The sequence below is a fragment of the Phoca vitulina genome, unplaced genomic scaffold (genome assembly GCF_004348235.1).
Source record: "Phoca vitulina isolate PV1807 unplaced genomic scaffold, GSC_HSeal_1.0 scaffold10, whole genome shotgun sequence".
NCBI lineage: Eukaryota > Metazoa > Chordata > Mammalia > Carnivora > Phocidae > Phoca > Phoca vitulina.
Window position 1 is genome coordinate 36,265,565 of NW_022589713.1, and position 72,089 is coordinate 36,337,653.

General features: G+C 40.7%; 1 protein-coding gene across 1 annotated transcript; it reads right to left on the reverse strand.

The window, feature by feature from the left end:
* Positions 1 to 23,061: 23,061 nt before the first annotated feature.
* On the reverse strand, positions 23,062 to 23,520 carry LOC116635249 (soma ferritin-like). The gene has a single exon (XM_032409176.1). The coding sequence runs from the start codon at positions 23,518 to 23,520 to the stop codon at positions 23,062 to 23,064; it is 459 nt and encodes a 152-aa protein (XP_032265067.1).
* Positions 23,521 to 72,089: the final 48,569 nt, after the last annotated feature.

Consider the following 72,089-nt stretch of genomic DNA (forward strand, 5'->3'; position numbering starts at 1 on the left):
GGATGAAAAGGAAACCGCATCCTCAGGGATTACCCTGACTTCCTTGAAAGTAAGGCATTGGAGGGGCTTTTTGGGAAGGGATTGAAGAAACAGAGGACGTTCTCGTGGAGCATTAACTATAGCAAATAAGATAGACGGATTCTGGAGAGACAGAAGAGATGTATCAAGTGCAAAAGCAAGTGTAGAAAACAACACTATTTTATGTAAGTATAAATAGATGTCAAACCCCATATCAAAATGTGGAAAGATGCAAACGCCAAAGTCTTACAACAGATTTCACTGTCAACAGTATGTATTTCTGGATTGATTTTACTTTTACCGGCTATCATGTATTATCTTTGTGATCAGAGTAAACAGGACAGAACAAGAACCCCAACAACAAAACTTGCCTGAGGAATTCAGTGTAAATATGATTGTGCCTCTAACAAGGGCAGGGAATGTCATGGAGTTATCACAGCATTTTAAGGAGCAGGTGCCAAGAGAGTTATATTTCTAGGGGCATGCTTGTCTTTTGACTTCAAGGTTTGTGAGTAAAGTTATTCTGGGAGGGAGGTTAGAGCTTAGAGTAGTGATCTTTTAAATAAATTATATTTTCCTTTTAAGAAGGGTGATGACATTACTCAGCTTTCTGGAATGTCGATTTATCAGTTAAAATGTAGTGTTTTGTAATTAGAGAGTTCTGGAGTCAAATCTTGACTCCATTCCTTACTAGCTTTGTGACTGTGGGGAAGTCACTTAACTTTTCTGAACCAGTTTCTTCATCTGTAAGATGGACTAAATAACACACATCTATAGGTTTATCTTAAGAATTAAATAAAGGTATAAGGTTCCCAGTACAATGCCTGGCCTGGAGCTAGTCCTCAATAAATTGAACCTGTTATTAGCTATTCCTACATGAATTAACCCTGAAAATATCTTCAGTATGTCAATTCTTTGTAAATTGTATTACATTTGCAAAAATTTGACAAAAATAGGAGCATAAAGCTATCATATGCAAAAAAAAAAAAAAAAAAAAAAAAAAGCCATGCAGTTTGTCAAGAAAACCACTGGTCCATCTCGTTGACCATTATTACTTGAAATTAAAGAGATTTGAACCTTACCAAAACATTGTAAAATTTGGCAAATGTTATTGCAAATATTCATGTTGGTATTTACTAAATTAAACTTTACCTCTTTATAACTTTTCTTGAACACGTACTAGGTGTCATAGGATTTCTTTCTAAAGAATTTCAAAGTGAAACAAGAAATATTTTCAAAAGTCTCATTTCTACTCAAGAGATTTTTCTCAAAACTAGAAGCCATAGGGGCATCTAGGTGGCTCGGTCAGTTAAGCATCCTACTCTTGATTTCAGTTCAGGTCATGACCTTAGGGTCCTGAGATGGAGCCCCATATCGGGCTCTGTGCTCAGCAGGGAGTTCGCTAGAGACTCTCTTTATCCCTCTCCCTCTGCCTCTCCCCCCACTCGTGCTCTCTCTCTCTCTCTCTAATAAATAAATAAAATCTTAAAAAGAACCTAGAAGCCATAATTCGTTGAGAAATTATGAATATTTCAAAACTTCCAGGGATAAAAGAATAAAATTATGCCCCAAACCTTCAAATATTTCAAAGGCCAAAAGTTGCTGTTCAGATGAGGAAACAAATTCTGAAGAAAATATATCATGGCAATTTAGGCAGTCCATTTTTTCTTTTCTTTTTTTTTTAAGATTTTATTTATTTATTTGACAGAGAGAGACACAGAGAGAGAGGGAACACAAGAAGGGGGAGTGGGAGAGGGAGGCTTCCCGCTGAGCGGGGAGCTTGACGCGGGGCTCGATCCCAGGACCCTGGGATCATGACCTGAGGCGAAGGCAGACGCTTAATGACTGAGCCACCTAGGCGCCCCTGCAGTCCGTTTTTTCTACCTCACCATAAGAATAGGACAAAATTATTTATTACTGAGCATTAGATACTATATCACTACATTTAAATTTATGCTTTCAGAAGAATGTCCATAGCAAAATTAAATAAACTTTGAATTACTGCTACAATGGAAGAAGCTATTACACAAAGGAAATATTTTACAGAAAACACAAATATAAACCCCAAACTGCAATTTTACCTGGATGACATAAAACTAAATTTTTGTGTGTGTGATCATCCCTAGTATTTACTGATTCTTAGTCAATATGACTTTGGGGGAGAAAAACAACAACTTATATTTGTCTCTTGGTATTGGTTTGACTTGGCCAATCACTACATCAAGCATAAAATGTTAATTTCTTAGTATATACTGCTTAATTATTTCTTACACAATGCTGTAGGGAAGGGCAGACATAGATTTTATACTCTTACCTATTGAACAGAAATTGACCAAAAATATTTATGGAAATTAAACATGTTGTCATATTAAGTAAAAACATAAAGGGGGAGATAAATATGCGACAAGAACAAGATAAACATTAATGGTCTATTATAGAAGTTACCTGGATTCTAGGGTTATCTTACATAGCAAAAAGGTTTTCTCTTAATTTTCAATTAAAATGAGTTGATATTGCCTGAATGGCTCAGCAAGAGAAAGTCCAATGATTAATTAGTAATATCTGTCACGGATACAGATGACAAAGTGGAAACACATGTGTGGAGACAGATTCGCCCAGAGATTCTCAAAGCGTGGTCTCTGGAGAAGCAACAGCACCTGGGGACTTGCTAGAACTACAAATGAAAGTCCTACCCAGGCATACTGAACCAGCAACTGTGGGGGTGGGGCCCAGCAATCTCCTTATAAACCCTCCAGGGGATCTCACTTTATAATCTAAAGTTGAAAACCCCTGTGTTGGAGTCATGCCAATCATCAAACTACCTAAATTTATAGAACCATCCCAAACAACGATCTCTTGTATTCCTTAGCAGCAATGTTTGCCATTTTCAAAATTTCATTTTATTGCTTTTCTGTTTTCCCCTGCCCTGTCTTAATCCTTAAATTCTAGTTTAAGGCAATTTTAGAAGAGAATATATCATGCTGGAATTTGACAATGGTGCCCTGGAAAAGTGTGCTATTTTAGGCTGGTAGATATTTTATAAATTCCAAACAAAGGATAGTGTTGCCAAAAAAAAAAAAAAATGTTATTGGAAACTATAGAAACTACCAGGAGTCAGGGAGTCGTAAAAACAAAGGAAGTCCCTGAGATTAGAAGTGAATCAGTAGGAAAGGGTTTCAAAGCAACCCAGAAAATAGTTCTGGGCTTTCTGGGTTACAGCGTTTGCTTCTCTATCACTGCATAACGTAACCCCCCAAATTTAAGTGCCTTAAGCAAAAACAATTTTGTATGCTCATGATTCTGTGGGCAGAAATTGGGACAGAGCACAGCAGGAATGGCTTATCCTTGTTCCACGTGATGTATACTGGGGCTGGAATATCCAATATTGTTCCCTTATTTATGTAACTGGACCCCCAGCCAGAACAGCTTGGCAACTGGGACCCTCCAAATACCACTGTCTCCAGCAGGGGTGAGGGTTCCCATATGGGACAAGGCAAAACTGCCACTTTCAGAATAGGCCCCAAACTGGTACAGCAGCAATCCCCCTATACTCTATTCCAGCTCAAGGGGTTAGAGAAATTAACCCCATGGTGTGAGGAGGGAAGCGAAAGAGAAAGAATGTGCTGCCATCTTTAATCCAGTACACCAAAGGTTAAATTCTGTCTTCTGAAAGATCTTAGTATTTTGAAAAAGAAAGTAGAGCTTAATTTACAGACATTGTTTTATTGCCATATTTCATGCAATGGACACAATGAGCACTTCAAGGATAATAACTGGGTCTTCCTCATCTTCAAATTCCCATTACCTAGTATTACGTCTGGCCCACTGTAAGAATTTAATAAATGGATGCTGAAAGAATGAATAAATTTTGTAGATGAGGTATAACAGTGTAGGCTAGGTTATGTTGTTGTAACAAATTACCCTAAATCTTACATCCTGTCTGTCTTGGGTGAGTTAAAGCTCTTCTCTGTGTTGTCACCATTCTGGAACCCAGACTGAAGAGGCAGACACTCTTTAAGACATGGTGGGTTTTGTGGGAAAGGGAAAAAAGAATATGGCAGACACTCAAATGGCTCTTAACACTTCAGCTGGAAACTTCTGCTCACATTTCATTGGCTAAGGCAATTCAGTGACCATGCTTGATAGCAATAAAGTGAGAATGTGTAATCCTCCCACAGGGAGAAACAATGAATATTTTGAGTAATAACATAACCCATCATGAAAAAGATGTCTGAACTGATAATAGTACATTATTATTGGTTTTATCATTTTTTTTGAACAATCACAAGATTGCAGAAATATTGCCTTTTACAAGGATTATTAGCATATGGCTTTCATGTGATATTGTTCTTTAAAAAGAATTACTAAGTTGTGGTTCCTTCCTCAAAAAAGGAAGTTGGCACATAATCCCAGCAGAACAAGTCTATTGAACTAGGTCTCTGGTAGAGAGCATCAAGTTGCTAAATTCTTCCTAAAGGTCATCGTTTTGTTGAAGTGAATGGAAAATAGAACCTATATGTTACGTTCAATTCAATAATATGGCTGGCATTGATAGCTGCTTCCTGAACGCTAAATTGTTTTGAAGGGACAGGGCTGGGACCAGAGTGGGTCAGTTAGTGTAAACAAGTTGGTTTTATTTTTAAGTTGCCTTTGTGCCACTTTGGCTTCTATGAATTCCAGCTTAGCTGTGAATAAAGCCCACAGAAGGCCCGGAGGAAGATTCTGCATGTCAGTCAGTGGCTTCAGAAGGAATGGGGACTGGGGCGCCCGGGTGGCTCAGTCGTTAAGTGTCTGCCTTCGGCCCAGGTCATGATCCCGGGGTCCTGGGATCGAGCCCCGCATGGGGCTCCCTGCTCAGCGGGAAGCCTGCTTCTCCCTCTCCCCTGCTTGTGTTCCCTCTCTCGCTGTGTGTCTGTCAAATAAAATATTAAAAAAAAAAAAAAAAAAAAGAAGGAATGGGGACTTGTCAAGCGCATCCCATGCAATGACCTGAACTTTGCTGAGGCATACTGTGCTCTGTTTTTAAATACACATAGTAAACCACTATTTGGGGATTTATCTACATAAAATTTTTCTCTCCCACAGATTTGGAAAAGAATCTGACTGGCCTCAAAAAATATTTGCAAAGGATTACATAGAAATGCCTCAGGTAACCTGGAAACGTGGGATAGCATTAGTAAACTCTGTTCCTTGCGAGAGCAATTTACATTCTTTTTCATTTTCTGCCTTTGGCCCGAAAGGCCACAAAGCCCAGAAAGGAAATAGTGTCTCTAATTGCAGATGCCTGTGTCTGTTCGGTCCCTTCGCTTCCCTGCCTGTGTGGCTTTCAAAGGGGGTGGGGGGTGGGGGGGTGGGGGGAGGAAGGAAAGCAATTCTGCCAGCCAGAGAAACGATTACTGCTCTGAAGTTGGTTGGCAGGTTAGTTTGCAGATTAACATTTTGTGGTTGCATATTTATGGTCTAGAATCCCAAGTACTCACTTTATAATAAAATGTGTGAGAGAGAGATGATAAAGTGGCACAACCCGGCATATCATCCCCATGGCAACTGTATCACAAAGAAAAGTTACGGCTGGTGCAAAGGCAAGACATTTTTCTCCTTGATGCAAAATATTGCCTTCGAAATCTGTAAACTGGGAAGGGGCTCGGAAGAGCTATTTCTTCCTCCAGCTCTTTGCTCTTTCTCTCTCTCTCCGTAGCCTTCTTTTCTCTCATCTTCTTACCCACTCACCAACCTCTCTCTCCTCTCTTGTACGCGATCCTAAACAGCCAAGAGAAAAGGGCATCTTTTTTTCTAAGTTTTCTCATCTTCCTGGATGTAATAGGCGTGAACACCCAATTTTTAATGAAGTGATGGTGAGAGAGCAAGGAGGCTGCCTCAGAACCATGTGGATATCCTAAATGTTTTGGGTTTTTATTTCCTCTGTAGTGTCCTGACTAAACACATAGAATGTGCTCTGCACATTTGTCATTTGTCCAAGCAAATTGTTCTGAGTCCTAAAGCAGGAAGCTCCCACCCACATTGATGAACATGTATGATGTGCTCAGTCGCAGGTATCCAGAGTGTGGGTGAAGGAACATAATGTTATGAATAAAGTGTTATTCCCCCCGCTCCCTAGTACAAAAGACAAATTTGTTGTCCCCTGGACAACATTGCAAACTATTTCTATGTGGAGAGATTGCCAGTTTCCCTAAACCGAAGGCCAGAAGTTTCCCCTAAACTTGACCTAACTCTTTCATTAAGTACTGAATGGCTATTTCTCTTCTATATGCTTGGTTATTTTCCTCCTATCAATATACTGGGCACACAAAGTGCCCCCTAATTTCAGGTGATGTTTTAAATCTGTGACCTTTGTCTATATTGGAGGAGGATGAAGGGAAAAGTTCCTTTACTATTGTAACTGTATAAATGCAATTGTATATGAGACTATCTGTATATATAGGCACTTAAGTTAGTATTTGTTAATGATGACCACCAAAAACCTGCTCTTTTCTCTTTGCTAAACACATACCAACAGGCAATAGCAAATGAATTAGCAACATTGTCAACCACTAAATTTTAGGCCAGAAATGACAGATCAGTTGTATGTCTGTTTCCACATCTCTGAATTCATCATGGACATGGCTAACCAGTTTATTGTCCTCTCTCACTGAGCACGAACATGGCCTCAGAGTTCTTGATTCAGCTCCCCAAGCAGCCACTGCCAATTGATTAGAGCTGATCTGTAGCATTGAAGCATTGACCTGTAAAACCTCTTTCTTATTCCTAAATAAGGCAATGTATTAACTAAAAAGGCAATATAGCACTAGGTCAAATCCCTATCAAAAATGGAACACAGTTGACACAAGTTCAGCTACATAAAGAAAGTCCAAGCTTTTGTTACTAGATACAAATTCAGCAATGAATAGAGATGACTCCCACAAGACATGGAAACAATCTAAATACACATCAGTGGATGATTGCATAAATAAGATGTAGTGCATATATACAATGGAGTATTATTTGGCTGTAAAAAAGGAAATCCTACCATTTGCAACAACAAGGATAAACCATGAGGGCATTATGCTAAGTAAGATAAGTCAGACAGAGAAAGACAAATACTGAATGATTTCACTCATACATAAAATCTAAAAAAGTTAAACTCATAGAAACAAAGAATAGATTTATAGTTGCCAGGCTCTGGGTGGGATTGGGGGCATGGGGGGATGAGGAGATGTTGCTTTAAGGATACAAACTTCCAGTTATAAGAGGAATAAGTTCTGGGTATCTAAGATACAGTATGGTGAAAATAGTTAACAATACTGTATTGTGTAGTTGAAAGTTGGTAAGAGAGTAGGTCTTAACTGTTCTCACCATAATAACAACAACAACAAAAGGTGAAGAATGTGTTAACTAACCTTATTGGGTAATTATTCCATAACATATACATGTATCAAATAATCATAATGCACACCTTAAACTCACACAGTGTGATATGTCAATTATATCTCAGTAAAGAGGAGAAAAGGTGAGGGTACTGGTTGGGAAGAAATGGGATCCTGACAATTAGAACGGGAACATGTAGGAAGATCTTTATGAAGTTTGGGATCTTCAACCCCTAAATTCTGCTGAGTCTTTTTTGGCAGCAGAAGTAGCCCTTCCATTTTATCCAAGGAGCTCAACCCTCCTTTGTCTGTAGAATCTATGATGGCCTCCCCTTCTAAGGTACTACTGCTCCTCCTCAAGACCTATTCTCATGACCCTCTTTGCTTTCAGACTTAGAATTAGACTCATGTCCCAGCAAGAACCAAAGGATGAGGTACGAAGAGTTACTTGTGAGGAGGTCAATACACACCTAAGAACGACAGGGTTTTTAACATTTATACAGACAGAAACCTGTAGAATATTTGTAGGAATGGGTACTTAAGGCATGCAATTATGGTGGAAGAGATATAAAATTGGATCAGGCTAAATTTATTGATATGGGCCCCTTAAGCAAAGATTCTGGATTTATTATTTTGGCTCAAAAGGCTAGGAATGGCTCCAACATTTTGGGGGAGTGATTCTTTCAAATGTGGAGCCAATGGTGGTCTGCACTGAATAAAGTTAAAATGCCAGAACTGCTTTGGTATACTGCAGATGAAAGTATCCAGAGACGGGATGACTGGAATGTGAGGGTAGATATGTCATGCAGGAGACTGGATCACCTGTTTTTGGAGGGCAAGGGGACACACTTATCTCACATTAATATGAGAAATAAGTTTGTGAGGATTCCTTGAAAAGTTCTATGGTGGCTTTTCTCTGTAGGAACCACTACTATTTAACTGGGATTCCTAAATGCAATGGGAACAACGGGACCCTGGGATGTCAGGAGTAAAGTAAAGGCACTAATCACTTAGGACAAGGTGGGTGTGGTTTTCATAATGGACAGTGGAGCCAAAGTAGTAATCAGAATATTCTGACTCACAGAGCCCCAAGGTGTTCCCAGCTGATCATGATGCTGCTAGAAAAGAAATAGATGGGACAGCTAGGAAGGGTAGTGTTGAAAGAAAATCCTTCTACGTACAGAATTTTGAGCAGTGTTCATCTTGCTTGAAAAGAGAAATAGGCAGAGGTATGAGTGCATATCAGTTCATGGGCTGTGGTCAATGGTTTGGCTAGTTTGCCAGAAACTTAGAAGGAACACAATTAGAAAATTTTTGATAAGGAAGTCTGAGGAAGAGATATATGAATAGACCCCTCTAGACAAACAAAGGGCATGAAGATATTTATTTGTGTACCATTTGAATGCTCCCAAAAGGGTCACCTCAGAGAGGAGGATATTAATAATCAAGTGGGAAAGATGACCCATTCTATGGATACCAGTCTGCCCTTTCCCCCCACAACCTCTGTCATTGTCCAATAGGCTCATGAGCAAAGTAGCCATGGTGGCAGAAATGAAGGTTAAGTATAGGTTCGGCAACGTGGACCTCACTGACAACATCAATATGGCTATGGCTAATATTGACTTCTCAGTCTGCCACAAACAAAACCCAACACTGAAGAGCTGATAGGACACCATTTCCTGGAGTGATTAGCCAGCTATCCTGTGGATTGCTGATTACGTTGGACAGCTTCCATCATCTAAAGGGCAGCACCTTTTTTCTGATTAAATAGGCTTTCAGGGTATGATTTATAATCCCTCTGCTGAAACTATTATCAGTAGATTTATAGAATGCCTTATCCACTGTCATGGTATTCTATGCAGCAGCAATTCTGTCAAGGAACTCACTTCACAGCAAATGAAGTACAGCAGTCAGTCCATGTTCATGGAAGTCATTGGTTTTACCATGTTTCCTATCACACTGAAGCAGCTGGCTTTGACACAACAGAGGTGTGATCTTTTGAAGACTTAGTTATGGTACTAGTTAGGTTGGCAATACTGTGCAGGGCTAGGGAAAAGTTCTCTAGGAGACTGTATGTGCCCTAAATTAGAGTTCAACAAGTGGAGCTTTCTTCCATAGTCAAGAATCACAGGTTCAGGAATCCAGAGAGTGGCTTTACTCACTGGGAAACCCCTCGAAATTTTTTTTTTTTAATCTCTGCAACCATAGGCTCTGCTTACCTAGAGGTCTTAGTTCCAAGGGGAAGAATTCTTCAACCTGGATGCACAGCAATGATGCCATTGAACTGGAAGTTAAGACTGCAACCTGGCCACTTTGGGCTCCTCCCGCCTATGAATCAATAGGGAAAGAAGGGGGTAACTGGACTAGGTAGGGTGATTGATCCTGAATACCAAGGGGACATTGGAATGCTACCACATAATGAGAATAAGGAGGAGCACGTCTGGGATACAGAAGATTGTTCAGAGCATCTCTTAGCCACACCATGTCCTGTGAGTAAAGTCAATGGGAAACTACAACAATCCAGGTCAGGAAGGACTGCTAGTGGCCCAGACAGTTCAGGAGTGAAGTTTTGGATATTCCATTAGGCAAAGAATCACAACCAGCTGACATGCTTCCCGAGAGCAAGGGGCATATGGAATACGGGCAGTGGAAGAAGGTAGCTCTCAACACCAGCTACCATGTGATCAGTTGCAAAATGACAACTGTAATAGTTATAAGCACTCCTTCCTTATTTTGATATGAATATGTTTGTGTGTATGTATGTACGAATGTGTTTTTGTCTATATATGTATATGTATGAAATATTTTTTCTTTCCTCTTGTAACTATTAACATATCAACCTGTGCTAATCATAAGTCAACTATGTACCTCACTCAGTATTAAAGTTGCAGAATACCAAAAGAGAATGAGAAGCCCAAATGTCACCCAAGAACTTTACATTTTCTTCTGGGAGAATGGTTTGCAGGTTTGTGGTTGTTTGCAGAATATCTGTATCATGTTTGGCAGAAATGTGATTGTTTATTGTCTTGGAGATTTAAGCATGGTTTAAGAACATGTGTGTAGGTGCCAAGTTGATAGGGGTAAACTGTGATAGTTTTTTCCATGTGTAAACTTGGATAGGTGATAGGTTCCAACCATTCACCTGAATACTTATCTAGGTGTTACTGTGAAGAGATTTTGCAAATGTAATTAGAGTCCCAATCAGTTGGTTTTAAGTAAGGGAGATGATTCTGGATAATCTTGGTAGGCCTTAAAATTTAGGCTGAGCCTTCCCAGGAGAGAGAGAATGAGACACAGAGACAGAGACATGGAGAGACAGAGAGAAGAAATCTTACCTGTGGATATTTGGCTCATGCCTATGGGTTCTAGTCTGGCTGCGAGCTTCTCTTTCTGAATGCCTGCCTCACAGAGTGCAGTTTGAAATTTTAGACTTGCTTAGCCAATCCCCACAATGGCATAAGCCAAGTCCTTGTCAGAAATAAATATTAAAAATATACATATAGGGGCGCCTGGGTGGCTCAGTCGTTAAGCGTCTGCCTTCGGCTCAGGTCGTGATCCCAGGGTCCTGGGATTGAGCCCCGCATCGGGCTCCCTGCTCGGCAGGAAGCCTGCTTCTCTCTCTCCCACTCCCCCTGCTTGTGTTCCTGCTCTCGCTCTCTCTCTCTCTGTCAAATAAATAAATAAGATCTTAAAAAAATATATAAATATATACATATATGTGGGGACTCCCCTCTACTTGCTAGATGGCATGCTTCCTGATTCATGAATCATTTAATAAAGTCAATTAGATGATATATGATTATATATATAATCATATATGTATTATATACATATATGATCATATATGATTATATACATATATACATATATACATTTATATTATATTATATTATATTATATTATATTATATTATATATGTCTGTATATAATCATATATATGATTATATATTTTATATATATATGAATCTCCTACCAGTTCTTCTTCTGTGGTTACATCCTGACTGATACATGTGGTTTGCAGAGACCTGCACCTGGCATCAGAGTTTAGAAGAGTAGTTTTGAAGCTGAGAGACAATACAGTAATAACCAGCACATGGAGCTTTACTCACGAGGGGCAGATTAGTTGCTCTATGACTAGAAATGAGAATGAGCTTGGAGACATTGTGGGGTGGGGGGAGGACTTCCTCTCCTCAGGAGTCTGGAGGAGAAAGGCCCAGATGGGTGATTGCAACAGAAGTCCCTCAGCCTAGGACTCAGGGAGGCTGGCCTGAGAGATATGCTCCGTGGCCAGAGGGCTGTGGGGTGGGCAGCTAGCCAACAGTAGGCCAGCATTTCCAGAGCAGAAATTAGCATTGCACAGGGGAACAGAGAGACTTCCTTTCCTATCCTTGTTCAGGGAGAGCCAGAGGGAGATAACCCTGTGGTGGAGGGGATGGGCTCCCTGGCCCTCCTGAGTCCTCCAGGGCGAGCAGTGCCCCAGGGCCTCTTACTTCTCCCTGTCATGCTACTGGTAGTGATGGGGAGAGTGGTGACAGCAGCTAGGTCAGCATTCATGGCTAAGTTCTTCATAAAAGTAGCTCATCTGAGTCCCAGTCTTATCAGCAGCAACACCGCAATAAGAACTGCCCTGGAGTAGCACAGGAAACCTGGGTGAGAAAGTAAGAATTGGGGGAATATTCTGGGATGGCATGATGGCTCTAATATATTCTAGAACTCCCAGAAGTGTCATAATCCTATCCTTGTAACCTTAGTATTAGTGTTTTTTAAAACAAGACAAAACAAAACAAAACAAAACACCTGAGAGTCTCCACTCTGGTATCTGCAAGGCGCAGACATGTAACACAGAGGCAGGGGGCAGGTCAGGTGTGGCCTCTGACAAACTAGGGAATGCATGCTCCATCCTAAGGAGCCAACTTCATACAGCTCCGGTTTACTGATGCTAAGAGAGAGGTTGGCCCACTGTTCCCAATCTTCTGGATTTTTTTTTTTTTTTTTTTTTTAGAGAAGCCAGGAAAAAAAAAACCCCAGATTTTGATGAGACATCTTCCAATGTTTAAATGTACCTCAATTTTTTTCCAAGCCCTATATAGGTCAAAGAAAATACATCTGTTTGCAACTCAGCTCTAATCATTAGTGGAATTGGAGATAAAGTAGGATTAGCTTAATCTCATTTCCTTTCCTCTCCTTTTTCTCTTCCCTGAGGCTGGTGCCCTCCAAGCCTGTCTGCTATGTAATCCTTTGGTACTTTGGTTTTTCAATCTAAGAGCACTGACTGACTATCTCAAACCATATTACAAAGTAATCGAAAGGGGAAATTGTCCTTCTCATTTTAACAGCTGTGAAAACTCAGGCAAGAAACCACACAGTGAGACCCGACACATTGGTTAAAAAGGAGCTAGTGATAAATTCAGATGGAACTCGAAGTTTCACAAAGTATTTCTTGTTTATTTGTTGTGTTTTGTGTTTCGTTCTTAGTTCAATGGTCTCTCCCCCAACAGCCAGCATCATGCAGATTGAAGTCAGGTGTTAAAGGATGCACTTAGACGAGTCCTGAAAGCAATTATCTGAAAGTGCTTGTTTTGATGCGGCTTTGTTGAACACTAATTATCAGCTAGCGTACTGAGGGTAGCCATCAGTTCCTTCTTTTCTCTATGAAATATGCTCTCTAACCTCAGTTGTACAAACCTTATCCCGTCTGCAGTTAGCACCTTCCCGGATTGTTTCTGAAACTGGATCCCGAATCTGTCTGTGGGTGTTAGTGACTCCAAAGAAAAAAAATTAAAAGAATTTTAAGTAAGACCCTCGCAGGGAAGATGAGTATTAGGTAACTGTTACAGGGCTCAGGGCAGCCACCCCCATATATGCCACTTTGGCATGTTGATTGTTTTGAATTGAAGTTACTTAAGAAACAGCAGGTGCAAAGACACACTGACTTTCCTTTGTCTCCTGAAAGCAGGAAATAAATTGTCAATGTGAAAGCTACCTTCCCTGGACCAGGAGAAACAGACATAGCCTCGTCACCCAGAGCGAGGGGATTTTTAGGGTTGAGAAGGCGGTCTAAACAAAACTTGACTCCTTCACTAATTTGCTACCTTAAGCCCAAACTTCTTTGTTTGGTCAGTTCTTCACAAATTTGTTGTTTCTTTTTCTAAAAGTTATAAAAGCTGCCTGCTTTGGTCATTGCTTTGAGTCTCACATTTCTATGGGCTCCTGTAATACAAAATTAAATTTATTTTCTTCCTGTCAATCTGTCTTATGTCAATTTAATTATTAGACTATCCAAAGAACCTAGAAGGGAAGAAAGGAAAAGTTCTCTTCTTGTACACCTGCTTCCAAAATATTCTCTCCCAGCATGAATTTGAATATTGGCAGATGTTTGGAGGGGATAAGCTATTTCAGACCAAGGAGCATACAGAATAAATTTACCTCAGGAAATGCTGGCAATAGAGAATAGAAGTTCAAAATGGATTTTCTAAAATGCATGATGAATGAAAATGTCTTGTTTTTGTTTTGTGTCTGAATGTTTCCCCATAACTAACATTGAACACAAAGGAGTTGAAAAAGAAATCTGAACACTACTCTGTGGGAGATTTTAAAAATGGATGCCGGCTTTTACTAAGGAAGAATTAAACATAGAGTGCAAGGCTAAAGGTGTGAATTTTACAAGGTAATGAAATTCAAATCCAAGGAGACTAAGTCATGAAAATGATATCCTCTTTCACGCTTACTAATGCATGAATACCTTGATTATAAATATTGATGAAGATCTTTCATAAATTATTTTCAGATTATAATGTTTCTAAAGATATTGGAACTAATAATATTTATAAAATATAACAAACATTAGGCTTGCCACGAAGGCAAAATACAAGAAAAAAAGAAGATATATATCCTCGTAATTCACACAGAAACAATACTACCAGGGAAAGAGATGTTTGGTATCTCCAAAAACTTCTTAGTGGTTATTGATCAGATGCAACAGATAATAGCTTGTTTTTTTTTTTTTTCACTTTGTCTTTCTGTTTCAAATTATGTTCAGAGGCTGTCCAAACAGGCAATGTTCAGACAAACAAAATATCCAGATCATCTACTGATTTTCCTGAGTTCCTTGGCCAGCAGAATGGGATCTGCTTCATCTGCTTGTAGAGATCAGCGTCCACACATCTGCATGCATCACAGCGGGTTCCTTATTATGTTTCCGGTATTCCAGATGGTTCCCATCATAGTCCACAGTTAAGCTCAGGCTGCTTAAGACATGGGTAAATGAAAAGTGGTGTGAATTTTCTTTGTGGGGATGGGAAAGTCAGAAAACTTGAAGCTTGTTCTCTTTCTGTCCACTCACTACAGTACTTTTATTCTTGAATATCTGTTTCTGCACCTGTGGAGAAGGTTTAACGTGTATTGCTCTGTTGAGAAGAAAGCACCTGCATACACAGCCAAAAGCTGCACTGTCTGTGCCCCTCAGAACCTCTGGACCTCCTCAGCCCCTAGTCCCACCAAGGTACCTGAAAGGGACAAGCGAGGGCCTGCTCAGCAACAGCACAAACAAGGCAATAAATAGAGGGAGCCATGCTTGAGGCATTGCTTCCTGCTTCCTTCCTCCTAGCTTCAGAAACCAACAGCACAGGAAAGCAGCGAGTCCCCAGCCTGAACCTGAAGAAGCCTGACAGCTTCTGCTTGTGTCCTTCTGGAACCCAGACTATCCTGTTGGAGGGAGAGTGACCATGTGGGGGGAACCGAGACACCCAGTTGACAGCTAAGACCAAAGCCCGGGCATGTGAGTGAGGCCATCTTGGATCTACTGACCTTGGTGATGCCAGGTCAACATCCTTTAGCTGTGTTTCAAGCATCTCAGTTAACGTGCTCTGAACTCTGAGCCCACATTCCCAAATCACAGAATTATAAACAATAAAATGGTGTTGCCTTGGGCTACTGAGTTTGAACTGATTTGTTATGCTGCAAAGGCTGACGCATGAAGCCAATGCTATTCTCACGAATTACTAAGAATTTTAAAAAATCAAATAGTAAATATAGAAGCCCTTCTAAACTGAGAAGAGGTTTGAATTGAAGAGAATTAGTAGTACTATGACTAATACTTTATATTATACTACTTTAAGACATCAGGAACTTTTATATAAATTACTGGCACCCTCCACAGTACTAAGGGCAGGGAAGGAGAAGGAAACCAGGAGATGAGGTGCATGTTTTAATAATTATATTAGTAGCTATTATTTTTTTACTATGGGCTAAGTGCCAGACACTGTGCTGGCCAGTTCACAATGCCCCAGGGAGGTCCAATACAGTGACCCCATTTTATGATGAGAAAATGGACTCCAGAGTGATTGCATCACTGATCTTCATGCAACCAATAAACAGATGAGTCAGAATTATCCACAGTCTGAAGACAAAGCTCTTTTCAATGTTGAATGTTGACCATGTTTTTCTGTAGCTCTTTCACAGGTGCTTAATGACACAGCATGAACTCTGTTGAATCCTTTTGGAAAAGACAACTCAAAGGCCAGATTCAAGGCAAGGGGAAATAGACTCTATTTCTTGAAGCAAAGAATGGCATGTGTGTGTGTGTATGTGTGTGTGTGTGTGTGTGTGTTCAGGGATGGGTGGAATTATTGGCAGTTATCTCTGCAGACACTCTGCTATACCTTAACCTACACAGAGGGAAACTGAGGACAAAAGTAGTTAGGCCACTTGTTTAATGTCACATAGTATAAAGTGGAACTAGAATGAAAACTCAGATGTGAAATCCCAAGTTCAAATAATAAAAGGATGATGGTACAAATACTTTATCATCAAAGGAAAGAGAACAGTGATCCTGAATAGCCCAACTGGGGAGGGGTTTAGATCTGGAGAGGTCTGTCGTATTTTACTTGTTGGTGGTGTTGGAAGGGAAGGTGACAGAGTTGTCCATCAACAGTGGGCAGTGTTACAGTATTTATAAGATGACAACCTGTAGGATTTGGAATAGTAAGTCATGACCCCTGATTCCTGGATTCTGATCAGCACAGCAGCATGGGAAAACTCCATCACTACCAATGTCATGCCAGGAAAGGGTTCTACTTAAATAATGTGTGTTCTGGCTCTCAGGAATGGACAGTAGTATTTTATTCATCTGTATTCAGAGCAGGAAGTGTTTCCCAAGATTTTACACTGTATTATAACTATTCCATGTGCTGGAAAGAAAATAAGCTTTAAAGTGTGCTGAGATACAGAGTAATATTAGTTCACAGAATATTAGTTTGGTCATCAAGCAGGCATTATTAAAATTCTTTATATTACTTTATTTCAAACAGACTAATTATTCCCATTGAAAAAGCACATGACCAGAAGAGTAAGAGAGTGTGGTCTTTAGCCTGATGGTCAGGAAATTTAAACAGCAGCCAGATGATACAGGCCAAAGAGATACGGTGTCCAAAGAGATTTTGGGTGAACACCACAAAATAATTGAGAAGTCATTTCACATACTGGTATTGCTGGCTACTCTGTCACATATGTCAGTATTAGCCAATGGGGCATCCCAGGATGCCACTGTGGTCACTTCCTGTGGAATTAGGCTCAGGACACCATGTGGACATAACAGAAAAGTCTGGCTCTTTCGGGGGCACCTGGGTGGTTCAGTCGGTTAAGCGTCTGCCTTCGGCTCAGGTCATGATCCCAGGGTCCTGGGATCAAGCCCCACATCAGGCTCCTTCCTCAGCGGGGAGCCTGCTTCTCCCTCTCTGCTTGCCACTCCACTTGCTTGTGTTCTCCCTCTCTCTATCTCTATCAAATAAATTAATAAAATCTTAAAAAAGAAAAAAAGAAAAGTCTGGCTCTTTCAACTTTAGAAAATTATATTTCCTCTCCTCCCAAATCACTCCTGGTTAAGCAGTTATGCTTCTAAAACAGACATCTGATTCAATCAGGCATGTATGTGCAGAAGAGGTGTTACTGCTTCCTTTGGCTCACAATCCCCTGGTATCAAGCTAGGATACTCAGATGTGTCCTGTATCAATGGATGTGACCAAGGATGGGTAGAGGGTCAGGAATCCTCTCCCCACAAGCCTGGGCTCCTGCTCTATCTCTACCAAAATAGCTCATGTAAGGAAAGGCCATGATGTAAGATTGGATTAGGGAACATCATCCAATGAACAGGAAAGCTCAGCTGACCACTACAATTCAGCATGTGACACGGGGCCATTCTTGTAGTACTTTTTCCCTGGCTCCTATCATCAAAAATAGAGATTGACCTTTTGAATAGAAAAACTCTATTCTCTAATTCCTCTGCACACTGATAGCAACTAAAAGAAAGCCCTCTGTTTCTTCCTTTACTCTCTCAACTCTACCCACAGAACGCTTCTATACTACCTTATGGGAATTTTTTCCCATTCCGAGCAGTTCTCTAATTCTTTATAGACATCAGCTGGGTCCTACTATTCAAATCTGACACTATCCACCTGAAGTTAGTGTCAGATCCCACAGGTTAAGGTTGAGGGCTCGGTTCTACAAGACTGCTCTTCCCTTACACACTTAGACACCAATCTCAAGGAGTGGGTCCTCAGGTTACTCACAACTTCCATCTGACTTGGCTGCAAATCAGGAGGTTCCACAATTTCTTCCTCAGTTTCATTAATTTGCCAGAGTGACTCCCAGAACTCAGGAAAACAGTTTACTGACTAGATTATTGGTTTGTTATAAAAACATACAACTCAGGAACAGCCAGATGGAAGAGATGCATATGGAAAGGTATGTGGGAAAGGATGTGGGGCTTCATACTCTCCAATTTTGCTACCCCCCTAATACCTCCTCATCCTCACCAACCAGGAAGTGCCAAACCCCTTTGAGTAGGATTTTTATGGAGGATTCATTACATAGGCATGATTGATTAAATCATTGGCTATCGGTGATTGAGCCCAATTTCTAGCCACTCTCCATGAACCTGAAGGTCTGGAGTACAGGGTTGGGGGTATAGGGATGGTGTGTGGAGAAGGAGGGGTTGAAAGTTCCAACCCTCTAATTACTTGGTTAATTAACCTGGTAACCAGGCCCCATCCTGAGGTTGACCAGGAGTGCCAGCCACAAGTCATCTCATTTATATACAATAAGACACTTATCACTTTGGAAATCCCAAGAGTTTAGAAGCTATGTGCTGGGAAAGGTGAGGTGCAGAGAACAAATTATATTTCTAATTAACAATCTTTTCAATAGGCCATCAACTCTAAAGCCGCTCCTTCAAAAGCTGGGGCTTACTTCTGTTTGGATTAATTACTCCCCGGATTGCTCCTTAAATATGCCTACTTGCTCAAATGCCTTAGTTTTCTTTTTGAAATAGACTGGTAACTAAAGCTTTCCTCAACTTAACATTTGTCCACAAACATGGGCAGTGACTTTTAATGCTTAATGCTAAAAGTGCTATTCTAAAATCTTGAATATTTTCAGCTATATAGTTCTCACTTCCTACTTTTGTCCCCAAGGTTAACAATTTTGTAAATATTCTTGAAGGAACCCATACACACACTTCAAACCAACTGTACCCAGAAGCACGTCCCCAAGGCTCTGAGGTCAGGGCCAGGTGCTGCATCCTGGTGGCCAATCTCAGACTAAGATGGGGCATCAGTGGCTCAGGGTTGTCATGTAATGAGGTTTTAGAGGATGGCTCAGAAGGCAGCTTCCTCAGGGAGGAAACAAATCCTCACAACAAAGCTCCCCTTTACTGAACGTTTTCCATGAACCATTCAGCTATGCAGTTTGTGTACATAATTTTAGTTCATCCTTACAACTTCAGAGGATGATGCCATCCCCATTTAACAGATGAAGAAACTGACTCTTACTGAGTCTTAGTAACTTACCCTCTATAAAAGAGCTAGCAAATGGAGGAACCGTGACTTAAATCCAGTCATGTCTAATACCGAAGCATTAAATTGCATCATAATAATAACAAAACAAAACTAAACTAAAAACAAATGGAGAATTTGGTGACAAATAAGAGTGAAAGCTTAAAGTGGAGGATAGGAGGGGGAGCCCCTAATAATCCCCCAACACAGTTCTTGTAGCAGTTTTTAAAGTGTTTTTGCAGCCGGGACTGGGACAGAAGGCTTAAGGACACAGTTTGGGAGTTAACAAAACTCAGTGGAACCCACTAGGGCAAAGCAACACTTTCTGCCAGAAAAACCCAGGAGAGGGCACAGGAGATGTGTGGACAGCTTCCTCTTATGAGGTCCAGATGTTCTCCATCTTCCTTTGAGCCATGCCACAATCAATCTTTGCTTAAAACTCCCAGTCTTTGTTAACTGTGAAAAGAATTCAATATATTCTCAAATCTCCCAAATCCACTTCAACAACAACCAAAAGAAAAAAAAGTGGGAGGTTCTTACACCATGATACATTTTTTTATTTATATAAATAAAATTTCAGAAGATATACACAAATTGTGAAACTAGAAACCATTGTTCTACTCTTGGAGAAGAGACACTTCACACAATAATTTTGTTAATAATATTTATGCAGTACTTCCATGGGAGAGACACTGCTACGTGCTTTATACCATGTCATGTATTTGTGCAACCCAAAGAAGTAGCTGCTAGGCCTAAGAAGCTAAAGCTTAGTGATGGAGCCAAATCTGATTCTGTCACCAAATGCCAAGGACTTGCTGCCTGGGGTGCATCAGCCAATAAACCAGCCCAAGTCTTTTGGTTTAAGCAAGTGGTTTTTATTACTTGTGGCAAGTAAGGAGACAGGAAGAGAATTCTTAAAGCACTGTTGCCTCCAACACAAACTACAGGGCCGCTTTCCATTGCCAGCCAGGAACCTTTTGGTCAATTATTCTTGCAATTGGAAGCAGTCACAGGAACTGAGCAAAACTTTGTAATCTTTTAAGCAGGACTTAAAAGGCATTTGTTTAACTGTGCAATTTCCCAGGAAATTTATGATTTTCTTTGTTCCAAGACATCTGCTCCCTTGAGTAACTTTGGTGGACTTCCCGGGAACAGGGCACTTCTCAAGGACTGGCGAAGTTGAAAAACAAACAAGCTGCAAGCAGTTTGTTTTAATTTCTCGTTGTGGTCTCTGATGACCTTATCCCTAACTAACAGTTCCAATAGCGATCTTTGTGTTAGCAATTAAGTTATATTCCTATAAATAATGTGTGTTTCCTTTAGTTTTAGAACTGTTCTTTACATATTGCTATCTATGTCTATATTAATGACACTCAAATATAAGGCTTATGGGGTAGAAATACAAGTTACTCACCATCAAAGCATATCTTGTGTAGGGACCAAGGGCAGGCTACCCCAGAATTTGCCACTTTGGCATATTGGCTATTTAAAAACTGTTATATAAGAGACAGCCTGTGTAAGAAGGACACTGAGACCCTCCTCTGTCCCCTAAAAGCAAGGAATAAACCCCCCATGTGAAAGGCGCCTTCCCTGTACCAGGAGGTAAAGAAACATCCTTGTCACCAGAGATAGGAAATTTAGAACCAAGAAAGCTATATAAACAATCCTTGTAACTTTTTGCTAATGTACTACCACAGCCCAAATTCTGTTTAGAATTCCTGACTAATTAAAACTCCTAAACGCAAGTTTTCTTTGTCCTGTCAACTGTGCACAAATTTATTGTCTCTTTGTCTGAAAAGTATAAAAACTGCCTGCCCTGGTCTATTCTTTAGGTCTCAATTTCATTGTTGGGCCTCCTTGCACACGTAACAAAACTTTTTTTTTTTTTTCCTCCTGTTTATCTGTCTCAGGTAAATTTAATTCTTAGTCCAGCTAGAAGACCTTGAAGGGTAGAGGAAGAATTTTTCCTTCCCTTCACCTGGATACTTGTCCCTTACTGCATTTCCTTCCATACCAGTGCTCTGCAAACGTCATGTGCATATGAATCACCTGGTTATTTGGTTAAAATGCAGATTCTGATTCAGAGTCTGCATTTCTAACAAGCTCCCCAGTGGCTAGTTTGGGGGTCATGTTGTTTGTATCAAGGATCCTGGATTTTATTTCCCAGATTCAAATTACAGTGTTGAATTCTGGGTGTCCCTGAGGGCATCCTCACCTTAGGTTGTTGGGCAGGTCCCTGGATGTTGCACCTCAAATCTCATCAAGACATGGGAGTTAGGGCTGAGAAGACAGCACTGTTTGAGGGTACCTGTTCCCAGCTGAGGAAGGGGGAGATTGAACTCTCCCCTCTCTCCAGTGGCAGCTACAGGTTTGAACCACTGTGCTACTATGAGCTCACATTAGAATGTTTACATCAATCCCTGGCCCCGGGGGCTATTTATGTTCTAGTGAGCTGGTGATTAAGTGCTATTGTAAGATTAAGAGTTCACAGCTCCATGGCTGGTATTGGTAAATAAAAGATTCCTTATTATTATTTTTAGCTTTTCCTGGAGGCCAAACGGAGACCAGGTGCTTTACCTTAATGTGAGTGACAGCACAGTTCTGCTCAGTGAATACTCAGCCAGGAATGACTGCTGGCTTGCCTCACTTACACAACTGATGGGCTTTGTAAATCATCTTTACATTGAATTTGTGTAATGTAAGTATAATTTTCCCAATGACTTTCACCATGATTTCAGACTGAGTTTATATTGTTCTACATTACTGAGTAATGAGACTAGGCTTATTTTTTATCTTTTTGAATAATTGATTGCATAACCTTGAGCAAACTGTCACCTTCCTTGAGAAAGTATGTACTCAAGAGGATTAGCAACAGAGTATTGCATACAAACAAGGACACACAAACCACACACAGCACACAAAGGTCTAGGAGAGTTCCCTTACCTGCCAAATGGCAGATCCCTTCCACCTTTATGAATCTGTGATATCATGATTCTTGAGCAATGCTTCTTAAACTTTCTTATACTAAATTTACTTGGAGGTCCTGTTATGCAGATCCTGATCTAGTAGGTCTGGGTTAAGGCCCAAGATTCTGCATTTCTAACAAGCTCCCAGGTGATGACAATCATGTTGGCACAAGAACCAAAGCACTACTAAATAACTTGAATGCTCCTTCTCCCATCAAGAAACTAATGATTTCTTTATATAAGCAGGGAAATATACACTTAGGAGAGTTCTTATTTAAAAAAATTCCAATGAATCTTTGAACATTACTTTTTTGAAAAATCTAACCATAAAGTATTTATCTACTTTTAAAAATGTATCCATTTTACCACTACCCACTTATTAGAATGGCTAAAATTTTTTAATTAAAAACTAACAACTCCAATTGTTGGGAAAAATGTGGAGGAAGAGGACCTCTCATTTATTGCTGGTGGGAATGCAGGATGGTACAGCCATTTTGGAAGATAGTTTAGCAGTTTCTTATAATGCTAAACATAATATTTTTTTTTTAATGCAAAACCAAATTTATTTCTATGCATAACAATGAAGATTGGGATACTAGATTAAAAGGAAATCGGGCGCCTGGGTGGCTCAGTCGTTAAGCGTCTGCCTTCGGCTCAGGTCATGATCCCAGGGTCCTGGGATCGAGTCCCACATCGGGCTCCCTGCTTGGCAGGAAGCCTGCTTCTCCCTCTCCCACTCCCCCTGCTTGTGTTCCTGCTCTCGCTATCTCTCTGTCAAATAAATAAATAAAATCTTTAAAAATAAATAAATAAATAAAAATAAAAGGAAAGCAGTCTTCTGTCAAAGAGAGACCAAGATTCTTAAGTAGCTGCCTTTGGGAACTACTACAATGGAGTACTTGCTGTGTTGCCTTCAGAGGTTAAGCCTCTGCCTGATGCTTCCGCAGGCTCTTCAGATGTGCCTTCCTCCACAGTCAGCCTTTCTAATTCCTTCTGATAGCTATGCTGGTATTCCAGATACTTTATGTTCCTTTTCTGTTTACCCAAGAAGTTTATCAGGAATTCTAAGAGATCAGTTTCACTATTCTTAGAAGCCAAGCTCTTCAGTTCTTGCAGGTCCTTGTGTAACTCTTTTTCCACCTCCAGAGCAATCACTATAGCTTGCAGGTCAGTTCCCCAGTACTCTACGTCAGGCCTCTTAGTCACCAGAAGGCAGATTTGACTCTGACGCTCTTTTAGATATTTTATGAACTGCTTTGCATGTGCTCTCTTCACTTCTGCTTGGTCTTGGAAAAAGGGGACATAAACAGGTGCATCAGACTCTTCATCATAGTAACAGGTCATCGTAAAATAAGCATCACTTATGTAGCTCATAAGATGCTACATAATTAACAGCAACCCTACACGCCTCGCAGAGAGGTTTCTGAGCCTGGGATGCCATCTCAGCTTTAGGGAAAACCGGGCATAAAAGGCGCTATTGCTAAACATAATCTTATTGTATGACCCAGCAACCATACTCCCAAGTATTTGATAATTTGAAAACTCATATACAGACACAATGTGCATGCAATGTTTATAGCAACTTTATTTATAATTACCAGAAACTGGAAGCAACTGATATGTTCTTCTATATACAAATCTATAAACAAATTGTGTTATATCCTTACAATGGAAAACTATCCAGCAATAAAAAGAAATGATCTATCAAAGCCACACAATGACCTGGGTAATATTAAATGTGTTACTAAGTTAAAGAAACCAGTCTGAAAAAAAGTGAAATACTATATTGTTACAATTGTATGACATTCTAGATAGGTACAACTATGAATGAGGTAAACAGATTAGTAATTTCCAGGATTCTGGATGGGAAAAGAATTGAATATGTGAAGCACAGATTTTTTTTAGGCAAGTAAAACTGTTTTTTATCATATCATAATTGTAGATACATGACTCTATGCATTTGCCAATATCCATAGAAGTTTATGGCACAAAGAGTAAACACTGATAGATGAAATTAAAGGAGGTTATAATTAAAGGATCACTGATAGATGATCATTTAGGAGGTTGAGGACCCAAGTATGGAAGGCAGAATTTTTACAAAAGAATCTGTATAAAGAGAGTAAGGGAAAAAACTAAGTCACCCTGGAAATGAGTAGAGACTGTTAAGATGAAAGGCAAAGGTGACTATTTATAAACACCGTCCTCTAGTTGATGAAGTTGCTTCCCATGGCTATACAGGCTAAAAACTCTGAAACTACTATACACATATTTTGGAACTTGACTAAATAAATTAATGGCAGATGGTAGAAGCCAGGTTTCTCACTATTGGATTGGCAATCTACAGAAAAGCAAAGTGATCCAAGTAATAATGAATTAGAGTGGGAGGCATCAGTAAGAACTCATGCTTAGCTTAATACAGATGGAGATGTTTCCATATAGAAATCCTTACAAAGATGTGTATATGTGCAAGTTAGTATATACACATATATTTCCTTGCTCTGTCAGCTAAGAAGACCTGAAACAATAAGACCCCAGCAGCAACAAGCACACCTGGAACCCATATCTTAATTTTTAATACCACTCACCAATGAAGGGAACAAGGGCTCCTTGGAAAATGGCTGACTCTAGGACTGAGACAGGAAATATACAACACAGCCTAGAGAATCTTGTAGGGCCAGCAAATAAGGAAGTGCTAAAACAAACAACAACAGCAATAACAACAATAACAACAACAACAAACCTCCAACTATAGAGGTATGTCAAAGGGTCATAGGAGCCAACTGAAAGAGGTCCCGATGGCCAAATAGTGGAACAATTTGAACAAAAAAATAAAGTTGTATTTGATAATAATGTGCAGTATAAAATAAATATCCATAATTTCATTAAACTTGCAAAAGCAAGTAAGGTCATCGTAGGGCTGACTTTCATAGACAATTTGACCTCATATTGAACTCTTATCTTTACAATCTCTATTAAGTAGATACCGGTCCCCCAGTGCCTGGTGCCTTTTGAACATAGGCTCTACTAATCTTTTAGACAATCACTCTAGACGTTGGCTAAGCCAATAGTACTAAACTTCCTGGATGTGGGGCTTAATTATGCGACAGTATCTAGTTCAGTGGATCCTTGCTGGTAAATGTTGCCATCAGTCTTGGGCAGGTGTTCTCACAAAAACACAGGCTTACAGGATATTATGACTCATCCTTTGTAAGAAAGGATACATGATTATGTAAGACTAATATGCATGATTGTCCCCTAGCTCCCTATAACCCTTCCTTGCTTCCGTCTAGAAATGCTAATGCTTAAATGAGAAATTTAAACCAAACAAATGAAACTATTTGCGGGAACCATCCTTTTTCTTTATGGTGGTATGCTGAGATCTCCTTAATGTAATAGTTCAAGGAATCAGAAGTAGTAAATCAGAGGCTTTTACCACCCCTGAGACATTCTTTTTTTTTTTTTTTTTAACTCCCCATGAATCTCAAGCTAAGTTACAAGCTTTGATTGGTTCCGACTTTAAATGAAGCTCAGGTAGGTCAGGTGAACAGTCTCACTGGTCCAATTTCCTTCCATTACATGGAGGCTACATCCTTCCTATTTAGAAAGTGTGTTGATGATGTTTTGAACTAATGACTGGCCTGCCTGTCTCTGAGGACAACACTGGATTTTAAAGGGGATTGTAGTTGTTAGGCTGTGCCGATGCTTCTTGTCATCTTGTGATCCTTGTTGTGCACAGCAGTTACCTAATACCCCCAAGGTCCCTAGAGCATTAAACTAAAGCCTTCCGGTGCCATCTGGTGTATAATATTTTTAAAAAGAAAAAAAAATGAACAAAACCTCTGGTATGAAGCTGCAATGCAATTACAGTTTAACTTAAGGAAGGAAGAAATAGGAGTGATAATTTAATCAAGAACAAATATGTAACAAATGTCTTTGTATACAAAACTCTGCCAGTGAGAAAGACATGTGGCTTTAGAAAAATATAGTCTCTGACTTCTGTGAACTCACAATCTAGTGGGAAAAACAGATGCACAAAAGCAAACTGAAACACAATGAGGAAAGGCGTTCGGGTGAAAGGGATAAGGGAGAAAGCTAATGAAGAAGGACTGAGTCTTTAGGGATAAAAGATGGGACAGAGAAAGTATTGCCAAGGAGATAACATTAAATTTGATCCCAAAAGAAATTTCCTGAACAATAGGCTAGGGAAGCATATTCTAGGCACATAGAAGAGAAAAATCAAAGATTTGGCACTGTAGATAGGCTTATGTGTTGGGGGAATGTTGGATAATACCGTAGGGCAAGCATAGTTCTAGTCAAAGTGTGGCCCAGGGACCAGCAACATCAGCATCAACATCTGGGAACTTAGAAGCAATGCTAATTATCAGACCCTGATCCAGACTGCCTGAATGAGAATGGAAGTGGGACCCTGCAATCTGGGTTTTCCCCCAGATCTCTGAATGATTCTGACACAGGTTTGAGAAGTACTGGACTAGAACACTAACTGATTTTGGAGACCAATTATAAGAAAGGGAAGCAGGATAGGTTGTCGGTGGGTCAGATCTTGATGAGTCATTGTCCTTAATTAAGCATAATTAAGGCAACTGAAAATATAGTGAATGGAATAAATGATAGGTTTTACAAGAAAAATATTTTATCCCCAAATAAACATAATCTTGGTTTATGAACATCACAATGAGGTTCTAAGAACCAAGAACAAACTGGATGTGTCCATTTCCAAAGACTGGATCAGAGCAAGCCCAAATTAAATGTCAAGAGAGAGGGAAGTTGTAAAGAGGACTGAATGTCCACTATGAAAAATTATATGAAAGAGATGTGAATTGAAATAAAAACAGAGTTCACCCTTCCTTGGCCAAGTTCTCTCAAGTACATTTTTCATTTGACATGTGTTAACACCTACTGTGTGCTAAGTATTTGACACACACTGGGACATAAGCCAAGTGAGACTTGTCTCTGCTTCAAGAAGATTAGAGTTTATTGCATAGTGGTCATTGCAATTTATGTAGTCTCTACAAAGTGCTAATCACCATCTAACATTAGAGATTATCTTAACCCCTAAGAAATAATAAGCAATATATACAAGTCTATCTGATTATAAAGCTCACATTCCTTTTTTTTTTAAAGAATTATTTTTTTTATTTATTTGAGGGAGAGAGCACATGCATCACACACATGCACAGGGCGGGGAGGGGCAGAGAAAGTCTAAAGCAGACTCAACACTGAATATGGAACCCTATGTGGGGCTCAGTCTCACAACCCTGAGATCACAACCTGAGCAGAAATCAAGATTCCAAGGCTTAACCAACTGAGACACCCAGGTACCCCTCACATTCCTTTTCTAATACCATATTATCTCTTTGCATAAAGTCAGAGGAAATTCATTAGTATTAGTAATGATACTGCTAATATATATCTCCGGACTGAATAGATCCACATCATTGTACTATAAATAGGCCAAGGCCTTTGATGATGGACCTGCCATGTATTTCTGCAAGACTTTCAACTTCATCTTTGCCTCTTCTGGATTCGACTATTTTATTAGTTCTTCTTATTTGGGTAGTTCGGTTGACCTATACTATTTTTGGCTTTGTTGATTCCTGGGTTACTCCCATAGTCATGAGTATTGTACTGAGCTCCTCTCTAAAACCTTATTTTGGCATCTTAGATTCCCATCCCCCTGCTTACTTTACCTCCCCCAGATCAATGTAAATTTTAGACAATAGGTGGCCAAGTTTGAAAAATCAGACTAGAGGCCACAGGCAATCAAACAAATTCAAAGTATCCAGGTAGTCAATACCATCATATTGAAAAAAAATACTGGAGAATACGCTGCAAACCTACTATTTGTCAGAATGTGGCCAGTCTTGATTAGGTTCATCACATCACAATGGGACACACTAAGAAAAGGCTTGGGTCTAGATTCATCCACTGGCATGGGACACGTATTGGGGAGAAGAACCAGCCTCAAAATATGAGAGGCAGCCCTACTGAGTGGTAGAATGGAGCAACAAAGGAGACAGGAGTATATGGCAGGTGATGTTTCCAGCAGTGATAGGGAGTCCAACATGCAGTATTTTGATGTTCCCAAGGGATGTCAGAATTCTAGGCATTTCACTTAGTGTCAGGGTCTATGTATAGTTGATCAAAATGAAAGACTGAATCTGCTCCTCAATGAACAAAATACGGAATAACTTCAAAAGTACAAAATAGTTATGATGGCAGTACCTGGTACAAAGTGGGGAAACTAGGGGAACATAAAATCAGAACACATGTCTAGAAGTAAGTGTTGGACATCACAAAGTGGACCTGGGCCAGTTTCTAGGCAGAAAGGCCATGAGCTAATATACAGAGATAATCTGAGCATTTGATGGGAATATTTGGCGGAAGAAGTTGGAGATGTGCCCACTGCTAGAGTCTCAAACGTGCCTGGCATCTCTACCTTGTGTAATCATTTTTAATCAACCTGTTTCCAGGAGAGAGCCAGAGGTGCTATAGAGACAGAGCAACTGGGGCTGGTTAATAGTGGTGCAAGGGCAGGCAATTTGCCTGTCTCTAAATCTGACATATTTATTTATTCAGAAATATATATTACTATGTGTATTATAAACATACATGTTTATTTGGAAAAAGATATTATTTTAATCCACTTAAATTGACTTTTTTCTAGTTCCCTATCTGTGTTAAGTGCTAGTAATGTGGTTATAGTAATTTCCCTGGCCTAAGACTCTTCTGAGCGAACATTTGATGGGAATATTTGGCAAGTATGCCCCAGGCTATACTTCAGGGATGACCTGGGATTGATGTGGGAATGAAGTGCTCTTGCATCTCTCCATGCAGCCAGCCGAATGAGGCTGAGTAGGTGGCTCCAATTAATATCATATGGAGCAGAAAAACCACCCAGCTGGGACCTGCCTGAAATCCTACAAAATTATGAAAAACAGTAAATTGCTGTCATGAGACCCTAAGCTTTGGATTGATTTGCTACATGGTCCCCACACTGCCCCATTAGTTTCAGTCAGAATACAATCTTGTTTGGGGCCAGAATGAGGAGCAACCCTGTGTCATGTTGGGGAAAAGCATTCCAGGAAGGGAAAGTACAAATCTTGGCAGCAGAACAAGGTTTGAAGTGTTCACAGAACTGGAAGCAGGCCAGTGAGACTGGAGCACAATGAGTGGGAAGAAGGTTGAAGTGAAGTGGGAGTAGGAAGCAGGAGGTGGATCTCAGAGGGCCTTGTAGACTATGATAAAGGGTTTGGAATTTATTGTGTGAGCAGTCGGAAGTCATTGGAGTGTGTGTTAAAGACAATCTGGTTTATTTTCAAAAGATCTTTCTGGCTACTGTGTGGTGAATGAGTAGTGGTGGGGCAGGCATCGTGGCTGACAGAGCCCTTAGGAACCATTGACATGGACCAGGTAAGACATGATGGTTAGTTGAACTGAGATGCTGGCTGTGGTCTTGAAGACAGGAGAACAGATGATTAGAGATATATTTTGAAGGCAAAGTGGTTAGAATTTAGTGATTGATTCAAGGACAGAGTGAAAAAAAAAAGGAGGGTATCAAGAATAACTCCTGGAGTTGGGGTTTGAGCTACCAGGGAGTGCAATTTAATAAATGAAGCAAACCACGGTGGAAGGAGCCTTGGGGTGAGGGCTCTAGGAAGTTATCAAGAGCTCTGGTCTTAGTCATAATAAATTTGAAATAAGTATTACAAAACCTGGTAGAATGTCAGATAAGTGGGGAAGGGAAAGATTTGGGCTGGATTCATGGGATTGGATAAGATCTCATGAGGGGAGAGTGTTGATAGGGAGGTAGAGTGTGCTAGCCTGAGCCCTGAGACAAGGTGATTCAAAAAGATTGAGGTGGCACAGAATAGCTGGCATAGAACAGTGGGAAGGGACAGTTTATGAGGGAGAGGAAAATTAAGAGGCTAAATATAGATTATTTCAAGACAGAAGGAAGAATGGACAGTGTTGGGTGCTACTGAGAATCAGATAAGAAGATGGGGAAGACATTCATTTGATTTGGCAACATGGAGGATGTTGATAGTATTGACAAAAACAGTTTCCTTAGACTGAGGGAGCAGCAGCCAGATTTTACTTAATTGAAGAATGAAGAACTATAAGGAGCCGCAAGTATGGAGAAGTCCTTCAAGAAATTGTGGTATGAAAGGAGAGAAAGGGGGTAGTACCTACAGAGAAAGGTGGAGTAAAGGGAAGAGTGTTGTGGTTGTTTCTGGTTTTACATGTTTGTTTGCTTGTTTGTTTATCAAAGTATTATATATTCTTATTTTGAAAAATTTAATTCTTAAACTTAGATTTTTAAAAAACCCAATAGTGCCCTGACCCTACCTAAGAGGCAACCACTTTTAACTCTTTTTCTTATTCTTGTTGTTCCCTTAAATTTCTAAATAATACATTTTTATTACTATTTCTCAATGTATTGAGACATTTTCTCTTGACTTAGTGATATAAGAGATATCTTTTTTTTCTTTCCTTTAATGACATGTGCTAGAGCAAAGGTTGGCAAACGTTTTCCATAAATTACCAGATATTTTAGGCTGTGGTGGTCATTTGGTCTCAATTGGAACTATTCGACTCTCCTGTTGTAGCATGAAAGTGACTACAGACAATACGTAAATGAATGAGCATGGCCAAGATTCAATAAAACTTTATTTACCAAAACAGGTGGTGGGCCAGATTCAATTCATGGGCTAGAGTTTGCCATCTCCTCTTTAGAGCATGATTGTGCACTTTCGGGACTGGCAGGAGGGAGGAGAAGATCGATGAGGTAGATCCCAACTATAGGTTTTGAAAATAGAGGCAACGCACCACTTCATATGTCAGAGCTCTTTTCAATCTTCAGATCTCCTCACATCTTCAGCACTATGGCAGGAGAACAGGAGCTCTATGGTTTGCTTAAGATGAACACAAAGTTAATACAGACATTTCCTGCTCCACTGTGCATGGGGCTTAGTAACATACAGTTTTTCATAGAACTAATTTCTCCATTTAGTGAATGCAGCAGGTGAGCTCAGCTGTATATATGGCTCTGTTTGAAGACCCTGCCCATCTCTCACCCAAGCTCAGAAATTAGCGTCTATCAGCATATTTAATTAATATCTGTAAAGCCAAAGGATACAGGAAGTCTCTAAATTCCCTCAGGATACCCTGGTTGAACAAAGGTTATAAACCAGGTTTCCTGTGCTCCCACCTATGAGCTATGACTATTTCCTAGAAATGGCTTTGGTTTCCCATGTCTCTTAATACCCAGTGGTTCAAGGATAGGTATTGGCCTTGACAAAATGAATAAGTTGTAAACAGCCTTAAAAATAGACACTGTTAAGTTATCCATAGTTCCTCTGAATGTGGTACTTCTGGTGGCCTTTCTTGTTCCTTTTGCTATGACATGGCAGAGACATGATGGGAGCCCCACTACCTGGACACTAATGGTGATAGATTAACCAGTGACATTGGTGGTTCATTTAGTACTAACTGGTGCTGCCCAAAATGTCCACTTTCTAAAGCATTGGGGACATTTGGCTTGCTGGTCAATACACTTTATGGTTTCGTTTACAGAATTTACAAATATGCTTATTTAAATGATCCAGGCTTAGCCAAAGAAAACATATTTTCTTTCCAGCCAAAGTGCACTTTTCTGATTCTCTAAAAATCAAGTTATAGTTTGTTTAAAATGCAGAGAACTTGTTTTATTTACTTGAGATATTGTACTGTCAAATAAAGAGCATAAGCTTTCATGCTGATTCACTGATGATATTTTGTGTCTTGAGATGGTGTGTGTGTGTGTGTGTGTGTGTAAACTTGAAAATGAATCTAATTAGTTAAACTTAAGAAGCCCTTCCTGCTTGCTAACCTTTAAGGAAATTACCATTTTTAAGAGGAATTCACCATCCAGGGACTGGAAGAGTTGGCTGAATTTGGGATTTTCACATCAGCCAGCAACATGTTTAGAGACAGATATCTGGAATATGACAACTGCCCTTTTTGTTATAGTTTATGGTGGTAAGAATTACTGAGGTTACAAATTTAACCTGTACTGGTATTTATTCTGGATTCACAGGGATTTACTTGGAAAGCAACATTGGTTTGGATCTCTAATTGATTGGTGGAGTTCCTGGGGATGAGGCTGATTATGGCACAATGAATTAATAGTAAGATTAAGTTAAACTGATGGGCACTGGAGCCCTGTGAAGAGAAGACAGACAGAAAAAGTGCTGAGAGTAGCCAGGATGGCCTAGTGTCCCAAGCACCCATGCGTTAAAACTATGTAGTTCTGGCTGGGTAGTGGACATGTGTCCAGCACGTACTTGGAACAGCCAGCCCACTGTCTGCTCTGAACCAAGCAAACTGGCCCTTTGGAGAGAACATCAAGTGCACACAGCTCAGTGCTTTCAGCAAATAATGTTTTAATGGTGCTGAGGTTGGGGAATGGATTTGCCCTAAAGCATTGATTACTTCCCATTAGATGGATAGAACATCTCAGCAGTGTAATCTCCTAGAGTATCCATTGGCTCCCAGTTCACTTCCTCAGTTCTCACAATTCCTGGCACCACGTATTGTCCATTCCACCTCTCTTAGATCTAGTTTTGCTGCTACTCCCACAGCCTGATTGGGGTTGCTGGAAGCCAGAAGTGAAATTGGGAAGTAGGGTGAGGGACACACATCTTATATTAGGTTCCTGGTATTAAATCTTGAGATGAGGCTCCATGTGCAAGTAGTTCATTAAGGATGTATGCCAGAGAGATGAGTAAAGGAAGGGGGAGACAGGGCAGGGAAGAGAGTAAACCAAGCAGGGGGTGGTCTCAGGCAACATGCACAGAGGGGAGCTCCAGCCTGAGCCCTCAGGGGAAGCTGGAGGGTCAGTTGTGCCACCTGGCAGCACTGTCTTAACTTGATGTAAACTTTTGCACCGGCCAATCATTGATTAGCTGCCACCCTAGTGGGGCAGTTCCTGCTCTCTGCACCTGCTGAACATGTGTTTCCAGCAGCCTGAAATGAGTTCTGTGAGGAATAGCCCCAGGTTCTGGCCCTGGAAAATCCATGGAAACCAGAGATGGCATACACCATGGTCAAATACTTATCTGAGAGGATCTGGAGAGCCTCTGAGCACTGACATCATCCTCCTTAAAGCATTAGGCAAAAGGTACAAAAGATAAAAACTCCAAAACTTCAATTTGTTAAGCCCTCCACTATGTGTGAGGCACTGTTCTAAGTATGGACATACATTCTCCTATTGAATCTCTACCTAAGCATGAACATTACTGTTTCCTCATGTTATAGATGAGGAAAGTTGGGATCAAAGAAAGTAACTGGCTCCATGTCAAACAGCTCCTAGGTCATAAAGCTGGAATTTGAATCCAGATTTTATTTACCCCACCATCCGTGCTCTTAAGCATAAGTATGTCTTCTCAAAACATTCTCACATCACTCAAGATTTTCTAAGCATCATATGAAATTTGACATACCCCATACCTTTGCTTGGTGGGCCTTCTTTTAAACACCCTCCCTCTTGTGTCTATGTGCTGATATCCCTCTCTTCTTTGTCAGCCCTCCCTCCACTGTTAAGGGTGCTCTGGGAGTATTTCAATCAGTCACCCCTAGTTTTGTCCTTCTGCAGCTGTATGTCATCCCAATGTATACAACTCTTTCACATTGTGACCTGTACTTTCTCTCACATTAGACCATACACTTCTTGAGGTCAGGGACCATGCCTTATTCATCTTTATACCCCTGACAATGAACATGCACCTACGTGGCTAAGTGCTAAATTAAATGAGTCTGTGTATAGTGGGAATATCAGTTCTAATTGCTTAGCAATCAGAAGGTCAAGCAAGTGTTGTTGGATTCACAGAGGAGAGAAACGTATTTTCATTTGGGGTTATTGCCAAAGGCTCTATGGAGAGCTTGACATTTGATAGTGGTTTTGGTGGGGACAGGAGAAGGGGGGACAGATTTTTCAAGTGGAATTGGCAGAGTGAGTAAATTCAAAGGCTAGAAAATGCAAAACATTGGAAGGAGAGAACTTCTATGTGTCTGAAATATAGGATAGGTGGGAAAAGACCAGGAAAGTGAACATGTTTCAGATCACACAGAGTTTTGGATACTCTGCTAAATGGAATATTTTTTATTTTGTAGACAACGAAGAGACATTGGAAGGTCCCATTTTTTTTAAATGAGTGAATAGATAATAAGTGGTTATAATAGTGCCTGATACATAATAAACTCACAGTAAAGGTTGACTAACATTACTGTTAGGTTTTGAGCAAGAACATATAAGGAATTGTAACTATACGAATGACATGAAGTGCATGGGCAGATTGAGTGGGAGATTGGCTAGAATGCCTTTATCAATAGCTATAGACTAACTCATGTTGTCTGGACTTTGGTAGCAGGCAACAATGGAGGCAGCTGTTACAACCCCAGAGGAAAGAAAACACCCACCACTATCTGAGAATTGCCAAATGAGCAGAGGAAACAAAGGAAGAGGCTGAAGAGCATGGTTGAACAGGACCACCCCACCCAAGCACTAGACTCCCCTAGCTCTAACACAGGCCTGCACACATGAGGTGCTATGCACTCACCCCTTGAATAGTATTTGGTTCATCCTTCACATACACAACTTAGGCTTGAAGATGATTCTACTGTAATGGGGCTGACTTTGGGATAATCCTTTCAGAATCCAGGGATATGGGATCAAAGGCATAGCAGAAAGCTTTCTCATCCTGTTCTTCCCTAAATGACATGAAGAGCAATTCTGGAAATAACAGCTCCCCACTCTCAACCCCCACAAGCCCATTCTCTATCCCCTAATCCAAGCCCAGCCTCTGTCCCCTCATGCCCAAGTCCAGCTTCTATCCCTCACCTTCACATATCCAGTCCAGTCTCAATCCAGGAAGACAAAGTAGACTCCATCAAACAGGAAAAGAAAACCTGTGAGTCCTATGACTTGTACTTTGCCTACGAACACTCTTCCCTTGCATAAGCGATGCTTCTCAGAAGCTTGCCCAGTATCTTTCTTTCCCCTTTACAGCAGGCTTTGAATTTCTCAAGCCCTATGGCTTGAGAATGACTTCATCCTTTTTTTCAGGTATGGACCATGACTAGTTTTAGCTAATCCTCCTATTCCATCACCTCTTGCAGGCATTCATTCAGGGATGAGCAAATGATCCAGGCTAGGCCAGTCAGGGACAACTCTTTTTTTCTTTTCAGTAGCATCAAATGAATGCCCACAGCCATTGCATGACCACAGAAGGGAAGTTATCACTGATGAAGAAGGCTTCAAAGAAAAGAGAGAATCTGGGTCCTTGTTCCAAAGCTCAAGTGCTGGATGAGGCCAGGTTTAAAGCTTAAAGCAGTTTTTACCATTTCCAGTTATGAGAAAACATTAAAGCAAAACATACACGATAACCATCTTCTAACAGTTTAGATACTGGTTTTTGTTTTTGTTTTTTTTTTTAATTAGTCACAACCTCAAACATCTTAACTAATATACCCTGAGATCCTCCTTTGCCTCAGCTGCTAGTTTGGATCACCTAAAGTAGACTGTTGTCTACTCAACCCTCCCTCTTTTACAGCATGAACACACAAAGTTGTGACAAGGAAGACATGTTTACAGGCAGCTTAGAAATATAAAATTATGAGTAGGTTACAAATACCATACAACAACATTATCCTACACAGTTGGCGATAGTAACAATCCTGAGTCATCATCAGCTTTATGGTTAAAGAACTGACAATTTTCTCTTCACAATGAGTAAAACCCAAATGTTTTCTTTTTCTTTTTTTTTGTTTTTTTGTTTTTTGTTTTTATTATGTTATGTTAATCACCATACATTACATCATTAGTTTTTGATGTAGTGTTTTCTTAACTACATATAAAATATTTCTTTTGATTTTTATTTGGGAGTTCTCCCCCTACAATAATGCCATTTGATGTATTCCTTTGGCATCAATTTAAACAATGTATAACCAATAAACAACTAGTTTAGCCACAAGGTTTTACCAATCTGTCTACCCAATTGTTTGATAAGCTCACGTTTAATGGGCAAATACAACTGCTGTCCAAGAGCTGTATTCAAACATTGTATTCATCTAGCCTTCAGTTTTGAAGATGTGAGGTTATTCCTAAAGATTGCTCTCTGTTTTACTACCCCTTAAAAGCAAAGAAGTAGATAGAGAAATCAATTTTAAACTTATTTTGGAGAAATAATTCACAAAGAGCCCCAGAAATCCTTGTAATGGGGTGGATTCATCTGCACTACAATACTGATGATGGGCTAATTTGCTAATATTTCCACTATTTAATTAGATTAGACCTTAAGAGATGCTCTTCTTGAAGAGCGCTTATTTTTGGACCAACTTCAGAATGCACAGAATATCCATTTAAACCCCATTCTGATGCAGAAATACTAAACTACATACAAGAAACACTCACCAGGACTTAACTTACCAATAAATGACACATTGCAGGAATCTGCTCCTGATTTGGGGGCTGAGAAGTTCACTAGATTAAACATTAACTAGGTAGAACCTCTTGGGGAAGTAAAAACATATCTCCACATCAACCAGCAAAATTTTGTACCAGGAAGTCTAACAGAAGCAGCCTAGCTTAGTGGCTAACACATGGGTTTTTAACCTCTTTGGGGACATAGACCTCTTTGATCATCTGGTCAAATCAGTGGATCTCTTCTTGGAATAATGTTTTTATTTTTATTTATTTTTATTTTTTGGAATAATGTTTTTAAATCCATAAAATAAAGCACATAGAATCATCAAGGAAATTAATTATATTGGAATATAGTCAGCAAAACATTTAAAAATTGTGATGGAATTATATGCTTTCTTCTTTATTAATGAAGTAAATAACAAGATCTAGCAGTGGGTCTGATAATTACTATAATTTCAAAGTGATGATGAGCATAAACAGTATCTCATGATGTTTGTAAAAACTCTGTGATTTGAAAATGTGAAAATGTGTGTTTTCAATTGTGACAAAATTATAAGTACTGTGAATGCAACTGTGGACTATTATCTGCGTTCACAATGTAACAGAATGACTTTCTAGCAGGGGGATGTGGTCTTTGTACTAAAAAATTAGTATTGACTTCTCATAAGATGTGGCTTCTATTATCATGGATTTGTTTTCCTAGACCATCTTAATTATCATATGCTTCTCATGGGAGTGTAATTTGGTGTAAACACTTTGCAAAACTGTTTGACTTTATCTAACTCAAGTTGCGTGATTTCTGTCTTAGCTTGGGCTGCCATAACAAAATACAATATACTGGGTGCCTGAAACAATAGAAATTTGTTTCTCACAGTTTTGGAACCTAGAAGTTCAAGATCAGGATGCCTGAGTGGTTCAGTCTGGTGTGGGCTCTCTTCCTGGTTTGTAGATGGCCGTCTTCTTACTGTGCTCTCACATGGTGAAGAGACAGAGAATGACAAAGGGAGAGTGAGGGAAAGATAGAGAGAGAGAAAGGGAGGAAGGAGTATAAGTGCAAGCTCTCTGGTGTCTGTCCCCTATAAGGACACTAATCTCATCATGAGAGTTCCACCCTCATGACTTCATCTAAACCAAATTACCTCTCAAAAGCTTCATCTCCAAATACCATCACATTGGGGGTTAGGGCTTCGCCATATGAATTCGGAAGTGGGGGCATGATTCATTTCATAGCAACTTTATTGCTAAGGTGCAGTAATATTTAAATTCGTCATCCTCTGATTATATAGGGTGTCAGTGGAGACTCCTAAACTTTTCTTACTCTCCAGTTCTCTGGAATATAACTACTGTACTGGGAATATAACCACTGGGAAGATTTGTACATGCAGTTTCTATATCGGGCAAGATATTTTGAATACGGTATGGCTTGGTTATAGCAACACCAACAACATGATGATAATAGTAATCATAACACATATAATGCTTTATTGCAAGCAGTGTTCTAAGCACTTCATAATAATGATTCATTTATTCCTGTGAGTTAAAGTTTAAAAAAGAATGCCCATTTTACATATGAAAAAACCGAGGCACAGAGATGTTACATGACTTGCTCAAGGCTTCACAGCCAGTGGTGGCAGAGTCAGGATCCCTACTCCTAACTACTACACATTGCTGCTTTTGCCAAGGTACTGGTGAATGGGCAGGCTGATCCTAATGAGGAATGAATGTAGGTTCTGGGAGCAGATAGATCTGTGTTCAAATCCTAGCTTCACCCCTTACTGAGCTTGGTGACTTAGAATAATCTTTTGATCTCTGTGGTACTTAATTCTCCCTAATACTGAGATAAAAATAATGGCTGCTTTAGTTTGAATTCCCCTGAAAGCAGAGCCAAGATAAGGACTCGAATGCAGGTGTTTTATTTGGAACATAATCCCAGGAAGCTGCAATAAGAGAGCAGGGAGAATAAAACAAGGAAGGAGCGAAAGGCAGAGGGGTATGTTATTAAGTTTGTGCTGGGGTCAGTGAGAGCCCAATTCCTCCATGACCTCCTAAGAAAAGTACAGGGTGCCTCTCAGAATTGCTCACCTGAAGGACAGGAGACTCAAGCATTTATCCATTGGTTCTTGGTCTGCTTTAGCCGAGGATTTCCCTGAAGCGTTAACTTCCCTGCCCTCTGAGGCTGGATTTGCAAGACTGGGTGAGAACTCGCTCTGTGGCATCAGAGAAAACCCTGAGATGGAATGCAGAGTGTGCTGAGGTGGGAGATGGCAACAGAAATGAATCTGAGCTGGTCCACGATGCCCATTGCAGTGGTAACTTAAATAAGAGGTAAGTTAAGGAGATATGCCACAGGGGACCAATCATCTACACCTGTTTTTCCAGATTGGGTTAAGACTAGAGACGATACCTCCAAGCATCTGGCTGAGTGCCTGACTATAGTGGACAAAGGCTACAGCCTTCCATTCTTCAAAGAAACCAATGTTAATTAGCCTACCACTGCGATTATCTCTTCTACTACCACTATTGATTACGTTCTGATTGAACAATTTAAAAAAATGAGCTTTAATCTACAATTCATACCACATAAAAATTAATTCAAAATTTATCATATACCTAAATATAAAACACCGAACTATAATAGTCTAGATAAAAACATAGGAGAAAATCTTTGTGACCTGGGATTAGGCAAAATAACAGACCCATAAAAGAAAAAAAAAAAAAGAATTGAACATCATCAAGTTGAAGAACTTTGCTTTCCATAGGTCACTATGAAGAGAATGAAGAGACAAACCACATCTGGGGAGGAAAGATGTATAACTCAGATACATATAAAGGACTTGTATCCAAAATATATAAGGATCTCAAAGTTCAGTAAGAAGAAAACAAGCAATAAAACAATAGGCAAAAGATTTGAATAGACACTTTACCAAAGAGGATGCATAGATGGCAAATGAGTACACGAAAATATACTAGACATCTTAACCCTTAAGGACGTGCAAATTAAACCCACAGAGAGATACTGCCACATACCCACTTACGGTAAAACCACTGACCACACCCAGTATTGGCAATGATGGGGAACATCTGGAACTCTCATACACTGCTGGTGAGAATGTAAAATGATACAACTGCTTTGGAAAACAATTTGGCAGCTTCTTAAGAAGTTAAATATACACATACCATATGTCCCAGTCATTCCTCTTTTACCCAAGAGAAATGAAATCGTATGTCCACATAAAGACTTGTATATCAATGTTCAGAACAGCTTTATTTGCAAATGCCAGAAATTGAATTGTCCCTCAGTAGGTGAACAGATAAACAATTTGTATTATATTAATACAATAGAAAATACTCAGCCCTAATAAAAAGATAAATTATTGACACAGGAAACAGCAGGAATTTACCTCAAAATAATGATACCGAGTTTAAAAAGACAGACAAAACAAGAGTACATACTGTATGAGTCTATTTACATGCAGTTGTCTATATTTATATACAATTGTCTCAGATGCAAACTAACCTACAGCAATAGAAAGCAGAGCAGTGGGAGCCTGGGAGTGGAGGGGTGAGAGAGGGATTACAGAAGGGTTTGGGGAAACTTTTGGGGGTGAAGGATCTGTTCACTATTTTGATTGTGGTAGTGGATTCACAGATGCATCCAAATGTCAGAATTGATCAAATTGTACAATCTAAACATATGCAGTTTGTGGCGTGTCAATTAAAGCCATTACAAATATTATTATGATGAAATTTCCCCTGATTTAAGGATGGGGAAATTGCCAGTGCAGCCTCTTTCCCCCAGGCACGGCAGCTCTCAAAATATAGGTTACACGTGGCCACAAATTTTATCTGCTTGCAAGGTCATATTTAATATATTCCCTCCAGATTTCTTATAAAAGCAACGTCATTAGAGACTCTTTAGCCCTGAATCTGCACACATGTTTATATTTGTGCATTTGCCATTGCATTGGGATTAATGCTCTAAAGGTCTCATCTTTGTGGTCATTAATCCCAGGTCCAGATGGCACTGTGTCTGGAGAGAGATTAAACTTCATCTTCATCTGTCTCTAGAAAACTGGACAAATGCCTCTACTCAGAGGTGCTCTGTGCCTCCCTGGAAAGAAGCATGCTCATCAGGAAGTTAACCCTTAAAAAGAAATCTACATTTTAAAAATAAAGCAAATACCCAATTTGTGGCAGATTTTTTACATGGCCCAAATCAGATCCCACCATGACCTCAGAGGAGCCACGGTTTAAAGTCCCATGTATTGGCCACTGATGCCATCCCCCCTCCAGCTCAGTGATTTTCTGTCTGTGGGCTTTCTCTAGATGCTGGGGAGCCCTTTCAGCCAGGGACCAGGCACAGGCCAGAACTGAGCAGGATTTAATGCCCTGTGGGCAACCCTCAATTAATGGAGTAGGAGCACATGGTACCTACATTCTGTAGTACTTCGGAGAGGAATTCTAAGGCACATTCTAGGCAATGCCTCAGAGCTGCCCTGGGCATGAGTCCCATTGCATAGTGGTGAACAAATAAGTTAGGCATTATGATTGCCTTTGATAAGTTCTCTTTTCCCTCTTCCCAATTCCTCATTTTTGCTTCCAGGAATTACCTCCTAAACGTAGTTAACTCCATCTTAGACTTTGTCTTAAGTTCTGGTTCTTATCATTACCACATCAGAACCTGCACTTTCAGTGAACAAGTTCAACATCCAGCTTATGGGTTGAGCAAAGACTTTTGGTAGTGAAGTGGAGTATTCTCTCAAAACCTTGATGCCTAAAAATTTTTTTTCCTATTTTCTTTTTTTTTTATTATGTTATGTCAATCACCATACATTACATCATTAGTTTTTGATGTAGTGTTCCATGATTCATTGTTTGTGTATAACACCCAGTGCTCCATTCAGTACAGGCCCTCTTTAATACCCATCACCAGACTAACCCATCCCCCCACCTCCCTCCCCTTTGGAACCCTCAGTTTGTTTCTCAGAGTCCATAGTCTCTATTGGCTCATCTCCCCCTCCGATTCCTCCCCTTCATTTTTCCCTTCCTGCTATCTTCTTCTTCTTCTTCTTCTTCTTTTTTTTTAACATATAATGTATTATTTGTTTCAGAGGTACAGATCTGTGATTCAACAGTCTTACACAATTCACAGCGCTTATATTTTTTCCTTTAATTTCTCAATCCTTCATAAGTAGAATTTTGACATTCTAGTCAAAGGTAAAAATAACATTACTTGAGCAAGGAAAATGAGGAAATTATATTTATATTTATAAATCTGTATCAGTTCTATAAGAGAAACTCCAACCAAATAGGGTCCTTGGGCTCATTATCATTTGACAATCAATGGCATAGATACATACGACAACATTATCTGTTTAGAAATCACAATGCAGTGCTCCAAAATGGTATACTGACATTAGAATCCTCACTACATACTATCATGTCTGTTTCTGCCTCATGCATGGACTGTCTATTTTGCTCAGAACATTCATGCTGTGATCAGATACAACTCAAAAACTAAAATTTAGGTGCCAAGTGTTAGTCTAATCTATTATTCAGGATAGAAAACATTGCTGTCATAATGCATTTATGATGATCATTAATTATCCTTGACAGAAATGGGCCCATAGAAGAACATTAAACAATGTCTACTTTTCTCGATGCCTAAATGAACACTTTTACTTAGTGATGAAAAAATTGTTATCCCCAAAAGGATGAGGTTACCTTTGTCAGCTATCCATACATAACTGATAATTTAGATATAAAGTAAACTTTACCCAGCATACACTACATCATTATGGCATATGACATTTAACTTATGTAAAATTCCAAGATTTTGCTTATTTAAAAAATATCCCAAGGAAAGTTATATAAACATAAGATGAAATAAGAGATTGGTTGGGATAGATGAACAAAGGGAAAGGTGTTTATGTCATTTGAGTCCTGGAATACTCTAGTATTCCTCTGTTTTCTGACATGGGAAAATTTGTGACTTGCTTGCTAAGAAGTGAAACTCTGTATTCAGTCAAGCTTCAAGGCTCAGTATTCCAGGAATATCTGCCCACAGTTCTGACAATATGATACTGAGACATTAATCATGCTGTTCATATGTGTCCTAAAAGAAAGCAAAGCATGGTGGCTAGGAGGCAGAATTTTGGAGTGATGCATGGATTCAAATCCAGGTTCTTCTGCTTTTTGGCTATAGAATCCTAGGCAAATTACTTAACTGCCTGAGCCTCAATGTTTTTAGATCTAAAATAGGATTTATCATTCCTCTCTGACAGGGATATTGGGAGAATTAAGTGAATTAAAGTCTGCAACATTTTAATAAAATAACTGGCAAATAGGGAAATTCAAAAATTCAGCTGCTAGCATGAAAGAGTAGCCATTTGTAGACTGCCTGTTATAGGTGAATTGTGTTCTACCCCTCTCCCAGCCCCCCAAATTCATATACTGAAGCCCTAACCTCCAGTACTTCAGAATGTGAATGCATTTGGAGATATGGTCTGTAAAGAGGTAATTAAGTTAAAACGAGGTCATTAGAATGAGCTGTAGTCCAATATGACCGGTGTTTTCATAAGAGATTAGGACATGTACACAGTTGGAAGACCATGTGATGACACAGGGAGAAGACAGTCATCTACAAACCAAGGAGAGAGGACTCCAATGAAACCAATCTTGCCAAACCTTGATCTTGGACTTCCAGCCTCTAGACCTTCGAGAAAATACATTTCTGTTGCTAATCCCTCACTTGGTGTTATTTTGTTATAGCAGCCCAAGCAAACTAAAACACTGCCCAATGACAACAAGCAAGTATAAAATGAGACAAATAAAAGAAATGATCACATTGGACAACAGGAAGCAAAAGAAAGTGATCCTTGAGAGGAGGGGAAGAGCTGAGCCTGTTTGCCACCCTGGCTTTCTGCCTGGAGGTACTTTGGAGAATGCAGTGGAGGAAGGGGAAACATAAGGAGAACCCAGTAGTCTCTCTAAGTTCAGGAGCTAGTGATCAAAATTCAGGGGATTCGAGATGGATAGAATTTGCCTGAGCAAGGGTACCAGAGGGAAGGGATCTGTGCTGAGAAAGAGCTCCTAAAATCTGCAGTAGGGTCTCCTCAACTCTTTAGCTAAAGACAAAGTGGTGAAGACATAGGGGAAAATTTCATGTGTCAGAACAACTACTAGAAAAGGAACAAATTTCAGGCAAAGAACAGTTACAGTTACCAGGGAACTGTAAAGTGAGTGATTTCCAGGGTTGGCCAGCCAGCAAAATGAGATCTTATTGGGTGCTCAGGGCATTTAGTAGAGATACCAATAGGATCACATGTTAATAATAGGGGTAAAATGGCCCTAGAGAGAGGTTTCCCTAAGAAATCTTAAAAATAGGCATCCAAGAATCAGACTGCTCTCTAAGTAACCTTTCTTCCTAAGTACAAGGGGCTGGTCGTGGGGGGATTCACACTCTCAGAAAGAGACTGGGGGAAAAATGGACAAATAGAAAAACATAGTAAGATAGTAGGTATAAACCCAATTATCTACTCTTTATCTATCTGTCTATCTATCTATCTATCTATCTATCAATGTAAATCATCTGAACAGTCCAAATAAGAGCAGAGATTATCATATTGGATTAGAAAGCAAGATCCAACTATATAGTTTCTATATGAAATACATTTTAAATATATTCACAGAGGTAAAAATGAGAGTAGAAAATATATACTTTACAACCACAAAGTATAAGAAAGCTGGAATGGCTATATTAATATCACAAAAGGTAGACTCCTAAGTAATGATTATTATCAGAGATGAAGAGGTACATTTTATAGTAATATCTAAGTTAGTTGATAGTATTGTGCCAAGGTTAATTTCTTTTGATAGATGTATCACGGGTGTAAGTTGTTAACATTAAAAGAAAATAGGTGAAGAATAAAGAGTAATACTTGATATAAACTTTGCAACTCTTCTGTAAATCTAAAAGTGTTTCAGAAAAAAATGAAAATGTATCCAGCTTGAAAAGGAAGATAAAAAAAAACTATCTTTATTCACAGCTGACATGATTGATTCACAAAAAAAGTTATGAGAAACAATACGTGAACTTGTAGCAAGTTTATAGGATCAAGAACAATATACTAAAATTATTTAATATATACTAGCAATGAGCAAGCTGGAGTTGAAATTTTAAAATACCGTTTGCAAAAGCACCATGTAAAATACTTAGGGATAAATTTGATAAAAGATATGCAAGACCTAAACGTTGAACACTACATGACATCGCTGGAAGAAGATAGAGAAGGGCTGAAATAAATGGAAAGATAGATCTTGTTGGTGAGCTGGAAGACTTAGAAGGCTAAGATGTCATTTCTCCACAAATTTATGTAGAGATTCAGTGCAATACCAAACATAACTCCAGTAGACTTTCTTATAGGAATTGACAAGCTGCTTCATTCAATATTCATTTGAAAATGCAAAGAACCTAGATTAGCTAAAACAACTTTGAAAAAGAAAAAAGAAAAACAAAGTTAAAGAAGTTGCCCTACATGATTTCAAAATGTATAACATAGCTACAGCAATCAGGACAGTATGATATTGGCATAAATGTTGACAAACAGATCAATAGAACAAGATATAGAACCCTGAAGTAGACTTACACATATATATGGTCTACTGATTTTTTTTTTTAAGATTTCATTTATTTATTTGACAGAGCAGAGAGATAGCTAGAGCAGGAACACAAGCAGGGGGAGTGGGAGAGGGAGAAGCAGGCCCGCCACTGAGCAGGGAGCCCAATGTGGGGCTTGATCCCAGGACCCTGGGATCATGACCTGAGCCGAAGGCAGACACTTAATGACTGAGCCACCCAGGCGCCCCGTCTATTGATTTTTGATGAACGTGCAAAGGCAATTCAGCAGAGGAAAAAAAATATGTTCTTCAACAAATGGTGCCTGAACAATTTGATATTCAAAAATACAAAAAAATTAATATCCAAAATGCAAAAAATAAGCCTTGATTCATACCTCAAACCATGCACAAAGAATAATTCAAATAAATGATAAACAATGTAAAACCCCGAAGTATAGAACTTATAAAGAAAAATTGGAAAAAGTCTCCATGACTTTTAGTTAGGCAAAGATTTCTTATATGCATCTTAATCACAATCCATAAAATAAATAATTTATAAGGTAGATTTCATCAAAATTGAGAATTCTCTCTCTGAAAGACATTCTTAGGGAATGGAAAGATACATATCTGCAAATCACAAAGCTATTAAAGGACTTTTCTTTTTAAAAGATTTTATTTATTTATTTGACAGAGACAGAGAGCGAGAGCAGGAACACAAGCTGGGGGAGTGGGAGGGGGAGAAGCAGGCTTCCTGCTGAGCAGGGAGCCCAATGTGGGACTCGATCCCAGGACCCTGGGATCATGACCTGAGCCGAAGGCAGAAGCCCAACGACTGAGCCACCCAGGCGCCCTCCATTAAAGGACTTTTAACCAGAATGTATAAAGAAGTCTCAAAACTGAGTAATAAAAAAAAATAACCCAATCAAAATATGGGTAAAAGATTTAAAGACATACAGATGGCAAATAAACACCGAAAGGGGTTCATCATCATTAGTTAGAGAAATGCAAATTAAAACAGCAATGTGATACCACTAATACCTATTAGCATGTCTAAAATTTAAAAAGATGGACCATACTAAGTGTTGATAAAAGCGTGGAGCAACTGAAACTTTCAAATACTCCTGATGGGAAGGTAAAATTATGCAGCAACCTTGGAAAACAGTTTGGTAATTTCTTAGAATGTTAAACACACATCCATCGTATGAGTTAGCCACTCTTCTAAGATTTTGCCCAGGAGAACTGATAGCACATTTACACAAAGCCTCGTACACAAATGTTCACAGCAGCTTTATTTATAATAATAAAAAACTGAAGAGAACCCCAATGTCCACAACAGCTGAAAGGAAAAAGAAAATTGTGTTATATCTCTAGAATGGAACACTACTGAGCAAGAAAAACAAAAACCAAAAACCAAACCAAAACAAAACAAAAAAACCAAAAAGGTACTGCCTATGTGAGGAAAAAAAAAAAGAGAGAGAGAGAGAGAGAGAAGAGAAAAAAGTAACTGTGCTGAGTGAAAGAAACCAGACCATGAATATACATAGTATATGATTCTATTTATATGATATATGGGAAAACATACTACCTAAAACCATGCACATTACATAAATGGCTACATGCCATTTGTATCATCTAAAACAAATCAGTATTTAGACAGAAAAACGCAGGATATTTGAACTCAATTCTAGTATTACATTCCCTGAAGTGGGGAATGAAAGAAATATGTAAATTGTTGGGGGGGGGAGATTTGTTTTCTAGACAGATTAGTTTCTTTATGGCTTCACCATTAACTCTGCATTCAGAGAGGACAAATTTGTCTGGGAAAATTAACATCAGACCCTCCAAATCTTCTGATCTGACTATGCTCTTGAGTTTTTGGAGTATTGCACTTGGGTCTGACGACTATGATCATCATTCCCATCCAAATAAAAGGCAATAAGTGCCTGTTTGTGAGGAATAGACACTGAACAGAGAGCACATTGAGCACTGCACAAGATTAACTCCATCCTCTGTGGATTTACCATTTCTGAGAACACGTACAGTCAAAATTGAGTAGTCTTGTCAAAACAACAACAACAACAACAAAAACACTCAGCACTGGATATGTGGCAGTGACTTATCTTTTCCCTGACGCCCATCAGGTCAGTGTAGGACATCAGTTTCGAGAGAGCTTCACTGGCTTTTGACAAAATGATATATTTATGTGCACTTGGTTAGAGAGCCTGTCTTCATTGCTCAGACTTTTAGCTCGATGTGCAAATAGTGTTTCCAATCAGCTTTGTGTTTTCTGTGAGTATTGAGACCAGTAGCTGATAAACCTGAGTCAAACCCAAGGATTTTTAGGAAATCTGTAGGCTACAGATGAGCACCTAGAGTGCTGGGACAATGTATCTCTGGTGCCTAGCTCATTTCCTGGTTCATGGTGAACACTCCATGAATGAATGAACAAATGAATGGATGGATGGATGGATGGATGAAAGAAATAAGAAAATGTATTCATTCTTCAGAAAAGTATATTTCCACTTGGGAGATATGTATGTGTATATACATACATATACATATATAATATATTATATTAGTGTGTGTGTATATAGGTGGTTTATTATGTGTATTGGTTATCTACTGCTGCATAAAAATGTACTCCCAAACTTAGCAGCTTAAAACAACATTTATTATCTCTCATAATTTCTGTGGGTCAGGAATTCAAGAATGGCATAATTGAATTGTCTGACTTGGGAACTCTTACCAAATATATACTCAAGATGTCAACCAGAGCTGTCATCTTTAAAGCTGGGGCTAAAGAATCCACTCCCAAAATAGCTCACTCACAAAGATGTGAGTGATTCTGGCTATTAGTAGGAGGCCTCAGTTCCTCACCACATTGGTCCCTCCATTCAGCTTCATAAATTCCTTATGACATGGCATCTGGTTTCCTCAAGAGCAAGCGAGAGGTTCCAGAGAACAAAATAGAAGCCACAGTGATTTCTATGACCCAGTCTCAAAAGTGACACTCCATCATTTTTGCAGTGTCTTATTTGCTGCACAGGCCAGCTCTTTTTAGTGTTGGACAGACTATATAAAGGCACAGAATAGCATAAGGTGAGAATCCTTGGAGACCCCCCTTGAGTCAGATGGCCACATCATTCTTTGGATTCTTCAGAATATTTCCCTAGGTATTATAGCATTAACATATAAGTATTCCTTGAACTTTGTAAAAAACACCATGGCTCATTATCACCATGACTTTGTGCCCTCAGTTTACCTGTCTATATTAACTATAGATCCTTTCAGTAGGCCAACCCAAGGAACCAATACAGTTTTATTTGAAGGATAACAGCCTAAATTGGGTGATGTGCCCAACAATTAAGTAATCCCTGTGGCCTGGGAAGTGACTTGATCTGGGTTACCTGAACCAGTCACTGTGACAAGTGAAATGGGGTTAACTGACTGGGTTAGTCTTACCACTGTCCGTATGGATTGAGGGTGGGATCACTTTATCCACAAGCCAGACACATTAATGTCAACCAGTGCCCTGTTAGAAAGTGGGAATTGGGGGATAAATGTTAACCAGGCAACAAATGAATGTCCACCACACTCCACATTGGAGTCTTCATTAATGATCTTGGCTTTGGAATGGAAAGAAAAAATCAAGATCTTACTCCAGAAGGGCACATGGACTCTCCTTCCAAAGTTCCACCATCTTAAGGTTACTCAGATCCAATCACTCTTACTCTGTTTCTTCATTCCAAACTTTAAATTTCTCAGAGAGCAACTCTGGTTGACACAACTTGCATCAGATGTCCAATCACCATGGCCAAAAGGGCAGGATCATCTAGTAAATTCATTGCTATTGCAACTTCACTCCTACATGCTGAGGCCATTCTTAGAAAAGGCAGCTGCTTGGCTGTTGGGGAGGCAGCTCCAGTACACTTAGGGCTAGGAAATTAATTACGTCTTGATTGGATTCATCTTTAGCCTCAGGGCTGTATTAACACCAGTAGAAGCCGGAGCTCTGGTTACCCTGCCTCCCCAATCACCAGACATGACTCAAAATGAAAACAATTCTAACCATAACATCAATGAAAAGACGTCGATAAAATCGTGTTATTTCCCACGATCATAGTTGCAATATTTTTTCTTTGTTTTTAAAAAAACATTGTTAGTGCCCTAAGCCCTCAATTAGTGTTCTTTAGTGGTCCAACATGGACCACTCTTATGAAGTTTACTATAGAATTCAGAATCAAAATCAATGAACATGGCAAATAAATGGGGAGGCAGCAGTAGATGGATGCAGGAAATGCGAGAGTGCAGTCTCCTTTGCTGATACTAGTGAAGGGTATCATAGACACTGGCCCCAACTGGCCCACCCAAATCTTAGCAGAGCCCGCTGTTCCATATACCCCGAGGCCTCCCTACAGCCAGTGCCAGCAACTCTCTATCTATGGCTGAGGGCTTTCCCTGGCCAAAGACGTCTACTCAGCCTAAGCAGTGTCCCCAGGAGCTAATTCCCCCCTGGAGCAATCCTCAGCCAGTGGGGGATGTGATCAAGGATAAATCCTTCTCTTGTGAAGTTGAGGTATTCGACACCATCTAGCAAAGTGTCCCAAGGGCAGTGAGTCTCAGTTGACCACAGTGGTTTCTTCCCATCTCTGACTCATGCCTCCTCTGCCTTTCCAGTGCTCCTCATAATCACCTCCCAAACAAACAAACTGCAGTCAAATCATTATCTCAGGATTTTGTGGGAACATAATCAAAGACAGACAGATCCTAGCAGAGGCTATAACCGCGGGAAGGCTGAGGCCTGACCACTTTAAAGCCCCAGAGGGTTCAGTTTCCTAGATGAACTGACAAGCTCAGTCTGGGGCCCAACCATACAGATGGAGAAAGTCGACTTTCTCAGGTCACTGGTGTGATCAGTGTTTTAGTGTAAAACTTCTCTTAACTATGGACACATGACTAATGATTCAATGTCAGAAGTCCAACGAGTAGAAGCCTTCCTTTCTAGGAGGGCGCTTCTTTTCTAGTTTGTTCTAGGCATCAGTATGCTTTCTCTTTCTGTCACTAGTACCCCTGTCAGGGTGCCCGGAGCTCAATAAAATCATCAGAAATGTGTCAGGTTGGCACAAAAGGAAATGGATGTTTGTGGTGCTATTTACCCAGGCCATGGAGAGACCTGCTAAACCCCCTCTGCCTCACACTAGTGGAACCCCTGGCTGACGGCCAGAATTCCTGTCACCCCCAGGCTTAGGGACTCTCTCTGAAACAATGGTGGACTGTCAAGTGGCATCTTTGAACCCAGTTTTCTGTCCACGTTACCCCTTTCAGCTGGAACATTCCTTCTCCAGAGAGAACAAGCAATCTACAACCATACTCCCTGAGACAGTGTCCCCTTGGTTTTCACTCCTCGAGGACAAACTTCTGTCCAAGTACCAAGTGGACCCCTCACTATTGCCCACAAAGAATTCTTCTAACATTCTTTATGCTTTACTGTCTTCTAAGAACAACTTAAGGTAGCTCACAATAATGCACAAAATAACACAAGAGAATATACATTTAAAAAAAAAGGTGAAGAAAATCTAGGAAAAATCGAGGAAAGCATCACAAAACAAAACTGGGAATGATGCTAAAAATCAAGGTAACAGGCCATTTTCATACTTAGCTTTCTTAATGCCGCAAGAGATTAAATTCAAAAATATAAGCCCACTAGTGGGAGTCCCAGTATTCATAGCTCCTAGACACCAATGCTTGTCCCCTATCTGGGACACAAGGTCTTTTGCTCATCCACACAGGAGCCTCCATCAAATTAATAGGAGCACATGTTCAAAGGGCCTGCAAGCTTTCCTGCCACCTGGAATCAAAACAGCAGTAGGCGAAGCTGTTATTCTCACCTTCTCTGGTTCCCTCCCGCCAACAAGAAACAGAGCCAGAGAGGGGCCCGGAAAATAGGCTTAGAGCTCTCCTGTGTATTTTCAAAGGCCTCCACCTCTGACAAGCAGAAGCTGAAGCTCTCTGCCATTTGAAAAGAGTTAAGCTGAAAATTACGCATGGGTTTGCTATTATTCCCAGTCATGCAGGCACCGGCCCCTCCCCCCACCCCCTCCCCCCACCCCCTCCTCATTTATTTTTGGGGTAAAACAATTTCCAGAGTTTTTCTCTTTGATTTTCTTATAATGAAATTCACTAAGGGGAGAACAAAGAGGTTTTCAAGGGGAATTGTAAGCTTGACAGACTAGGGCCATTTAAACTATTTTAATTAAGTCCCACACGCTTCTACCGAACCCAGCACACCAACAACAGTAACAAAGAAACAAGAAAAGGGCCTTGGCTCTACTATCAGCAACACAGATAAAGCAAAGTAACACACCATTCTGTCCGATACAAATCTCCCTTTCTTTATTTCTCAGGCACTGCTCCTAATGGGCACGTTTTGGTTCTGTTACAGAAGGGTCCACGAAGCAGCCTCTTCTAATCTCTGGGGTACGGGTCTTTGCAGGCTGAAACGCTGTCTCCAGCTCTCCTTTGTTGTTAGCAAAGATAACTGTGTTTCAGAGACGCACAGAAATCTTACCCTACAGGCCAAGCCGGAAGCTTCCCAGGTCCATTTGATTTCTGCCACACAGTCTGCTCATGGACTGTGGTCACCCAGGGGCTACTCTTTGACATTTAACCTTAACCAGTGTTCTGGTAAAGTAGCAGTTCTTTAAACTATGTTCAGTCTCTGAACTAAAAAAAGAAAAAAAAAGTAAGGAAGTGAATTTTTTTTTTCTGAGCCATCTATTTTAAAATGTCAAAGCCATTCTGAGGAGTTTTGATACATAGAAAGATGTTTCTTTAATAAGCTTTCATATTCTTCCTAATTCTCATTATCCTACATCTGCACAACTGTGGTGAGGTCAGTACCTACCACATAAGACTAGTTTGGGAAGTAAAAGGGGATATAAACGCAAAGTGCTGTGCACACTGCCTGGTGCGTGGTAAGCAAGCTCTCATTTCGTTAGTAATGTGTATTACTTGCTTTTTGAATGATCATATATTAAGCACATATTCTGTGTCATGGACTGCGATAAATACTTTTTTTGTGCAATCATCTAGTATCCTCAGAAGAGCCCTGAAGAATGGGTTCTGTGAAATTTGCCTGTTTCTGATTATAGAGTTATAGAAACTCTTGGCAGAAAACTTTAAAAATGAAGAAAAGCATACATAGGAAAATAGAAATCAGAATAAGCACTCAATCTTTTAGTACGTTTTGTCCCAATGATTATCCTTTCGCATAAAATATACGTACTTTACAAAAACGGACTCATCGTGCAGGTAAGTGTGACTTCCTGTATTCATTTAATTCTATACGTGAACTTTTTCCCAGGACATTTACTATTTTTAAATAACATTGGTGATTGGGTATGCCATCAAAAGAATGCATAATCACTTACTTAATATTCTGCACGGTAGCTATTGCTGTCCCTGGTTTGCGGCTGGAGAAATTGAAGTCAGGAAGGTTGAGCGACGTGCAGGACAGTTTAGGGGGAGCAGACACAGGATTCCAAACCTACTTGTCCTGGCTGCAAAGCAGAGGTGTGATGCCCCCCCATATGGCCTTGTTCTACCCTGGAGGTCAGCTACGGACATTCCTGTACGTGACCATGGCTTCCAGCAACTCTAGCTGAAGGTGTTCTCTAGCCAGCGCCAGCGTGCTTAGCTCTGGAGGGGAGGAAACATTTTTCCTCTATCCATCTCAGGGCCTTAAAGTGGGACTCCTATCACAAAAGACAGATAAACAAGAGAAAAACAAGTTTACCAACATGCACATCCCACATGTAACACATGGGAGTACCCAGATGAGTAATGCGGAGGTGGCTCAGAACTCTGGGTTATACGGCATCTTCAACAAAGAACAATAAACTCATAGCAAAATGACAGGACCAAAGAAAGTAAGTGGTCTTTGGCTTCCAAGGGTGGCGAAATTGTGGAAAGTAAATATATGGAAGGAAACTAATGGAGTAAGGTTTGTTGGTAGATTCTTCTGGTGCCATCTCCTATAAAACGGAATTTATATCCTGCCTTTAGGCGGAAAAGGGGGGAGGTACAAGGAGCTTTTTCTGATTTTGCTGCTTATTAATTGCTGTCAGCTCAAAATTATTTTTGTCAGAGAAGTATATCTCAGGGTGACATATTCTTGTTTCCTTCAGTTCCTACATGTCACAGCCTGGAAATATCAGGAGTTAAGGCCCCAGGAGCAACCCTCCAGGGTGGGATGGGAGTTAGAGACTAAGTACCTAAGCTACCTCTCCTCACCGGATAATTCAGAGGAGTGCTGCACACGGTCCTTCAGAGGATACCTGTGGGACTGACCCAGCGTTGCTCACAGCAGTGTCCTGCTTATGTTTGCATCCTTCATTGCTGTCCCTCCTCCCTGTCTTCCTTCCCCATTTCCTCACAGAACTTTCCAGATAAACAACATGAATAAAAACCCTTGCTTTAGTGCCTCCTTTTGTGAGGGGACCCAAACTCAGACAATCTCAGATACACCCACATTCTGTATCACTCAGAGCCCAGCCAAATGCTCCTTTATCTGCCTTAGCATTATGCTAATAGAGAACTCTCTTCATTCTTCAGGGTACTCATACAATTTACAACAGTGGTAACTTTCATGCCTGAAAGGCTTTATGGATTAGAAAGTTCTTTCATATGCTATTCCATATTTTTAGTTTTAGTCTTCATGGAAAACCTATTAGATGAGCAAGTCAGATCTCGTTTGGCCCATTTTATAGATGAGGTGGAATTGGCCCAGATAGGTTAGTTATATTCACTTGGAGTCCTAAAGAGAAATAATGATTATTCTGTATGATTTCCTGTTGAATCCCATTACATACAGATTCTCTGCTAAATACTGCTACATTGCTCCATATTTCACAGTCTGGAATAAAAAGGAGCTGTGATGGATTGGTAATTGGAGAAAAAGTAATAATTGGTTCATTAAAAATAAGATGCTTAAAATCTTCAGTACTATTAAGTTTCAATGTTTTCCCCATGAATTCACTGAATTAGTAACGCAGTTTAAATAACAATGAGTTTAACCTTATCTGTTAAAAAAGGATGAATAAAATATGAAAAATGAAAGGTCAGTTTTAAAAGGTGACTGTCTCTCCCCTTTTTTGTACACATTTTTTTCTGTCTGACAAAATGTTCTGTTAGAGCTCATTGGTCAACTCAGGGAAAGATACAAAAGGGATTTCATTCTTTGTGGAAGATTTTAAGCTGATGGCATAAAATGGAGTTGTTTTGGGCAAAAGTCTGAGATTTCAATCTCAATAAAACCACGTAGGAGGCATTTACACATATAAATAACTACACAAGCATATTTCTCACACACAGAGCTCACTGATGATCTCTTCTCTCAAGGCTGTTCCCCAGACTCTGCAACTCTAAGCTCCTTTTTCCTTAGGTCCTCAATCTTAGAGGATCCATCATTCTGATCTCTCTTATTCAGAGCCTAACCTCTTATCTTCCACTACCAACTGGGAGTTTTTATTTAGATGTCCTAGAATGTCTTCAAACCCAATGTCTTCAAAAGCAAACTTCTTGGTTCCTTTCCAAGATGACTGTTTATAGCCATACCCTTATTTACCCTAGAAATTTTGCATCTTCTTCATTGCTCATTCTTCTTCATTGCTCTCCATTCCCAAAGACCAGTTCTTATGATCTTTCCATTTGAAATGGGATCCTATGGCCACAAAGTCATGTAACAACACCTGCTTGAGTGTCCCACCAGCCTGCCTCCATCCTCCCAGTTCATCCCCTTTCCTGCTAGTACCACTGCTAACGGCGCCATCAGAGCATTCCTTGGAATCAAATCGCCCCGTGGCTATCTTTACCAAGTGTAATTTCCTCTGCTGGATTCTCACGACCCTTCCTACTATCTCCCCATTTGGGTCCAAACCTATTCTTTGTTATTCTTCTATGTGTACTTTCTCTTTTGATCAGTGTCTAAAGTCCCAGAGATCACTGCTTTTTCAACTCACAATGTTTTCACTGTTTACAGGTGCACGAAATAGACGTTCTCTGAGAACAAGGTTTAGGTCCTATTCTCTATTCACTAAAGTGCCTGGTACAGGGGCGCCTGGGTGGCTCAGTCAATTGGGCAGCTGCCACTGGCTCAGGTCATGATCCCAGGGTCCTGAGATTGAGTCCCGCATCGGGCTCCCTGCTCAGTGGGGAGCCTGCTTCTTCCTCTCCCTCTCCCCCACCAACCCCACTCATGCTTATGTGCTCTCTCTCTCTTAAATAAATAAATAAATAAACAAATAAATCTTTTTTTCAAAGTGCCTGGTACAGTGTTAAGCACAGTAGAAGTTCAACAATCATTCACTGATTCATTAGGTTTAAAGGCTAGATCATCATTTTTGAGAATAAGGAGTACAAATTGCAGATGCCAATAAAATAACCCAATGATACCAATATCCTAGGCCAGAGAATATGTTTTAATTTACGTGCATTATAGTCACTAACTCTTTGTGTTTGGTTCTTGTAACTATTACAGCTGACACATGGCTTGGGGCACATAGGCTGAGAGGGATCCTTGTAGCTCACTCCCCAGGCAGAAATACAACGTTGCCCAAGCCAAAGGTGGGGCAGCCACAGGTTGCAATGTCCAGGCTGAGCTGGGTTGGCATAGGGTCCAGTGGGTTAGTTCCCCAGTCTTCACTCATACCTCAGTTGGCTTCATTGGATGTTGTTGGTAGAAACTTGAAGAAGGTTCTCTCCAAGGAATGGTGGTGGGGAGGATGGTGCCTCCAAACCCCTCTCCCTATTCAACTAATATCTTATCCTTGCTCAGTCGAGCTCTCTTCTCCTGACTATAGAGGAAAGGGTCAGGGCTCACTTTCCAAGAAACCCCTTATATATGAGTGAAGTGTTCCTTGAATTTTACCACTGAGAAGCACAAACTCAACACTAGGGGTGAATTTGATTTCTAAGTCAGTGGTTCCCCACCCTGGGTATTCATCAGGGTCATGGAGGCGGAGGGTTGCTTTCAAAAATACTGATGCCTGGGCCCAAACGACCACAGATAATGATTTGTAGCCCAGGAGTGGGGCTCAGCCATGTGCATTTTTTTAAAAAGCTCTCTAGGGAATTCTGATGAGCATCCAGGGTTAGAAACCATTATTTTAGATATAACAACATAGGGTATATGTACATTTAAGTTCCTTTCTATCTTAGGAATCTATGATTTGACTGAATAATCAAGTACTATGTCAAAAAAGGCACTTCTGGGTTAAAAAACATGACTTGGTCGAGAAAGAATATGTTCTGTAGGCCATATCATTAATTTTGGTTCTCTGACATAGCAGACTATAGTACAACTATATGTTTTAGCTACTCTCCTAAAAGTTGAAGGAAATAGACCTGTTGGCTTACACTGATCTTTTGGCTTCTGAATGGCCACAATTTACAACACCTATTGACCTCCCATCTCAGAGTCAAGAGGTATTTTAAATCAAATTATGAACAACTTCTTCAATCTTTTCAAGTAGGTTCAAATAGGAAATTTGTCAACAAGGACAAATTCAAAGGCTGTCCACCGAAAGGAAATTGACATATTTTTAACGAGGGGAGCAGAAACCACTAGTTTCTCAAAATAGTGAACTCCATAGTTTGTCTATGTAATTTCTGGAATGTTTATCACTTTCGCCTGTGTTCCCTTCCATTTTTCTATTCAGATAATATGTTTGAATTACCTATGAAATGTCAGATTACGTCACTAGTCCACCCACTGACAAAGTTACATGGAAATATTTTGATCCTCCCAAGAGGGTCTTTATGCATTCTGCCACTACCTTTACTGTCTTTTCAATTTTTAAAGCATCACCAAAGGAGAAGTTTTCATTTTGAAATAGACGTGATCATTCTTAGAAATAGGAGAAGGTGTTTGTTTCAGAACTTAACTGACTCTATGGCCGGACTTGAAAGTAGACTGTTCGTGACACTCTTGGGAGTGTCTTTTATAGACCACTCTTATGCAATCAATGAAACTTTAATGCCTTGGTGTCTGTTGATTTAGGATAGGCTCACAGGAGGGAAAAGATATATCTGCTACTTCAAAATAAAGCCCCATGGATCTGAAATTTCACATAAGATATTTATTCCTCTGGATTAATTAGTTGCTAAATGTTAGACAGTTAACTTACTCATAGTCATTTACACCATAGTGTGAGCTGGTTCATTAGCCACTTTCTGCTGTGACTGCCAGCTGATATTTTCATTTGGATAAGGGAGAAATAAGATGGATAGTATCATTTCCAGGATATAGCAAATTGATGTGAAGACCACTGGCCCCTCAAGGAAAAGGCAGGAATTCCACTGTAGCAATAAAGATGTCTGTCTGAGCAGTGAAGTAAGGAAGCCTGGGACCAAGAAAATTGTTCCTCCAGCAGCACTAAGAAATCATCTGAGATGTAAATGGCATACACGTAGCTTCTAACTTTCTTTACCCCACTTAGTCACCAAGTAGAAAAAGAAAATTAGTGAGATCCTGGAATCTACACCTGGATTTGTGGGATTCTCTGGGTGAATTTTGAAGTTCTTTTTGCTCTTGTGCTTGATTTTCCTTTTAACTCTTTCTCAACTGCGTAATAGTAGTGGAATGGGGAGAGCAAGATATAGAGTGATTTTTCTTCTGCTAGCCCACTACTTCGGGATCGTCCTAGGCAGTCTAATGGGTTTGGAGTATGAATTCTTCTGCACGTCTGACTGGGGGCATCCTGAAGGTCTGAGCTCCTAGAATCAGCTGGAAGAACCTGGGAGCCTGGAAGAAGAGAATGGACAAGTTCAGAAAAGAGCAGTGGGAACACCGCCTTCTGAATTCTCTTCCACCATCATATTCCCAATGGCCCAAGTTGACCCCAGGGAGGGCATCCTAAATTCTTTCTTTGCACAGTCAATCAGCAAGCACCACCATGCTCCTTGAATATTCCATTAGAGGCTTCTCTCCCCCCTCCCCCTAGCCCTACAATGTTCTGCTCTCAGACCTTCACTACCTCTCACCTGTGGTCATTTGCTTCTATCTGAACTCCCAGCCACCAGTCTCAGTCCCCATAAATCCACACTTCTTAATATAGCCAGAAAGATGTTTTAAAGGGGTCACTTTTCTTCCCTAAAACCATTAAAAGATGTTTCCATCATCCCGAGATGGTTTCCCTAATTGTGGGACCTTTGCCCCTGGCAGCTCGGAGGATGCTTTTAGAAACCCACAGTGACAGCATTACCTGACATCGGATTCCACAGCACCAAGCACATTCCCTTCCCAGCTTCTTCTCCATCCCTCTAAGTGAAAAGTTTGCCATATGTGCTTGATGGTTTTCACACTCCTCGGAAACCTACTGATTTCCCTTTTTAGCCAAGGAGACAGTAGGCTCAGAGCCTTCACAGGCAAAAGTATCTAGCAAGGGTTTATGAAAGTAAGTTGTTTTTACTTTACTTGTTTCGCCGTTATATTTACCACAGAAGATATGGATTATTACTGGCAATACTAATAGAGTTTTCTTAGACAGTATAAGTTTAAAAAAATGTAAATTAATTTAAGGAAAATATTACAAGGTTAAGTCAGAGATACTGAGTTAGGTCTGGTAAAAACCATGCAGGTGATTCTGGCTGAAGTTTGGAAAACACTGATGCCCATGGGATAGGATCCCTGCTGCTTAACGTGCAGCTCAAGGCCTCCAGTATCTGTAGTCTTGAGTTCCCAGCTCGCCCTGGCCTCGCTGTCATCCTGTAGGATGCCTGGGCCCAGCCTGGCATGAGTGCTCTGGCCACTTCTCCTTACCCAGCAATGACTTCAGCTCATTTTGAGTCTCAGCTTCATTTTCTGCCCCTCCAAGCAGATCTGTCCTGCTGTCTGCACACTCCTGTCCACTGGGATGGCTGGCCTTTCTGGATTCATTTAGTCTTTATCTACTGTACGGCAGACCCCCAAGCCCTGCCCCACCCCGGGGGGAACATGCAGTCTAGTGGGGCTGAGGCCCCCATGTGAGGGAATGAGGTGATTGCGATGAACTGCAGCAATTATAATGTTAGCAGGAGCTAATATTCACGGAGTGCTCATTATGTGCCAGACATTCTGTTAATATGTAGTATCCTAAGTACTCTTCACAACAATAGTGTGACGAAGGAAGTACTATTAATGTCACCATTTGACAGATGAGAAAGCTGAGGCATTCTGAGATTAAATAACTCTCCCAAGACCACAGAACTACAAACAGGTAGTAACTAGTCATATCAGGGAGCAGTGGAGAGGGATACTTTTTGGGTCTGTGCTGTTGTTCAAGACACATCTAAATGTACATGCACCTGGGTGTCACCATCTCTATTTGCTGGGACACAGAGGAGGTGAAGGTAATCAGAGACCTTGCCTAAAGTGGGAGCCAACGGTGGCCGAAACTCCTCTCTTCTGCTTTGTCCCTGGGAAGAAGCCTCTACTCAGGGGACCTAAGGGAGGGCACAAAGTAGTGTCCAAGGGGACCCCTTAGGGGCCTGATGTTTCCCTCAGATTCTTAAATGACTCTATTGCCTCTCATATAGTCCAAAAGCTCAAGGCTTCAAAATAGCAATGTGTTTTCATGCACCTTATTTCACTTCTGCTCCCATCCACCCTGCGAGGCACACTTTCTTGACCCTATTTTACAGTTAAGAAAACGGATGCTTGGGGTGTGTGGGTGGCTCAGTCGAGATCATGACCTTTCGTTCAGGTCACGATCCCAGGGTCCTGGGATGGAGCCCCACACGGAGCTCCCTGCTCAGCTGGGAGCCTGCTTCTCCCTCTCCCTCTGCCTGCCGCTCTGCCTGCTTGTGTGCTCTCTGTCAAATAAATAAATAAATAAATAAATAAAATCTTAAAAAAGAAAAGAAAACGGAGGCTTGGGCAAGGTGAGCACTTTGTCCAAGGTCACAGAACAGCTCAGTGCTAAGAGCTAGAGTATGAACCTGAACTGTTGCTTACAAAACCAACACTTCATTGTTTTTTTGTTTTTTTGGGTTTTTTTTTGTTTTTTGGTTTTTTTTGTAATGATACCATAGCTACTCTTTCAGTGAATAGGTCTTGTTGTTTTGAATTCACATTATTTCTGAAAACGACATGCTAGCTGCCTGGGGGTGATTTCTAGTCAAGGATGGTGTGGGAAAGGAACAAGGTCATTAAAAACAAATCCCAGACTTGATATCTCCGTGAACCCCAATTCAGAAACACATGGGCTGTCTGTGGAATGGTTGTTTCCAAACAGGCATCACCGTGGGAATTGTCGGGATTGCGCAGGCGAGCTGGAGGGGACTCTTTCCTGGCATAGTCAGGCACCCCCTCAGCTTCAGGATCCATCAGGTTGGGTCCAAGGTTCAGCTCCTTACACGTTTCTCTTCTGCTGCTGATTTCACATCATCAAGTCCAATCCAGACAGCTGGGTCCCTTGCAGTGTCTCGAGGTCAGGCCACCATCTTTAGACAGTGATGCAGAAATTGAGCATCAACCATGGGCAAAAGCCTGTTGGAACAGAATGTCACTTGTGTGTGCTGCCTGGTAGGACACGGAGCCTCTCCTTCCATTCCCCTTCCCCACCAGCTCACTGTAAAGAAGAGTTTGCATTTTTATTAGGTTGAGGGAACAAATGACCCTCCTTGAACTTGACCCTAGCCAGCTTTGTGTGCCACCACATCCCATGTGTAAGCCACACTGGCCTCCTCCCCATATCCCTGGGAGGTTCATAAGCTCATACCCTCATAATCTTTGCATTTCTTCATCTAGAATGACCTGTTCTACTTTTTCACATGTAAAACACTAACCATTTTTGATACTCAACCCAAATACTCAATCGCTGGGGAAGTCCTCACCATTTCCCCCTCTGCTCTTCTCTGGAATTCTATAACTCCTTAGTTCTGATACCACATAGCACAGAAGTTACAAGCACTTGCCTTAGAGTCATATAGATCTAGCTCATAATGCAGTTCTTCCAACTGCTAATAATAACATTGGGAAAGTTATTAATTGCTCTGAATAACTCCTCATTCATTTTAAAATGGGAATGATAATACTAGTTTCCTCGGGAGACTGGTTTGAAGCTAAACACGGAATGATACATATATAACACGGTACTCAATGTAGACAAATGCCATAACAATTAGTTTTATTTCTTTTGCTATACATAAGGGTCCCCACTCCATACTTTGTAGAGCAGTTATTCGGATATAAGTTGTACATTGACTGCAGGCTCAGTTTCCCCAATGGGTTCAGTCTCTGGGCCTCCCAAAGGGAGAGAGTAGAGAAGGGGAGACACAATGAAGACATAGAGTTTGAAAGCAGCTCAGGTTTTTCTTCCGCCCTGCAGGAGGCTGCTGGAGACACACCCAAGCACTCTGGCCCCTCCACGTTGCAGTCAATTTAGCCAGAACATCCATGAGGTTATCCGTACAACAGCTCCCACCTCAAGGTCTCTGATACTGTTCAGATCTGAGATGCCTGGCTTTTGCCCCTGCTTCCTGCCCAAAAGTTTGCAACTCTGACTTTTTCCAGTGGATAACCATAAAAATTCCTCACATTATCTCTACAACCTCCCTCAAAACCAGCAACTTGGCTTTTCTCCTTCGTGGGCCCTGATTTTAATTCCTATGACCCAGGAATATAACTGGGAGGTAGGTATTCCAGTGGAAAATGTTTATTACTGCCTCTCTGTCTAGATAGAAATAAGTGATATGTACATAGAGCTTGGTACTCTTAGTACTTATTTGTGCTTGGTACTATCTTGAGCACTTTGCAGACATTAACTCATGTATTTAATTCTCATAATGATCATGGGGAGTAATCTCTAATAGTATCCCTATTTTATGGATGAGGAAACAGGCATCCAGAGAGTTACTTACCTAGGGTTCCACAGCTAGTAAATGGCAGAACTGGGATACAAACTAAAGCCCATGATTGCAACCTCTAATCCACACCCCCTTAGTGGACAGACAGATGGAAAGTCAGTTACACAAGTCAGTTATGCATTATATGCATATTACATTACATGCATCTAAGGAATGATTTAAACTCTCTCTTTGAGACTCAGCTGCAGTACCACTCCCCCTTAGAAACTTCTCCATCCTCTCTCCCAAACTGACAGGGGTGCCTCCTTTTTTCTTTCTTCCCTTATCATTCCGGATGCACTGTAATCCTGACCCTCCAGGATATCGTGGGCTCTGGAGAACAGACTACTTATTTTACTTATCTTTGCCACACCAGTTTCTGACACAATGTCTGACACGGCAATATTTGGTCAGTGAATGAATAAGTGATTGAGGATATGTCTATCTACTAAATGTGTGGGAATCAATCGATAATATTCTACCTGCACCCCATACATTTTAATATTCCCCCAAATGCTTAGTAGCCATCTCATAATAAAGGCTACCCACAAGCTAGTTGAAAGAGTGAATGAATAACCGACTCTTTTCTAGAACCCCCTGACAAAATCTACCTCTGCCTCTGCCCTGAGTCTCCCTTGCCTGATGCTTTAGCCCTCACAGGCTTCATCTGTGTAGCTTATTCATGTTTAAAAACGAAGGTGACACTCTACTATCTTAGAAATACTCTCCAGCCCGACTGCTATTTTTAAAAGGGGCAAGTGCAGTTATAGTTATAGATCTCTTCAAGGAGCAGCGGGAGTTTATCATCTGTTGGTGCCGGGCAGTATAGCCAACATTTAGGGCTCATTTCTCCATCAGGTTTTCTTAGTTCCTGAGCTAGGTTACGTCCTGCCATGTTATGAGAAAAACAGCACTAAAGCTGTTGGGGAATCTGTATCTAGAAAGACTGGAAAAGTAAGCCCCATCCCCTCCCTCCCTCTCTCTTTCTGTTTCTCATCAAAAAATGGGTGTGTGCATATCCTGAAAAGGGTTAACTACCCTCAACATATCATGTCTAATGTTTTCAAGGCGCTGGTGAAGGATGCAAAAATAATGCATGTTTATGTAGTCCTCCTCATTCCCTTTTTTCCTCGTCTCTGTATCAAGGAGAAGATGCCTAGAAAAACCTTCCCCTACCTTCTCCATGCTGATGTGTAGCTGGCAGGGAGACCATGAGCCAAGAGGGCTGTTGAGTCCTTTGCGAGTGATAACGTCAAACTCTGCTGGGCAATCCTGTCCAGCCTCCAAGGTGGCCCACCACAGTCCTGGTCTCCTGGAAGATACTCACTTGGACAGTGCCCTCCACATTCTCCTAGGGTTGGAATCTGTGGCCAATAACATTTTATGGGAGAAGAGATGACATGTCACTTCTGAGATTGGGTTAGATACCTCCTAGGACATATATCTGGGTACCATTCTCTCTCAGGTCATTCACTCTGGAGAAGGAAGCCGTTATATTGTAAGCAGCCCTATGGACAGGCCTAGCTTCCTGCCAACATCCATGGGAGCAAGTTTGGATCTTCTATTCCAGCAACACACTGGGATGACTGCAACCCCAGGCAACGTCTTGACTGCAGCTTTAAGACCTCAACCTGAACCACTCCTCTGAGATGCCCCCTGATTCTGGACACTCAGAAACTGAGTGAGATCATCAGTGTTTGTTATTTTAAACTGCTAAGTTTGGGGGTAATTTGTTATGAAGAAATAGTTAACTAGTATAGCTTTGCAGTTAGATCAGGGAATTGAAATCAAACCGACTGGGGCTGGCTTTGCCACTTTCTAGGTGTGGCTTCCTTACCTATCTGAGGCCCCCCTCCCAGTTTCTCATCTAAAAACATCAACTTCATTTCACAATTCTTACCTCAGAGAGATATGATTAAATGGAAAAAAAATTCTTACTTAATTTAAAAAAACATCTAATATAAACCCATTTTTTAAAAAAACACTGCTTTTATCTACATTTGGTGTGCAACTAGTTTCTAATGAAAGCAGTTGGAGAAAACATATTTACCAGTGAGAATCCAGTGAGCAGGACAGAAAAGATGGGTGAGAGGTGGGTAAAAATGTTGATTGTCTGGTGGTCCTGAAGGGGTCCCTTGGTCTGACTCATTTGCATATTGTTCATTAAGTTTTATTTTATTCCAGTATAGTTAAGATACAGTGTTATATTAGTTTCAGGTGTACAATATAGTGATTCAGCAATTCTATACATTACTCAGTGCTCATCATGGTAAGTGTACTCTTAACTCCCTTCACCTATGTCACCCATCCCCCCAACCACCTCCCCTCTGGTAACCACCAGTTTGTTCTCTATAGTTAAGAGTCTGTTTTTTGGTTTGACTCTCTCTCTCTTTGTTTCTTTCTTTTTTTTTTTTTTTTAAGATTTTATATATTTCTTTGACAGAGAGAGAGATAGAGAGAGAGGGAACACAAGCAGGGGGAGTGGGAGAGGGAGAAGCAGACTCTCCACTGAGCAGGGAGCCCGATGTGGGGCTCAATCCCAGGACCCCGGGATCATGACTTGAGCTGAAGCCTGACACTTAACGACTGAGCCACCCAGGTGCCCCGTCGTTTGTTTTGTTTCTTAAATTCCACACAGGAGTGAGATCATATGGTATTTGTCTTTCTCTGACTGACTTATGCCACTCAGCACTGTACCTTCTAGCTCCATCCATGTGGTTGCAAATTTGCATATTCATGTAAATCCCTGGAGAGATTTTTGGCTTGTCAGAAGGACCTGGAAATTTTCTGCATGGTGGTTTTTACCCTGGGGGGATGTCCAGCATAGGTAGACTCGAACAGCATCTTCTCTCCTTTAAGGATGTTGTATTATAAGTTTTTAAAACTTCATATTTTCCTGCCACCTCAACAGATCCACAAACGGGCTGTGACCATTTTACCCATGTGACTAGGTGCGCTAGTGTGATCAGGTTGGTCCCTGTCACAAGTTCCTCTTTTTGTCCTCCCCTGGTTGTGACCTATGGACATTCGAACACTCCAGTGAAATTCCTCACACCTTTAGCTTGTGAACTCCACTTTGATCCCCAATAAAGGCACTTGTCCACAGGTGCTCACTCTCTCTCGGCTCCCCACCTACTTGGTTGAGCCTGTTCCTTGGACCTTCCTCCCCGTCTGGCCCCCTCCCTGCACAGCCAACCATGCCTCGCTCTTCTAGGACTTGTGAGAATCATGATCTCTTTCCCTCTCAGGCATCCCCTCTGGTGTTATCTTGTGTCTGCACTTGACTGATTACCAAAAAAACCCTATTTTAAAACTAACATAGTTATGACTTTCAACAAGATGGTGTATCCTCAGGAGAATTCTTATTTGATGAAGAAATGATTTTCCATTTTACAGATAGAAATACTGAAACTCAGAGCATTTACCCCCTTGCCAGAGGTCCCTGGCTAGACGTGCTTGGGATTAGAAGCACGTCTCTTGCATGCTACCTCTGAGTCTCTTACCTCATCTCTGAGCAGCAAGAACACACCCCAGGGCAACTGAGACACAGTCAGTCTTTTATTCTTGCTTCACTGGAAGGAGTGAGGCTATGAAGCTGAGCATAGCAACTTGAGCGCAGTACTTGTTAAGTAGAATTCAGGCTGAAGGAGTTGCCTGGGAATGCTGCCCAGGGCTCTGCTGCTGCTTCTCCACAGGGAATGCGGTGTATGCGGAGCTCTGGCCGCGACAAACACTCTAAATCTAACTGACCCGCAGGTGGTCCAAATGCAGTCTCTGGCCCACTTGAGACCAGCTTCCTCATTCTGGGGTCGCTACTGTCCTCCTGAGGCTTCTGCGCTGTTGGGGACACGGCAGACCTCCTCTGTAGCCCTGTGATGCCAAGGAGGCTGCTGAACTTGCCCGGGGTTCTCCAGGGCTGGGGATGCTGCTGACTATCTCCGGTCAGGAGCAACTGACTGGAAAGCAGGACCCCCCTGTGCAGAGGGCGCAGGAGCCCCTATTTCTCAAAGTTCGCATTATTGCCACTTCGCTTTTACAAAAGACCTACATTGGTACCTGTTTTTGCCAACCAAGAGAAATCTGGAAAGGATTTTTGCTTTTATGAAAAAAAAAAAGGCAAAAAGTGAAAACAACATTCAGTATTTGTTTTGCAGTGATCCTTTAAGGGGCAGTATACATCCCAAGTAGCGGCAGGGGCCCCGCCCATTCCTTCCCCGGGAACTGCGCTCCGGCATCCTAGCATCAGGCCAACATAGCTTTGAACTCTGTCTCTGAGCATCTGTGCTTTATCTCAATTTATCTTGTGCATCCATTAGCAAGATGTGTCCTGAGGTATCAGAAAAAGCCTAGGAGGTTATTTTTGGAGGGGGTCTGGGGATGCTCAAAAACTTTTCCATATAAATGAATGGTAATTGCTTCACTTTGTGCCATTTTGGCTTATGAAAGGGTTCATAGGTCCCTTCTACTTTCTGATAGCAGGGGAAACCTGTAGTGGGCCGGCCTTGCTAGCTCTGCACTCACCCTCTGCATCGTGAATGTTCCTTTCTGATTACAGCCCTAATGGGAGCTGGGGAGTCTGCAGAATTAGCAGGCTTTGCAGAGTGGTTCTCTTGAGCTGCCAATTTTATGGAAGCTTTCCGGGTTATTTTTTCAGGTTTCGTGAGTTGGGATTCCAGATAAGAGAAACGGTTAGATGGCAAGTAGCTTATGGAGATGATGAAAAAGTTTTCCTCAGTTCTCTTAGGGTCCCTGGTTGGGTCTGAAAGTGGAACTGACAAAGATTGATTAGCAAGAGAAAAGCATATCCATTTCATTGAATTTTTGCATGCACATGAGAAACTTCACAAGAGAATGAAGACCCAAAGCGGCCAGAGCAGGAAGCTTTTTTTTTTTTTAAGGGTTTTTTTTTTTTTTTTTTGAGAGAGAGAGAGAGTATGAGCAGGAGGAGCAGAGGGAGAGAGAGAAAGAGAGAGAGAGAATCAAGCAAACTCCACACTGAGCACAGAGCCCAACACGGGGCTCCATCTCAGAACCCTGACATCATGAGCTGAGCTGAAACCAAGAGTCAGACGCTTAACCAGCTGTGCCACCCAGGCGCCCTAAGCAGGAAGCTTTTATACCTTTTAGGTAAGTAGAAGATAAATTTGTAAAGAATTGACAAGACAGAGGCATTTGGGCTAGGGGTAATACATGGTGAAGAAGTAACCGGGAAGATAAGAGTGAGCTTAACAAGGTTTGTGTAGATTTCTCAGTCCTCAATTCCCCATCTCTGGTGAGAAGAACATCTTTCTCCCTCCAGTTCAGGTAGGCTACCTTTCATATGGGGGGATTTATCTCCTGCTTTCAGGAAAGAAGGGCGAGGGGTTGGGGGTTTTGCTCCTGCCATTTTTTTTAAAAAAGAAAATCCTTCAGCTTAAGATATTTAATATGCCAAGGTGCCATATTTGGGGATAGCATGTCCTGAACCCCATAACTTATAAGAACATGTTCAGAATCAGGGCCAACTAAGGTCTCTTTCCTTTTTGCTGGACTGAAGCCAGGAGGATGTCACACTCTGCTTCTCCCAAAGAGCCACAGTCATGGAGTGAAAGAGGTTGGTCTGGCCACCAGGGCAGTGCTTACCAAAGTGTGTTCCTTGGAACCCCAGAGTGTCCTACTGTCCTGAGTTATTCCTTCGTGGTCTACACTCTCCTTTCTCTAAGTCTTGACCCAGATATAACCTTCTGAGAGAGATCTTTCTCCCTATATCTAAAAATGCAATGATTCCCTCAATACTTCTACTCTTCCTTGCTTTCTTTTTCCCCTTAAGACTTACCAACCTCTAACAAACTAAATATTTACTTATTTTGGTTACACTAAGATGCATGGCAAGAAATTGTTTGTTTTATTTACCTGTGTCCTCAGAGCCTAAGAAATAGTCTGGCATGTCATAGGTACTCCATAAATATTTATTACATTAGTTAATATTGGCAGAATTAAAAGAAGAGACACACACCCCTGCCTTGTAATATTGCAGTGTCCCTACTATGTTATTGCATCTTAATATTTGCACAATCTTTCCTACGCCTAGCTCCATGATGATCCTCACCTGAGGCTAACATAACCAGCACTGTTATTATTCTCATTTGTGAAAAGTCAGGCTCAAAGTGGTGAAGCGATTTCCATAAATTCACAGTCAAGAAGTTCCATAGCCCTGACTTGAACCAGGCATCCCACTGCAATGTGCTTTGATTCTTCAGTGCTTTCTTCCTACTGATGTGGCTAGTGTTTTAGGAGTGACTTAGAGAAGAATTCTGAAAACCAAAGGCTTTGATGTTTTCTTGAAGCACAAACCTTATTCTTTTTCCCCTTGATTTGGAAGAACAATACATTCATCAAACACCTAGGATCAAGGACCAGAAACATGTAAGAAGCAAATTCTCATTAAGCAATTTCACATTTTGGAAAACATCCAGGTGAAAGTATGCAGTAGCTTCAGGCTACATGGTGGCTTGGGGGTTCCCTCCAACCATACTTCATGGGGTTTGTGTCTTTCTCAGCACAAGTCTGTAGAGTGGAGTGAGGCAAAGTACCACTGGAAGGGGCTCCAGGTGACATTTCCAGGCTTGCTCCTTCAGAGAATCAAATGGGAGGATGCATGCATGAAGGGACCTCCAGGAGGATTTTTGCTAATTAGTAGGTAAAGTGCATTGGCTGCAAACGAACATGAGTTCTGATGTCAGCCTTGTCACTTGCCATCTGTGCAACTTTTGGCAAGTTGACTAACCTCTCTGAGCCTAGATTCCTTATATGAAAAATAGCATCAATTCTTGTGCCAGGCTGCCTGACCAGTCGTGTGACCTTGGGCAAGGTAATCAATGTTTCATTCCTTGCTTTCCTCATCTATAACTGGGGATGAATATCAGTACCCAAATCATTATAGTGATGTGAGAATGAAATGAGTAAATATGTGGGGCAGCCAGTAGAGGGTGTGTTCTCTCTCAGGGTCCTGCTGTGGGACACTGGCCCTTCTGGAACTCAGGAGACAATGCAGGGCACCTCTGACTCATCTCTGTACAGGGGCATGAATGCTGGGTGGTTTATCTACCGAGCCCCTGCCAGGCACACTGTCTGCTTCTCTCCCCAGCGTGAGGAAGCAATGTTGCCAGTATCTCTCTGTGTTGTCATATTTCAGTGCCTGGTTACTAATTATTATAGCTCTAGTTTACCCAGGTTGGGAATTAGAAGATAATGAATTTTGTCAGTCCTTAGCCACATATCTTCTGTTGTTGCAGAAAGCAGTTTGAGAAAGTTCTAGAAAAGGACAGTGCCCTCAGGCCATACTACCAGAGACTTGTTTGCCTGACCCTGTCTGACCCTACACTGACACCTCTGTGACCCAGACAGAGTGTGCCCCGGGCTCTCAGGATGAACAACCTGCCCTCTGTTGGTCTTTCCTATGTGCTGTTGCAAGCAAACATCCATGGGGCAAGCACATCTCAGACACTAGAAATCCAACTGTTAATGTCAAACACATTTCCAGGAATGCCTTGGATTTTAGTCTCACTGTGAGTGACTTCAGTGAGTGAAACTTGGGGCTGACATTTCTGGTGAGCTCAGCATAAAACTGGTGGAAGCAAGATATAAGGGTTGCTCTTGGACTGGGGCACACTCACTCGAGTGGGGAAAAGAAGCTCTCAAGGTCAGCCCATCACCGTTACCCTCTGGAAACTCATTATCATAAGATGGTCTTGGCTCAGCTGGTTTAGAAAAGCAGTGACATCATCTTCTCAGAATTTACTCTTTCTTCGAAAAAGCCTGATACATTAAAAAAATAATAATTCCTATTCCTATATACTCCTTTTCTACCCCTGGACCTTGTGCTCAAGCCACTCCAGTTTAGAGACAACCCACAAAGAGTCACAGCATATCCCCACCACTGAGCTTTGGCCTGTGCCTTCCTCCACCTGGAACACCTTATCTCCAGAGACTGCTACAGCTTGGTCTACTTCCCAATGGTGGAAATGAAGATGAATGAAATGAGTGGACTTGGACTTCACTTTGAAGTAGACTGGGTAGTACCCACTGACCCCTCACTGCAACCCAATACATCAGCGAATCATGTTCTATCCCAACTCTTCCCACCTCATGCCCACTGCAGCCACAACAGAAGACCTGCCCTTTATAAACCCTCCCTCTTCCAGCCACACCCAACCCTGGATGGTTCCAAGCAGAGCATATTCCTCATAACTGCCTCTAAAGACCCTTCCCATCCTTCAGGACCAGTCAAATCCTGTCTTCTCCCCAAAGGCCTCCCAAATCCTCCACTAGAATTTCTCTTTGTCTATATTCCCTTTGTACTTTATTCATAGCCATCATGACAATCTGCTTTAAATTGGAGATACTACTATGATATTTTTGTCAGCCTAGGTGGTAACATTCAACTGCGTATCTACCCTGATGCTGCTCTGGATGCAATAGGCACAAAATAAGTATCACTTACTTTGCACTGAATTCAAGTGAATGCCATAAAGGGTTAAAGTCCAGTATTTCAGCTTGGGAAAACTCATCCAGAATTATGCTATCCTGATGATGGCAATAATGATGCTGATAAGTGATACTAATGACTATATTAATGGTATTGAACATAACTACCATTTTACTGAGTGTGTATAATAATAATAATAATATCCTGGACTTTGTTAAGCATTTTATACATTTCATCCTGACACCAATCCTATGACACAAGATTTATTAGCATTCCCATTTCTAGATGAGGAAGCTGAGGGGTAGAAAGATTAAGTAAGTTACTCAAGATCATCCAGATAGCAGGGCAAAGTACGGACTTAAGCTCAATGCCTTTACTTCTAGAGCTCCAAGAAAGATCACTATGATGGTTACACAGAAGATTGGGAGTAGGGAGATGGAAATGGAAGCAAAAAAAAAAAAAAAACACTTTGTGAGAGATCTGGCGAGAGATGGTAAGCCTGAACACATGCACAATGGAGAAGAGAGGATGAATTTGAGACATATTTATAAGGTAACACAGCAGCTGATGACTGATTGAATGTAGTGAGTGAGACAGAAGTAGTTGAAGATCATGTCGAAGGTTTTGTTTAAGGCAGTTGGATAGTTGTTGATGGCATCAATAGACTTTATGGAGAAAGCAAGACTTTGCAAAGAAGAACAGTTGGACATATTATGGTCTGTTGTGTTAACATTGAGATGCCCGTGAGGCATCAGTTCTGCTATAACACTCATTTTGAAACCTTGACTTTGTTCCAGTGATAGTAACGTATGAAGAAACAATTTGAGCATAACAAGAATTTTGTGTTTGCTCATGTGTGATTTCATCCACAGGAAGCACTCTGTTAATGCAGAAAATTCTACCCCACTGAACCAAGCCACACAGGGATATCAACCCTCCCCCCATACATGCCTCATACATCTACCAGCTACCATGGGATAAACCACAGGTGTCCTGAGTCACACGTCCACTCCTGGTATTACAACTTTCTGAGTGATCTTTCTACCACTTTGCAATAACTCACAAAGTATAGTGGTTCCAAAGCACCTTTCTACAGGCAAACTTTAGGTATTTCTCAATATTTCTTGTAGTATTTGTGTGTTTCTTAACCATTTAACATGTGTAAATTGTGACAGAATTTTTATTAGGTTCCTATCTTTTGCTGTGTCACTGATGAAGTTTTTGACTCTTGTTCTCCTAACTCTATTATTCCCCATAAGCCTTGTTGTTTTTATTGTGTAATTTTGCATAATGTTGCATGACAGCACCCTTGATCAGAGATCAGCAAACAATGGCCCATGGCCCAAATCTGGACCATCATCTTTTTTTTTTTTTGTAAATATAACATTATTGGAACAGGGACATGTCAGTTTCTTTATGCGCTGTCTATGGCTGCTTTTGAATGATAGTAGCAGAATTGAC

Bases quoted from the DNA above. Each gene is read 5' to 3' on its own strand.
- LOC116635249 (XM_032409176.1), bottom strand. From the start codon at position 23,520: ATGACCTGTTACTATGATGAAGAGTCTGATGCACCTGTTTATGTCCCC.